Below are 72,089 nucleotides of genomic sequence, written 5' to 3' on the forward strand. Positions count from 1 at the left end.
ACCCAGATGTTGTAACAGTTCAATGAAAAAAGAAGAGACATCACTTGCATGTTTGGATTGAATGTTTTACTGGCAGTCATTGTTTGGCATGAGACAAACGTACACAGACTACAACGAGGAAACGTTTGACACACTGACACATAGAACAAGCTACAAACCAAGTGAACATTCAGATTAAACATTCAACATAAAAGGTGTCTTCTCCGAATAACATTTACTGAGCTGTGTTGTTTTTTATTGCATTATCCTATCAGTCCCTTTTGTGTACTGTTCAATCTAACAGCAGGAGGTCTTTGGGCTCTGTTTCATAATCATTACTCATTGTTACTGAGTCAGACAAAACTCTAAAACAATAACACAAATATATACAGCAACAATTAGATGATTTACTATTACAAACACATAAAACATTCAATAAAACATTTATTATATGTTGTTTTTAATGATCCTTCTAACAATCATAATCATGTTGTTATGCCGACATCAAGAGCTCCTGGTTTTAGCAACTATAAACAATGTATACAGAGTATATGGGATGGTGAAACCATAATGTTAATACAACACGACCTTAACGTGCGTACTGGTTTGCTCAGTCTAAACAGTCATTAAATGCTACTGCAGACAGACTACAACTGATAGATAACAGTCAGGGTCTCGTAACACAACTGCCACTGAAGTACAGCAACATTAAACAGAAACAAGTAGAGACAAACGGCAGTAGGAAGGGCAGTTTGGGCACTGCTCTGACTCTGGCCCATATCTTAAGTTGGCATTAGTGTCAGAAATGTGTTGAAACACTGAGGGTATTACATAAACAGCTCAACAGTTACAAAGAGGTGAATATCAGCTTGTAGGCAAGTACAAAAACAATCAGCGACAGCTAACCATTGTTGAATCCTACCTGTTGTCTTCTAAGATTGCTTTGTTCTCTAAAGTGCACAAAAATAACCAGTGGAAACACAACAGATGTTTTGTTTTCTGTTCTCATTTTTCATCTACATGAGGGCATTCACAGTGGACATTTGGAAAGGGGGGGAAAACGCAAAAAGTCGACCAAGCAGTTTTGCCTGCGTCACGTGATGGGTCGCCGGCTGTATAGTCTGTTGAACTCGTGTCATAGCTTTTGTTGAGAGATTAACAGAGAACACAGAATGTGGAGCTGGGTCCTGCCTGACAGAGATAGTCTCAGTCCTGGTAGAGAACCCAGAGGGACCAACACTTTCCAAACTAACTTCCACCTCAGCTACCGCCGGGATGCAGCTCCTTCATCCGACCAACTGATTTAAATCTCCATGAGATTGGCCCCTTGGCTGCCAGTGTCACAAAGAGAATCGGAGTGATAGAGGGGGAGAAAGAGAGAGAAATAAAGAGAGAGCACTGGTTCATTAACTCTTCCAGCCCCCCTCCAATGAAACCGCATCTTGTTCCCCAGAGCACCGTCCACCAACACAGTAAGTCTGACTGTCACTTCACTGTCACTGTCTTGGGTAGGTTAACTCAGAGATGGTTAGGAGTAGCTTGGTAACCGTGTTGGGACGATAAGTTCACAATGTGGGCACTGGTCTCCCTCTAAGGGTGACCGGGCTCGTGGTGTGAGGACAAGAGGGCGAAGGAGGTATCAGAGTGCTGTGGGACATCTCTCAACCACAGCTGAAGGAGCCTTGGACAGGAAATACTTTATCACCTCTCACAGTAGTGGAGAGTGAAAGTTTTGGAGAGCTGTTTCTCCCCTAAACCCCATGGCTCCAATTCAAATTTACTCTCCACATCCTCCTCTTCCTCCTCATCTTCCTCCTCCTCGTAGTGGCTGGGCTCCTCTATAGAGGTCTCAAGATGGTAGGAATATGGCTGACCCTCTGTGTACTCATAGATGGTCGGCAGGCTGCTCTTGAGGCTGCAACGTCGGCGCAATGCTACTAGCAGTGGCTGGGGCATGGTGAAAATGTCCACATTGTTGCCAAGGTCGATCCAGGCCAGGCTGGAGAACATTTTGGGGTCTTTGAGCATTTCAGTGAGGTCTTTAAGTATGGCCAAAGTGAGGCGGTTACCGTTGAGAGCCAGCGTACTGAGTTTGGGCAAGGAGGCGAGAAGAGGCAGCAGCAGCCTCAGGTTGTCGTCGTGGAGTTCAGTGAAGCTGATGTCTACGGCCACAATACTGTCTCTGTTGTTCTGGAGATAGAAGGCAACTTGTCGGACATCACGAGTGGACAGAGGGATTCCAGACAGGTCAACACTGTCATTGGACAGCTTTTTCTGCAGAGTTGTCTTGAGACTGTTGAGAAATATGAAGACAAAGATCTTGGTATTAGCTTTGAAAAGGAACTGAAGACAAACATGCACAAATCAACAGAAATTTTAACTGGAGAGTTACAAGACCTTTGGCTGTGGTTCATGTACCAAAAAAAAAGTTGTTTATAGCATGTTGTGATGTTATGGTTGCGATGTTATGAGCCATATTTAGTACAAGGGAGCAGGTGAGTGGTTCTGTTTAGAGAGGAAGGCTGATTCAGAGTCTGCAGTATGAGGATTTATTTCTACAAAGAGACGAGCCAAAAGATCCAAACAAAACTAGCAGCTTGGATTTAAAACTTAGAGAGCTGGGAACACAGAGCCAAAGCAGTTTGAGGTACAAGATTATGTTTTGGTCCAGAAAATGAAAGATATTTTTAGCCCTTTTAATCATATGACAGGAGAGGAAAAGATCTGTGTGGTTTTGTTGTGAGCAAGATGACAGATTTAGGTGAAAACAGGCCAAATTTAAAGCAAAGTTATAATGACGTAAGTGTAGAACCCTAAACTTATTTATTAAATTTGCAAAACAGAAAGCTTTCTGAATATTTTTTCTATTCTATGAATTCATGTTTTTTTTCTTATTTTATTTTACCTTAACACAAGATCATTTAACATTCAGTTTATGTAATTAGTTTAATATGTTAAAAAATACTTCATACATAATAAATACATTAATCTACACCCTGCACCACCAACACTGCTGCATTCCAGTTTCTAACCTGAGCTTTTAACAGGACCCTGAAAGTAAAAAGTAATAACACAGGAGTTCAAAGACCAAAAAGTACTACGCAAAACATCAATTATTATAAGTAATGAAGTATTAAGGTTGTTACAGTATGTTGGGGCTCACTTCATCCTGACATCACAACTAGAGACTCAGTCTGAGGTAATGTGTTTTTATCAATGCCAATGCTCTAAACTGAAGTTTAAGCAACGTGAACGAGCTAAAGGTTGTATGAGCCTTTTCTTTGACCCTGATTTGCCTCTGTAAGTATCATAAAATATGGCCCAGCAGTTTTGCTTAAATGCATATACTTAGGACTAAATAGTAATAAAAACGTGAATGAGCGCTTGTCTTGGAACAAGCAACCCGTGAGTGTGCATTTGTTTGTTATAATTCCTCTAAAAACAGACCATTTCCTACAATAAATGATATACAGCTGGCAATATTCTAAGAGAAGCTGCATGCAAGTGATAATACTAAACTAAAATGTCATTAATAAATGAATCAAACATATAATTAATAACAGCATCAACGTCTCATTATTACACGTTTGATTGATTAGAAGACCATGAATTCACAATGTTTCCTGCCTTAAATCATCACGAGCCAAGTTTTAGCTCCCAGGATCTGGTGTGTTTTACTTAAGAGAGTTGGGTGAGTGTGTTCAAAGTGTGTGCTATTATGGATATTTTTAATTTACATTACAGATTAATTAAAGGAATGGTCAAGAAGTCACTTTTAAGTGTGTTGCACTTTTGTTTAATTGATTTTACAGTGTCTGTTCAGACGAAGATTTATTTGTGGTTTAAGTCTGCTGTATCGTTTGCACATCTTCAGTCTGGTTTGTTTCAAGCTTCTGGATATCTTTCAAGCTCCTTTAGGATTTGGTGTAATAGTTACTGATTTACAGTGCCGATGAAAACATTAATTTATTTATACTCTTCTTTGGCCCTTTGTACTAAGTCAGCTCCACTTCCCGGTGCCCCTATCCGCCCACCTCGGAGGGCGCAGTGTGTTTAACTCCAGCTCTTGCTGAAGTGGCCTGTAATGCTGATGTGGTGTCAGTGTAAATTAAAGCATCCTCCGGTGCCTGGTGACTTACAGCGACATCCCCTGCAGTATCTGTCACTGGTGATGCTTAGAAGTGTTTTTCTGGTTGCGCCCTCAGCAGCATTTACTCCATTTATTTATATATATATATATATAAAGTTGAAGGCTTAAAGAGCAAGAGGTTTGTAAAGATACACAGACCAAAATAGAAAAAGTTTTGCCTTTAAATCCAGGCTGAACTGGGTTTTAATTGGCTGTTCAGGATGATGTAACTTGATCAGATTCTTGATTTGTCTCTGTGACAGAAACCTCAGCTTAACTAGAGGTGCAAAAACCCTAATGGCCATGGAAGAGGCCTGTCTGCAGGTGTTAATAGTTTCATCACACATCTCTCTCCTCTTCAGACAGACTCATCTTTTTGAGCTCAGGAAGAACAAAAAAAAAAAAAAGATGTCTGAGGTGTCCTCTCATGAAGCCTCTTCCATCCTTCTTCCAGAATAATCGTGCAGCAGAAAACAGGGGTTTTTTAAGAAAAAAAAGATGGTTCTTTGTGGCTTTTACACAGTCACTGACACTGACAAAAGGGCTCAGTTTGAATGGCAAACCGGATTCAGAGGGAAATGATTAAAAAAAGAAACAGTGCTGTGGTGTGGTGCTGTTTACTCTGAATGAAATTAAGATCGATATCTGCAGCTCTCCAAAGCAACAAGCAGGAAAAAAAGCAATTCTTTTATTTACCCCAGTTCACAGTGAATCTGAAAGGCATCAATATTCTATTAATAGTCATCAAAAAGCTCTAGCATTTCAATGTAGTCATAGATACCCATTAAATAATCTGCTGGTCAATCCAGTTTGGGCTGTAGATTTAAATTTTAAATACTGATCATGTAGAGAGTCATCAATCTTTACATTTCAGGTGGTTTCACATGAGGCAGAGTTTCAATTCTGTAAGCTTGAATCGAGCAGCTCCTACGAATGATTTCAAATATTAATTTTGGAAATGTTAACTAAAGCTAAGTAAGGCAAGATAAAACTACCTGTGAAATCTAAAACAAGAATCGTTTTCACACTGTTTAACATCATACATGAACACATTAAAGAGCTCCATCATTAAAAGTCCCATTTTTCAGGAGTTCATTTTCTCCTCAGCTCCCCTCTGGGCTGCATTACTCACACCGTTTTGTTTCACGCAGAGCAATTTGTCTTCGAATATTGCAGTTCTGTGCAAAACCTTTGAGTAATCCTTCATTTCTTTATATTACACCTCAAAGGAACCAAATTTTCTTGTAATATTTCAAGGAGGTCTTCAGAAATATTCCAGACTTTCTGGAGATTGTTTAAAAAGTCCTATTTGCCAAAAACTTGCCGTGTCTTGGCATAATGTGCAGTGTGTTTAAAAGAGATCTACAGAAAGCGGAAAGGTTGAGGATAAAAGAAGTCTAATGAGTCTAAATACATTTCTTCAGCAGATAGATATTATTTCACAGGTTTGTCTTAAGAAAAGGGGAAAACTAATCCATCACAGGATCTGATCCATCATAGTCAAGTTCCAGGCATTTTTAATCACCTAGTAGATTAAAAACTAGGATTAGCTGCCTGTCAAATTGCTATCTTTAAATTTGTTGTGTATGCATCAAAAAATGGGAACAAATTACATTTTGTGACAGGCTGCTAACAAAAAAAGTCTAAAGATATAGTGCAATTACAAAAATGTCTGTGCTTAAAAGGATCAAAAATCAGAATGAAGCAGCTTTAAAAAGCCAAACACATAAAATGTTTCTCTTTAAAAAAAGTAAGGTGTCAAGACTGGACTGAAAAAGAGATTAAAAAACACTGAATGCATGAAGAAAAATGTTGAAAGTCCAGAGAACATTTTCTATTTAAAACCACAACCTCTGTGGGAGCAAATACGAGATGTAGTTTAAAACTTTTGCAAGGTATTTTATTTGTTTTAGTACTGTAATGGGTTAAATGCATCCTGTGTGAAACAGACAGTCCAATCTCCTTTGCTTTTTGACACATTACTTTACTATTGCTTTATAATTATCACCTGCCACAAAAAGGCAAAGAGAGACAGTAATGTTTTTGCCTTTCTGTCAATGTCTTTCTATTTGTTGCAAATATATCTCATGAACCACTGGACAAAATTTAATGAAACTTGCAAAAACTTATCATTAGATTTACATCTGCAACTGATTAGCTTTTTGAACCAATTCGCTTCAAGGTGGCTGCCAAGGTCAAATGATCCTCAAAACTACAAAAATGGCTACAACTCAGTTTTACAGGCGTTGAGCTTTGCAGAGAATCTAACTTCATAGTTCACATTTCATATTAATAAGGAGAGTCCTGCACTAAAGATCACTCTGATGCAGGTTTTGGGTCATTTTTGCAGAGACCACTCTGTCATCTCTCTGTGCGAACAAGATCAATATTCTGATCTATAACCTGAGGGAGCTTCAAAGTGTGGTCATGTAACAAACTAATGCCAATGCACTAAATGGTCTTTTCTGGTGAATGTGATGAAAAACAAGGCTCAGCAGCCACCTAATGATAGGTTATTTTGTTATGGGGAGTTCAGAGAACTAAGGAAAAGCTGATTAGAAGGTCAGATGAGGCTGATGGAACCGGGGACGGTAATAAAAGACGTGAAAAAAAGTGTCACAAAGTGAAAAGCCTATGTGAAATAATTGAGAGTGGCTCTGCAGCACAGCTAGGTCATGGCTCTTATCAAGGCTATTGTTAAGCTATTTAATTAAACAAGACAAAAAAAAATACAAAAGCCAAATCCAAACAAACTAATTATAGAGATCATTAGGATTAGTGAGATTTTGATATTAATTCAGCGTTGAATTTCAGCCAGATAGCTGTGTGTGGTGTGCAGAGCTAATGCAGGATAATGAAGGGATGAACAATCCGGGGTCATTAAAGCGGAACGAGCTGTTTCTGTTTCCTCTGAGCGGAGAAAACCCTCACAGAGGTCAGGCTGTCAAATGTTTGCATGGATAGTAGATGTTCGCTCGCAGCAACAAAAAAATGGAAGACAAAGGGAAGTAAAATCCACCATAAAATAATAGTTACTGCCCACCACCAAAGGCAAAAGGGTGATAATGTTTTTACCTGTATCTGTGTGTGCATGTTTGAGTGTCTGTCTGTCTGATAGCAAAATATCTCATAAACCACTGCTTGGATTTTAATAAAAGTAATCATTTAACGTACATCTACAATTAAGTTCTAGAGCGAACTGCACTTAGCCAACACAAGAACAAAACAAATTTACCACTATTGAGCTAAAGTTTGATGTGGTAGTAGCTGAGAGTCACCCCCAACACACAGTCTGAGTGCCAGATCTTGCAATATTGCATGAGATTGTGCATAACATCATCTACAAGGTTTGACCAAAATAGCTAGAACTCCATCTCTTCCCATCATTACATGATCTTAAATTAAAACTCTGCAGTAAAATGGGGCGGGTGATATGCATTACTTCAAGGAATGCTAGGATTTGAGTTACAAGATGCTTTCATTAACAGTTTAAAAGGGTAACTCGTGTTTGTGAAATAATATATCTTTGACGCTTGTTCCCAAACACATGGGAAAGTTAAGCTGTCAGAGCTCTCTTCTGTGTTAATATTTCGTTTTAGGGTGGATTTTTGTTGTAATGGTTGATGTTACTTCTGCCCTCTCAGGCAGCGTCAATGTCTCGACAGATGTATAAAACCAGGAACATAACTGAGTAAAAAAAAGGCCTTCAGCTATAAGATCTCTCCCTTCTAGTGTATCTACAGTGTCAAAGATGCTGCAGTTGTCAGATAAATCTTTCATCTTTTCTCTTCTGGGCTGAATTAAACTTATACAAGCACAACAAAGCGCAGCTGGTGGGGATTGTCAGCTAAATGTTTGATCCAGCCTGATCCCTGTGAATATGTCTTAGCCTTTTGTCTGCTTTCTTTGAGTCGGTAGCTTGACTGACTCATATTAAACCCGCCTGATATCCTGTCACTTGCATTGTTTCCTTTTATAGTTTCATCTTCAGAATATAAATTCATTGTTTTTGTGTCTATGCTGCTGGCAGAATAAGCAATCACAAAAGGAAGCATTGTACGCGTCTATTTCTGCTCAAAAACTGGGTTTCTATCAGGCAAAGAAAAGTTGATTCTGCGTTCAGCATCTTGAACATGAAGAGCTTCTCGCTCCTTGAAGGGATAGTCCAGTCAGCTTTGAGGTGATGTTCTGTCTAATGGTTATCAATAATGCCTTATGAGCCGTGACATCAGTCATAGAGCATGGAGTATGGAGAAAGAGGCAAAAGTCTTTGTCTGGGCTAGGCTAGCCAATAAAGGCAGTGTTTTTGGTTTTGTTTACTGTTTTTCAAGTTTATAAAACACCTCTTTTTCAAAAACACCATACACTTGTGAATGAACACTACATTAGCTATTATTAAACCTCTACACATTTGTTTATTTTGTCACTGTTTTCTCAACATATGTGTTACTACACCAATGTTTGTGTGCGGAGCATAAATATACTGTGTATATGCTGATGGTGATGATGCTGCTAAGTGTATCAGTCTGCCTGATCAGTGAGTCAAGTCAGTCAAAAGATTTGCTCAACTCCCGGAGGACTGACACATTCGTAGCCTCAGCACTACCTATATATACAGCACATAGTCTATGCTCAACACACATTCACATATATTTTCACGGACTCGACTCGCTTTTATTTAGGTTGACCTGGCGCAGGCTCAGAGTCTTTCCATTGCGTGATCCCACCCACTTTCAGCTTGCTTCTTGAAAGCTCCTCAGTCAGGGGTCCAAGCCAGTCGAGTCGGGCTGGAGATTTGACGTCAGCAGACTACAGGCCATTGTTTGGTCAGAGAGCGACGTCACAGGAGACCCACTATTTTTAAACCTTGCAACCACAGCATTTATTTTTGTTATTTACTTTTTAAAAATATATATAAGATATCCATTAAATTGGCAGCACGTAAACCAACAGAGGTACAATGAGAAGGACATTTCCGTGCTTGTTGGCTAATGAGAGAGTTCAGACCAAATGGACTCGGTTTACCAGCTAGGACCAGTGGAGGGAAGGTGGCTTCATCTGTGCCACAGCCTTTTTGGAAACCGTGGCTGAGAATAGTGAGTGTTGTGTGACTTTTTCCCTTATTTATCTGTTGATGGTAAGTTTTGGGTGGCCGTGCTATGAAGATCCGAGGCGGCACTCAGTCGAGGCGGCACTCAGTTATATGGAAAACTACCGAGACCTTGTAGAACCGAGTCAGCTCGAAGTGAGTCATGCTGAGACTGTGGACCATGGAAAAACGGCTACAGTAACGCAAACGTTCTTCGGTTGAGAAAATATCGACAAACGAAGCAAACAGGGTTATCCAAAAGTGTAGATGTTTAACATTAGCTAATGTAGCATTCTTCCACAGCAATATGTTGTTTTTGAGAAAGACATCTTTATAAAATGATTAAAAAAAAAAACTGGTTTGGCTACCTATTAGCTTAGCTTGGATGAAGACTTTTGCCTCTTTCTCAGTTTTCTGTGCTTTCTGACTGATATCATGGCTGTTAAGTTACTAACTATTGGTAACTATCTGACAGAACATCACTTGAAAGATGCCTGGACTGTCCCTTTAATCAAAAAAATACATGTTGCCATAACTCGCTCAGACTTTCTACAGTCAAACAGATGGAGAAATTTGCTGCCAGTTTGTAGAGAGAGAAAAGGAGGCTAACAGCATTTAAAAGCAGATATTCCTGACAGCTGTGGCTCATTATGCTGTTGTCAGGGTGGCCTGTGGTCAGCTCGGTCCTGTTTCAATGTCAGCTGAAGGATGCAAATCTCTGCTGCTCAACATGGAGCCGACCACTGCTCTCTGTTGTGCAGAGCTGCAGATTTATTACAGACTGGATGTCTGGAAAGCGGGGCTTACCAGGCCTGGGATTTCCGTCTGGACATGCTCTGCCTCAGCCACTTTGAGTGCGGGGTCAGGTGGTAGATCAGCTGCCTGCAGATCTTATCTGAAGACTTTATTATGTCTGCATCCTGTTAGAAGGAGACCAGAAAGAGAGTGCAGAGTGAATCACGGAACTAAAATTTGTCAACTTAATTCAAGATGGCTGCCACAGTTAATCAACCTTAGCCTACACTAAAAAGGCTACATCTCAGTGAATTTCATAGATACTGAGCTAAAATTGTGTGTGGTAGTAGCTGAGAGTTATTTACAACACATACTCTAAGCAGTAACAGGTCACATGGGATACTGCAATATAACGTGACTGTGCAAAATGTTACTTTCAATGTTTGACCAAAGTGCCTACAACACCTGTTATTTCTCAACATAAGTTGAGCTCACTCTAACATTGCATGAAAGACATAGATGTGCATTCCTTCAATGACTGCTAGGCCATTGATTAGACAAAATTTTCTAATTGTGTGCACCATAAAAAAGTAAATAAACAAAATAAATCTTTGCAGTTCATCAGTTTTAACATTGTAGAAAGTTTCCCTAATTTCCTACAACTTGCCAGGCCGTGCTATCATTCTCACAAACAGAAAAATGTATTTTATTACTCCTAAAGCCTTGAGCCAGAGCTGAACAAAACTCAATTTAGCTGCCTCACTGGAGCCAGAAAATCTAATCACATGCAGAGTGCACGAGGGGGGAGCACAGAGGAGAGGCCAGATTCAACAGATCCACAAGGAAAATTAGTGAAAATACTGGTGGCCGCTGCTTACATCAAAACAGTTTAAGATTCACCTTTAATGACTAAGAAAAAAAAAGATTCATTCTGCTCAGTTTACAAAACAGGAGTTTAGATCTTAAATGCCAATTGATGTATTGAGGCTTTTGTTTATTGTAACAGATTGGCATTTTCTTTTATAGTTTTTGCTTATAAAACATTCAACAAACTGCATCAATTGTTGTATTCCAGGATTTATGAGCAGCTATTTTTGTCTCTAAAACTGAAAAAAACAAAAAGAAAGAAATGTGCTTAACATCTGTCTGCAGAAAAACATCCTTAGATTAGAACAGATCTCAAAGGAAATATTTTATCTTTTTTTGTCACCTGAATCCGAAAGGTGAAGGAAGACGATAATGTTTATCCTCCTCTCTGTGTGTGAGCACGTGTTCATGTGTCTGTCTGTTAGCAAAATACCTTGTGAACCACTGGACAAATTTTAATGAAATTCTTAATAAGCCAACATTTGGTGTACATCTACAACTGATTAACCTTTGAAGTCAACCTGATTCAAGATGGCTGCCACTGCCAACTGACCTTAAAACACAAAAACGACTATAATTCGGCCAATTTTACAGATATTGAGCTATAATGTGGTATGGTAAGAATTACTCACAACACATACTCTGAGTGTGACACATTACACAATATCACTTGAGGCAACGCACAATGTTACTTTTAAGGTTTGACCAAAATGGCTACAACTTTGTCATTTCTCAACATAAGATGATCTTCGTTTAAAACTCTGGCATAAAAGGCAGCAGGCAATATGAATTCCGTCCAGGAAGGCTAGGCCTTTAATTTGTAGAAAGCCTTTGTTTGCAGAATGCAAAAAACCTGCCTGATATTTGTGTGGGTTTTGTGGATGTGTCAGGACAGATGGAAAATACTGACCTTCTTTGGACACTGCATCTCTCGAGCCAAGCTGAGCAGCAGCTCATGTGAGATCGGATCCACCAGATTGAGGAAAGCAGCATTTTTGTACAAGATGTCGTTCAGTGAGGTGCCCTCCAAACCAAGATCCTACCAAAGCGGAAGAGAAGAATCAGAAATACAGAAAAACATGACACTGTCTTACAGCTGAAAAAGTATGTTTCAAGGATAGAAATAGGTTTGTTCTGTGTCGAGGGCATTGTGACTCCAAACGGAGAGATGAAAGGAGGGTTTTGCTTTAAATATTTACTAGGAGACAAGAGTCTTTCATCCACAGTGGACAGTCAGATCTAAAGGGAATGACTGGGAATGTTAGGCATACATAATCACACCTCCATGGCACAGAAACACAGCACAAACTGGGATCAAATCTTCACAGGAAATGCTGCAAAATGTTTTTATTTCTTTATCTGCTTGTTAACTTCATTGTAGATGCATCTCTATTACTACTAAGGTATTATCCATTTTCCTCCACACGCATATTTGGCACTTTAGTTTCAAAATGTTTCGGTAAATATGTGCATCGTTCTTAACTAAGTCAAAACCTTGGACTGCATTTACTTCCTGTTGTGGCACTTTACTCAACAAATATAACATATCTAAACTGAGCTGCAGTAAAAACAGTTTAAAGCAACAACAACAACAACAAAAAAGATGTCAGACAGTTTTTCAGTCCACCGAGACAAGCGGCAGTCAGTGGTGCAGCTGTGTGTACCGAACTGTACAATTTGCCCTTGTCAACATGTCCACCCTCAAGGTCCTAATGAGGCAAAACGACAAGCGCCTGAGCAGCCCGCGCAACTTTAATGAGAAAAGAACGCCTTTAAGACATACAGTATACATACACGCTCCTGCACAAAAGCATCACATTAATTTTCTCTCCAACACATTCAGCATAGATTATAATATACAGTCTGAGTGGGAGGCTGGCTGCTCCACGTTACCGGCTCCCCTTTTAACAAGGGCGACGGTAATCACAGACTGAGCAGAGGCAAAGCAGCTTCTGTCTCTCCGAGCAGCAAGGTATAAAAATAACCCCCCTCCCCACTCCCCACCCCATCTGTCTCTCTGCGTACAGACACGATCAATTGCCATTTGCAAGCGTGACATGAAGGAACAAATCCATTCCCCACATCTGCAGAAGACCTCAGATCTTTTTTTTTTTTGTTTGTTTTAAAAGGTCTGGAGCAGAGCTCACTGTTACACAAGAATTACTTCTGCAGTAAATACATTTTGAATTCATACAGCAGGATCTGTCGGAGAACTACCTGGTTGTAATGCAGGACAGTCGTATAAGAAACATTAAGGAAACTGAGCTCATGTTCCCAGTAATGTGGCTGTCATAGAGCCTGACCTTGCAGTTTATCCTTTTGTTTTGATTAAGAACGTTCCACTTTCTCCTGTATCAAATCAGAGTAATTAACGGCGGACTGGGTAACAGCCAAAGGATAGAGGAGAGCCCCGTGGGCAAGGAAACAAATGAGATCCCCAAGGATCCTGTTTCATCTAACACGCACCTACTTATTCTTTCATGTTTTAATGTGATTCCCAAACTTTTCAGCTTTCGACCCACAATCGAAGAGCTGAAGAGGCTTTTGTGGTCGACTATTGCTGTTTTAAGTATAGAAACATAACAAACAAGCCATTTAACAATGAGCCTCATCAACCTTTAGATTACTTTTTAACCATTTATGACTACTATTTTCATCTCGTTGTCACAGTTAGGGTTGAATATGCTGTTGCAAACCATTTTTAAAGTTAATTTGATCTCTATAGATTTTCTCAACACCTTTCACTTAGTGTTTGACGACCTACAGTGGGGTCCTGACTCCAATTTTGGCCATCACTGCCATAATACCACAGCAGATGATAAAAGCCTAATTCAAATCAGACATTGTTCAATCTGTGCAATTAAATGGAGCGTTACTACAGCACCATTTTGCAGCTGTGATCCCGGCAGAGCAAAATGCTAAATTCATCACAACAAATGTGAAAAAATAAGTAACAGAAGAAAAGGTATTGCTTGCAGCGTGATGACATTTAGCTATGATGCGTTTGGTTTATGTACAGAAGAAAAAAAAAATGTCTCATGCAAACAAACAAAAAGTTAAAGGCCTAGCATTCCTTGAAAAAAATGCACATTGCCTTTTTAATCCTTAAAAATAATATTCACTGCAATCTCATGAAACATCACAAGCTGTCACGCTCAGAGTATGTGTGACTCTTAGCTACGACCACTACAAATTTGAGCTCAATATCTATAAAACTGACTAAATTGCAGCCATTTTTCTATTTTGTAAGGTCAGTTTTCTATGAAAACTATTTTTACTTGGGTTGGCTCCAAACGATAGTATGTTTTAGATGCACGTACCATGTTTATTTCCTGAAAAATGTCATTAAAATCTGTCTGGTGGTTTATGAGATATGTTGCTAACAGACAGACAGAGTTGACTTCAAATACTCTAGTTATTGGCCAAATTTTACCCAAAGTTCTTGTCCAATTTGTTAATACTCAGGACACGTGTTGGGAATCCATGATCATCACTACATTTTACCTGAATATGTGTAAAATTGGGATTTTTAGGGTCATTTGACTAAGGCAGCCATCATGAATTTGGTTGACTCCTTAGGTTAATCAGTTTTAGATGTACATCCAATGATTGCATTCCTCAAGTTTCTTTAGACAAGGCATTATTGCTCTGCCTTTGCCCTGTCTAAAACACAGAACAATGTGCAGCACTGACAGCACCAAAGATTCCTTCTTGTAGTAAGAGTAAATGTCATCTTTTGGAGAATAATTCCTTTTTGCATCAGAGGAAACCGAACTCTGAGCTTAAACTGTTGTTGCAGTAATGACATACTTTAAAAGCAGAGAGAGAGAGAGAGAGATAAAGAGGTCATGTCAGAGTAATGGGAGCATTAGAACAGCCTGAGGACAGGTAGGGTTCTGGCTGAAGAGGAGGAAACAACAACAACAGATGTAGAGTGGGTGGGGAGGGGGGAGGGGGAGCTGGGGTCTGGAAATATCCACATCCCATCCGGAGACAACAAAATTAGGGGTAATGCAGTGACTCACAGCATGGAGTTTGACCGCTTCCTCATTTAGAGACAAATGAATCTATCCTTTCAGATCTCCTGTCAACAGAGAGCACGTTTACCCATGATGCACTGTGAGTGAGTCACATGCTGCCTGAAAGTACACAGCTCTGAGAGAGTGGCCCACTTTCTGTACAAACAAGTGGCACAGGAGGCCAGGCCGCATGTGCTCAGGGGGTCACTTAGAGAGATGGAACAGGGACCAAGGTCAAAGGTCAGAGGTCAGAGAGCTAGGGCCCTGGACACATCACAGTCAAGGTCAAAGGTCGGAGGACAAGGAGCACATCCAAATACATCTGTTGCTTTGAAACAGCTGTGAAAACACAAACAGTATGTGTCTGACTTTAAGTCCCCCCCACCCTGCCTTACCTTCCTCAGTAATTTGAGCACGTCCGTCGCCTGCTCCATCCGGCGCTCGCGCAGCAGCTTCTGGATCTCCTTGATCCACGCGACCCGCCTCACGTACGGGCTGTGGTTGGTCCTGCGCAGCATCCCCGGCAGTTTGTCTGATTTCAGCATCAGCGCGAAGAGAAAGTCCCCCCCGCCCCGGCCGGCCCCCCGCTCGCTCTGTCCGGCTCCGTTCAGGAGCCTGCGTCGCTTTTTGGAGAAATTCTCATTGTCCAGGCTGCCCTGCCTGCTCAGTCTGGACCCCATGGCGGAGGGCTGTGTGGGCTCTGCTGCGACGGTCGCAGGAGAAGCGCTACTGACAGGACGAAACCATCAGCAGCCCCAGTTGTTTTTCTGCCGAGTGGATGTTGGAAAACAGCGCCGTGCCGTGCGTGTGGCGCTGCGTATCTGTCTGCAGACCGTCAGCCCCGCTGCAGAAACACACGACCTTATGCCTCGGCGGTCAAATGAATCTCCACTTTCTCATGCAGCCGTCACGGTTGTGATTCTGGGATGTTTCGGAGAGATGCTCCGGATGCTTCACCCTCTGTCCGTCTCTCCGTTTTACGCTGCTGTTTAGTTTTGTGCAACGTGGAGCGTCTGACCAATCACAGCCTCTGCTGCCTGCTGAGCAACCCCCTCCCCCCTCTCCCCTCCCCTCCCTGGCATGAAAATCCCATCTGAGCAGCTTCACGGTAGAATAAAATAATTAACATTGTCAGTGTTAAATTTTAATATCCCATGCGGCCGAAGCAAAACACATGCCTCTTCAGATTCAGTCAACTTTAGAGGGTCCGGGCCTTTAAAGGCTCATTGCAAAGAGTGAAATCAGACATACAAAGCTTATCCTGAATGGCGCAGTTTGTTTACCAGATGAAATTATGAAATGTGGGCACGCACTCAATGTAAACAAATATCAGCTGAATTAGTCAAAAAACACTGAAGTGTAGTTAAACAAATTTGGTGGAATCAGACAAGTGTAGAATCACAGAGAAGATGTTTAGGTGGAAATATAAGAGTGAATCTGCTGCTAAAGAAGAGAAAAAGATATAGTGAAACAACTGTCGAGAATAAATATCTAGGATCAAGCAGGGCGGTGGAGCCCCATAAAGACAGAACTCGACATTCAAACACATGCAGGAACATCTTCGAGACCGTGAAGTTTACCGTGACAACCTAATTTGTCGTTTTATTGTCAGACTTTACTCAACAAACCTGAGCATAGCAATTCATCAAAATTGCCAAATTTCTCCATCCCAAGTGGCTCTTTCATGGATGTCCCCATCGTTGACCTATTTTCAGTCGCTTTGGCTGTAAACAAATGGTAATTGGCAAGTGGAACAAATTTTTAATTTAAGGACACATTAATCATCAGTATGAGAAAAAAACTTGCGTAGATTTTTTTTTAAATTCACAAGTTGTTATTTCGCTCAGTGTTCATGACATTGTAATGATTACCTTTAAGTGTCAAAGGGACGTTTCAAATTACACCATAAAAAGACCCAAAAGTGTCCCTCTTATCTCCAGCTGCTCAGACCTGCTCTTTCCCACTGGCTTGAGATAAATATGAATTTCTCTTTTGGCTATGTAGATGTCAGTCAGTCAGCCAGGATACAAGCTGTCAGCTCCTATTTACATTTGTCACAAGTCATTCTTTGACAAACATCCATGCCCTGGTTTCCCTGAGTCTTTCTGTCACATGGATCTATCTGTTTCCTGGGGCCCCCAGAAGGCAAGAAAGAGGGGCCCCAGAGTGTTCCCCACCACACAGCAGACAGCTATCAGTTATTTCCCCCTCTCCAAACTGGTTCCATTTATAGGTCCGTTCATTGTGGCTCGAAGGACTTTGATCCTGATTTGACCTTATGTTTCAAACTTACCCTTGTTCAGTGGATCGCCACACGAACTGCTTTCTAACAGTCGTTACCTCTGGCTGCACAACCTCCATAAACTGTCTCTGCTGCTCATTTTCCACTCAAGGTTGTAGTTATGAATGACCGGTGCCATTTAATCCATCCCCACACTAATAACTTGCTTCATCAAGTCTATAATTTTTTTAAGCATCCTAATAAAATAAAAGGGCTAGCATTTCCTGCCTGCAGCCATTCATGCCAGAATTTTAAACTAAGATCATCTTATGATGAGAAGGGATGGGATTATAGGAATTCCAGTCAAACCTTGTAAATAATGTTATGTGTGATATAATGCAATATTACACATTGTGCTTAAAAAGTAATAGCCATATTTGTGTTGGATAAGGTCGATTAGCTGTTGCAGCCATCTTGAAATGAGTTGACTTCAAAACTTAATCAGCTGTAGATCCAATGATTAAATTGTGAGAGTTTCACTAAATATATCCAGTGATTCACGAGATATTTTGCTAACAGACAGGTTTGATGCCAACAGTTAATGACAACATTTTATGCAAAAATATTACACAATGTACAGTGCTCAAAGTATGTGTTGGGGATGATGCTACTACCACACCAAAGTGTTTTCAATATCTGTAAAATTGACTGAGTTAGCTATTGTTATGTTAGTTAAAATTGTACAGCTGTGACAGCCATCTTAAATGGGGTTGACCTCAGAAGTTAATCTTTTGTACATAAACCTACAGTAATTGTTTTGAGAGTTTCATCAAAATTTGCCATCTTTCAGCAGCTGGTAATTATTTGTTTCTCTGATATTACTTTTTGTAATTAATTCATTAATTTTTTTAGTTTTTTCAAGCAACTTAAAGCTTTCTTGAGTGGAGCTTTAGGAGACTACAAACAGTGACTTGGCCCAAAAAGAGCTTGTGTGACACCAGGACTGGTTGAAGTTTACTGGGACAGATATGGGTGCTGGAACTGATCCAGGTCCGTATTTAGATCCGGGTCACCATACAGTCTGTTCAACTGGACCGAAGTTTGTCCACTTTCAGCCCACGCTGCTCGACATGAACACAAACAGCTTTAGTTCACACATCCTCAAGTGGACGTTGAGTCACACAACCTGCTTCCATAAGTTGTGTGACTTTTTCTTCATTTTTCACCTTAAAAAGTTTTATATGAGATTACTAATGATGTTGTTCATTCTTTGTTAGGGTTTGGTTCTGAGATCAAAAGGCACATCGATCTTAAACACGATGCTCGGTTTATTCGTCAAAAGTGCATCTCAGTCTGGAACTGGAAACCTTTTTTTTTCCTAATACAGTTGGCTAATGCCATCTGGGTTATATTAGTTTGAACAGAGTTCTGAATCTGGGTGTAAAAGACAGAAGCACTGAGGGGTCACATGCATTTGCTTTTTATGGGAGTTACTTCTCTGTTTTCTTCTTTAACTTCACCCTAAAACACAGTGATCCCAAGTATTTCAGATATTTTGCCAGGCCTTGCTTTGATTTCCTAATTATGGATAATTTAAAGCCTGTAGACTTCTAAAGACAAACAGTTGTATGGTGGCCAACAGGACAATTAATTTTTTTATTGGCAATATTCACTTCAGTATTCACTAGACCTACTTCAGCTTGAAAAAAAGTGCCCAGTGAGAAAACATTAAAATGAAAGTTTAAAGAATTGCCTGTGAATGAGCTCAAATCATGCATAACAACGGGACAAACTGCATGCGGCGAAACATTTATGTGATTTGGATGCCCCAGTTACTTACAGGGATTAGGATGCTGAGCAGTAGTGGCCTCAATTTGACTCTGGCTTCTGTTAAGCCTTCAGCTATCATATCAAGGAAAAATAAACTCTCCAAAAACACAGGAAAAAAAAAACATTAGTTTGATCAAATCATGAACATCAAACTACCATGACTTTAAAGGGTTGCAAGCAGAAAATAGTCTGAGGCTACTGGAACAGTTCACGTCTTTTCATCTCCATCAAAAAGAAGAGAAAAGACATGTGAAAACATATTTCTCTGTTATTGCTGGGAGAGAAAAAGCTGAGTCATCAACTTGTGACTACAGCGTTCATCACAGCGTCATCCTATGGAGCACTTATCATTAAAATGACTTTGGCCGCACATAAAAACACATGACATCGCCTTCTTTCGCCACACTGTTCATCTGTCAGCTTTTAGTGTTTCTGCAGGCTGCAGTTCACCTGTTGTTGAGGAACAACAGCAGCCCCCTGATTAAATTTACTGGTGCACGTACAGGAATAGCAAATTCATTCCCTTTATTGTGCAAAAACAAGTGAGGGAAAAAACCTGAGTGCATCCCTCCCAGCAAAGTCAGAATAAAACCTACAGTATAAGCCTCTAGCTGGGGGATAAAAATATGACTGAGCTTGTTGAGATTTAATAAAAGCAACTCCCCGTCTCTATCCAGTGGCAATGAAATGCTCATAAATAGTGAAAGAGGAATTTTGTGATCTGCAACAACCTGTTATAGATTCTGCTATAGATCAGTAATGACTACTGAATAAACTCCTATCTTTAGGGGGTCTCTGAACCTCAGAGATCCAGGACAACATAGTAGTGATTAGATTTAGACACAGTCACTGCAGCAGCAGCAGGCTTCTCTGACAGAGCCCCATCAGGGAAAACAGGAGAGCTCGATTAGCTGAGTTACTATGGCAGGGTATTTATCGCCCACTGCCAAAGGGTGACAATAATGTGTGTGTGTGTATTTATCTGTCTGTTACCAATATATCTCATAAACCACCGGACAAATGTTAATAAAACTCTCACAAAGTAATACTGTACTTCTGCAAGTGATTAACTTTTGGAGCTTGATTAAAGATGGCTGCCACAGCCAACTGAACTTAAGAAAAACACAAAAATGACTATAACTCAGTCAGTTTGACACATATTGAGCTGAAGTTTGATGTGGCAGAAGATGATAATCATACACAACACATAATTTGATTGTGACAATATGGCATGAAATTTCCAGTCAGTCAGTTTTAGAATTTAAAACTCTAATAAAAGTAAGCAGGTGATAGACATTCCTTTAAGGTATGCTAGGCCTTTGATTACTGTTGAGAAGCCAGCTTGGACCTGTGCTCCTCAGTGAAGACCCAGGTGTCTCAGAGGACCTGAGGATGCCACTCGTGGCAGGGTTGCTGAGCATGGCAACGTTGCCGGGTGAGCCAATCACAAAGAAGCCTGAGTCAGGGCTGAAAGCTGCAGGCATCTGTAAACAGATCAGTCTCACCTTCACTTTGGCAAGCATCAGCAGATTGATATCAAAGTGAAATGGGAAGATATAGAGGACTAATGGTACAAACTAAAGAGTTTCACTCCATAGTAGAGAAAGGGAGGTGCCCATCTACTGAAAACATGGCATTACTCTGTAAAATATAACCAATTAAACTCTACCTATGATTTTTATGAAGATTTGAATGGGGTTTGGAGGTCACCAGAAAACAAAATAAAATTTTATATATCTACTGTTGTCCCTATTTTCTCCATTTAAATGTGCAACATGAAAGAAGCAGGTGCTTATTAGCTAAACAGCACTGCTCTGAGGTGCAGCATGACACTGAGCTATAAGTAGCTACTGGAAAACAAAGACGACACTGCCACTTCACCTGTGGCTTTACTTAGTCATCTTTAACGTCTGATAGTCAGGTACAGTAGGGAGAGGACAGAACACCACGTTTGTCTTCTGTCTTGTCCAGTAGTTTCAATTATTTGAGAAAAACAGCACATACAAAGGTGAGTGGACTTTATCAAAAGAATTGGTTTGTGTGCATTTTGAAAATGGTAGGACTGCTGCGTCCGAGCTGAAGGATCCTGTCTGATTACCAGCTGTGTTGATTTTTCCTGGTCAGGAAAATGGTTGGGAAGTCCCTGATTGCTGGTGTGGTGGTCCTTCTGGTGGCTACAGTCAGTCTGTTTCTGGGGGTGTTCATGGGCTTGGGGAGGAAAAACACTCCTCCCCCTTCAGACCACTTCTACTCGAAGGCTGCTGTGGCTGCTGATGCTGGAAAGTGTTCAGAAGTGGGGAGGTAAGAGGACTCAGAGTGTGTGTTTCATTCTGCATGTGTGGTTCCTGCCTGTTAAGTGCATTCTTGTGTTTTTCAGGGACATTTTGAAGAAAAACGGCTCAGCTGTGGATGCTTCCATTGCTGCCTTGTTGTGTGTTGGGCTTTTGAACGCTCACAGCATGGGCATCGGGGGAGGCCTTTATTTTATAATATATAATGCTTCCACAGGTAAGTGCGGGATATTAGTCAGATATTTACCACGTAAATAATAATAAATAAATAGAAAATTTCTGAAGAAAAATTGAAGGGTGTGGGTGCAGCTACTGCCACAAATTCCAGCATAGTACATGAACTTTTTTCTTTAAAGCACAATAATCATTTGAGACACAATCTAACAATCTAAGCTGACAAAATGTACTTTGATGTATAAACTGTAGAAGAAATGCAAAGATTTTCGAAATCCACTGCCAGTGGCTCAGTTGGGTCACCATGGTAACCACATACCTGTGTCTGTCACTACCTGACCGCACCTAATAGCACAGGCAGACAGAAACAAAGAGTAGAAATTAAGCCTCTAACAAACAGCCACTGTGTGAAAACTGTAGGCGGAAACCGTAAGTGGCAGAAATGTCTGGTCGTCACACATGACCATTTTCATGTCTACAACAGGGGTAGGAAACCCTGGTCCTCGAGTGTCACTATCCTGCATGTTTTACTTGTTTCCCTGCTCCAACACACCTGATTCAGTGGCTAAATTACCTCTTCATGTTCTGCAGAAGCCTGTTAATCACCCATTGATTCAAATCAGGTGTGTTGGAGCAGAGAAACAAGTCAAACATGCAGGATAGTGGCCCTAAAGAATCAGGGTTGCCTACCCCTGGTCTACAGTGTTTTATAAATTTAGAACACAGACACAATGGAGATCAATGAGAGTTTGGATGAGAGCGCACTCTAAATGCTGAGGGAAGTTGAGAGAAAACCACAAGTCCTAGAGCATGCTGGGTAAAAGGAGACAAAAATGGCTACATTTTGATGTATAAACTGTGTAAGAAATGTAATGATTGTGGAAAAGAAGAATTTGTTTGCATATGCTTTTGGAAAATTTAGACACGTCAGAAGTTAGTGTGACATCATCACTCTAAGTTGAACACTACATTAAAATCACTGAAAATCTGTAAACTTAAACTCCATTTATGTAAAAAACAGTAAAAATTAAAAATGCCCATTCAGTTCAATTTTGTCTGATTTTTCTAATGTGAAATATGTTTGAACTATAGCTTTTGTTTTTTGCTAGTTTTGCAATGTACTGCTACCAAAAGTCCTTGCCACTATTCTCCTTTGATTCACACATTCGGATGCCTTTCTTAAATGGAATTTTTCAAACTTGGCTGGAATAGGAGCTATAAATCAAAAATAGAGGAATAAGAACCAAATGACAATAAAGATTTGCACCCTTAACTAATTTGTCTCCACTGTCTGATAAACAGGGAAGGTAGAAACCATCGATGCCAGGGAGACAGCCCCCATGAATGCCACTGAAGACATGTTCGGCAACAACACCAAGCTTTCTCGTACAGGTAGCAACAGCAAAGATTTTGTTTTACGCAAATCTTACAACTTTAATATATTTTTAATCTGTTGCAGCTGCTCTAACATGCTAAGGAGAGATTTAATGTAGACAAATATTCTGGTCTTAAAGATGTTTATCCAGCTCCTAAAGTAGATTATTTCTCATTCAACAATCTTTTCATATCTTCTTTTGCACCTGTTTGTCATGCAAATAAAACTTCACGACATGTGGAGAAGATAGTAACTGTAGCTTTGTCACAATGTAAGACGATTGTAAAAGAACAAGCAAAGTCTGAAGCCTTGGTGCTGTTGTTTGTGTTTGACAGGTGGATTGTCCATAGCAATCCCAGGGGAGATCCGTGGTTATGAGATGGCACACAAAAGGCATGGCAGGCTGCCATGGAAGGAGCTGTTCGAGCCAAGCATCGCTTTGGCTCGTGATGGATTTCCCATTGGGAAAGCCTTGGCTCACGCCATCTTCAAGAGCAGGGAATCCATTCAGGAAGACGCCAACATGTGGTGAGGGGGAATTCTGATTCTGGTACCTAAATCTACAATCCTTAAATATATGAAGCACATTCTCAAACACTGATTAGGTTCTATTAAGTGCTTTAAAATGCATTTCTTGCTCACTTTTCTGTCAACACTTAGAGATGATAATTATTACCAGTCACATTTCAGTGTCAGATATAAAGCTTTTTAGCTACAGAATGGTTAAATTAGCAAAGAAATGATAATAATACTTTTAAAAAAATCCCCCGAAAAACCCACCACCCACACTAAAACTGAAAATTAAAACCAGAGAGAGATGTTTAAATGACTTCCTGTCTTTATCTTCCTGAAATACTTTCTTAATGTCAAACTTTTATAATAAATATTTCAGGGTATATACTGTATATCTATAAAACCTCATCTTACTTTATTTAGAACTTTTATTTTGTAAAGGTTTATATGCTGTATCAAGCCTCAATAAGATTTGTGTGTTAAATGATTTTTTTTTAAATTTGCAATTGAAACACAGCAAAATTAGTTATTTTTCTCTGATATAAGGCTTTTAAAAAAATATTTTTAATTATTGGAACATATATATAATAAATACTCCATTTTGGATTTCAAGAGGGCATTTTTTTTCCTGTCCCCATAATCTATAGTCCACAAAGTTTACAAACTATGCATTGGAAGTAAATTATGAGCTTATAGCTCTCTTCATAAAAGAAAGATGATACAATAAATAAAAACTAATGCAATGATGTGCAACTACTTAAAACCTAATGTGGAAATAGTACAAGAAAAGTATGAAAATATATATATTTTTAATCTTTAATGTCTAATCATGCCACTGACAGGTTGCCAATTATTTACAAAACATATAGAACATATTGAATGCAATGATACATTCATTTTTTGTTGACTTTATACAGAAGGTCACAATTCTTTTGGGAATGGGTTTGTAATGAAAATTGAATTCAACCAGCTTTTCTAATATTGGTCTTTGTGGAATACTGCTTTCTGGACCACAGAGGATTTTCTTTGTTCAGAAGTAGTTCTGTGATCATCAGTACAATGACTTGTGCTGCACTGTCATTGACTGACAAAGGCCTATTCAGTCTTTGTTTAACATTAGCTCTTCATGTTTAATGAACAGCTGTAGCTTATCAGTCTTTTCCTCCTCTTCTTTGACTTTATGTCATGTAAAAATAACCCTCACTTGGCACAGTCTTTGTTTCATTTCAGCACTCTAATCCTGTTGGGAGCACTGCTGTGTGAATAAGGAGCTTTTATTTTATACAGCTTTGTATTTATTGAATTAGCCATTTTCAAATTCATCTCAACCTGTTTTTCTTTTTCCATGACATACATTCTTTTTCAATTTAGCATTTGTTTTGCTTCTGTCATCTTTCAGCGAGGTGTTTTGTGACTCTCAAAAAAGAATCCTGAAAGAAAATGATATTGTTAGATTTCCAAGGCTGGCTGACACATACCAGAGAATAGCAGAAGAGGGGCCTGATGTGTTTTACAACGGGACCATGGCACAGAGCATCGTTGAGGACATCCAGGCAGCAGGTGTTGTGATGAATTCTTTTTCATTTTACTGGAATAGAAGAAAGAATAAATGGTAAATAAAATGCTGAACAAACAGGACATTATAGTCTACACGTACAATGTGGATGAAAACTTTGTTTCAGGTGGCATTATCACCCTTGATGATCTGTTGGAGTACCAGCCAGTGCTGAATGAAAACCCTCTAACGCTGAACGTTGGGGAATACACCATCCACGTCCCGGACGCCCCCTCCAGTGGCCCCGTGTTGGCCCTCATACTCAACATAGTGGACGGTGAGCAGCCTGGTTGAGTGTTTAGGCGACCATGCAAAAGAAAGGATGCCAGGTTTCCTCGGATCGTCCCTCGGATGTTTCCTCACTGATTTTGGATACAGAAAACACTTTGGCTTGCCAGATTTAATTCATCATCACGACTCCATCTGTTATAGCACAAAAGCCTGAATATGTGCTTCAAATAAACAACTGGCAGCACTAATAATATATGAAGAATAACATAGATGTGTTATTTCTATAAAAATCTAAACAAACACACCCACAGACTTATGTTTCTGTGGGTGTTTTTTGATCTACATTCATTGTATTCACTTCACACACGTTTCTCTTGTGGATGTTTTGCAGGGTACAACTTCACAGACACAAGTGTTTCTACAGCAGAGAAAAAAACTCTGACCTATCACCGCATCGTAGAGGCTTTCCGTTTTGCTTACGCCAAGAGAAGCAGACTGGGAGACCCTCGATATCTCAACATCACCGATGTAAGGACTCATGCTTCTGTCCCGATTATCCTCAGGAGTTTTTGGAGCTTTTCCAGTTTTGCTGTCCTCATTATCAGCGCAAGTCTCTCTGAGAGACTCTGTAGCCAAAATCTGGTTTGAGGGCATCTAATCAGCCTGTGAAAATGTCAGATAGTGTCTTCTTTATCTTTCCCTCTTCCTCTGACTTGTTTTGCACCCCACAGCTCATTCTAAACATGACCTCAGACTACTTTGCCGATGGCATAAGGAGTAAAATTACAGATGACACCACCCACCCCGACAGCTACTACGAGCCTGAATATTTCATCCCAGAGAATCACGGCACAGCTCACCTGTCTGTCATAGCTGAGGATGGAAGTGCTGTGGCAGCCACCAGTACTATTAATCTCTAGTAAGGCTGCTGATTTTTTTTTTACTAAAATATTAACTTTAGTTTGTTAGACACATCTAATTAACTTTTTGTAGTAATAGTCCTTCTTGAAGCACGAGTAATTTTTAAAAATGTTCCACAGCTTTGGGTCTAAAGTCCTGTCTCGATCCACGGGAATCATTTTCAATGATGAAATGGACGACTTCAGCTCTCCACACATGACCAATGGCTTTGGAATCCCACCTTCACCCAACAACTTCATCCAACCAGGTGAGGTTTACCTGAACTATGACACATGCTGTTTTTAATTTACCAGTCTAATAGGGTAATTTATGAAATTTCTGTTCTAAATCACAAGGCAGTATAGACTGAACTTTGTCTACTAAAGTGTCATGACCACAATTCTCTGTTGCAGGCAAAAGGCCTCTGTCCTCCATGTGTCCCACAATCATCTTTGACAAAGAAAACAGAGTGAAAATGGTTGTAGGAGCATCCGGGGGCACAAAAATCACCACAGCCACTGCCTTAGTAAGTCTCAGTTTCTCACATTACTCAAATACATATTGGACCTTTTGGACCCTCTATCTCCCTCCAGGACTCAGAGATCTTCTACTTTATGATGTTTGCGTCTGTGAAAGGTGCTATAAAATAAAATTTACTTACTTACATTTCAACTGAAATGACTTTTTCTGGCTTGAAACAGGTGATCCTGAACTCTTTGTTCTTTAACTATGATCTGAAGAAAGCTGTGATGGAGCCACGTGTTCACAATCAGCTCAACCCGAACATGACGGTGGTCGAGCAGGGCTTCGAAAAGGTGAGCCAAATATGGAGACGAGGGTTTAAAACTAATGGAACAAACCTTAGCTTGTCCAGACGTCTGGAAGACAAAAAAAAAAAACCTTTTAGAAACAATCTAGAGTTGCATGGTTTTACTTTGCAGCCACACCTGAACAAATATGAACAACTCAGGTCAGGTTCCATGTTTGTAAATGCATATCACGCCCCTGTTTTATGTCATCTCAAACTTTCACTGAGCTTCATATTTGAGACTACTGTAACACATTCAGCTCCTGCAACAAGGTTACATTTTGTTGTGTTTGTTCAATGATACCTTGTCAGAGTGTCCTGGAGGGGCTGGCCCAGAAGAACCATGTAACACAGCTGCTGAGGACTCCAGACTCTGTCGTCCAGGCCGTGGTGCGGCAGGGTGAGAGTCTCTGTGCAGAGTCCGACCCCAGAAAAGGAGGCTATCCAGCTGGATATTAAACGTCTCTTTCAGTTCTCGTCTGCCCCCCCTCATCAGTGAGGACAGTCTGCCTAAACACACTCAAACAGAAGCACAATAAAAACTGTCTGCACTGAAGACTTGGGATGTCTACAGAGACAATGCCATCATTCCTTTCCTTCAAACATGGGAGCTGAACTAATTGTAATACCTGTTTTATTTAATCCAAGTTATTCAGAATTTTTTTTCTTTTTGTTATTATTTTAGTGTTAATCTAAGATGCTTCACCTTATTTCCCTCTTGTGTCATCGCTGCTGGACACAGATTACAATGGAGGAACTTTAGAGACTAAAGCAGAAACCAAAGGAACATAATGGACCTGTTTATAACATTGTAGTAAGTTCTTGTATGACACAGCATCCAGCATCTTAATAAAAAAACAGCCAGGCTTCCGATTAACTGAGAACACAGCATATCATGAAGGAATGTTCCCTGATTTAATTACAAATTAATAATCTGGGCAGAATGTTGTCCATGTGGCATTTTCAGTTCTTTTGTAAGAAAAACTGTTGCAATTACTTGGATGGTTTTTAAAAAGAGGGGTTGTTTTCAAGTCAAATAGGTGAAAAAAAAAAATCATTTATTAAAACTGGACAAGTAAGCAGGTATACCAGTTCTACATAAGGACATCTCAGGTTGTTTACCTGCTCCAACAAGATGTTTAGCCCTGACATAAGCTAACCCTCAAAATGACATTATGTAGGGAAAACTCAAAGTGCTGTTTTCATTGTGATTTTACAGTAAAGCTACTATTTGTTCATGTTTATTATTGACTTAAGGTTAATTTAATGTATAGTGTGTTCTAAAAATACATCTTCAGATATATTTTTCTAAACATGCATTGTTCTCATGCTGTTTTGTTGTCATGCTTGTTTTTAAACACTGTAAAAAAAAAAAAAAGTTATATACTTTGCCATTACCGAACTGGAATATTAGGCATAAAATCTTACATTCTCTCTAGATTGTGGTTAGCCTGAATTTGTTTTTTAGTGAATACATGCTGTGGTGAATACACTCACCGAGAAAGAAAAATAAGCACACAGATGAAAAAGTATAATGAAAGGTCAGCGTAACTCTAAGAATATCAAATCAAATGGAGTCACACAGGTCTTTGTATCCTCTCCTGTAGCAAGTCGACCCACAATTGTTGTAACAGGCCTGCAGGATCCAGCAGATCAACTCTGACTCAGAGTTGATGTCTGAGCTGATGCCACATATGTTCATTTGGGAAGGATTGGGGCTCCTGGCTGGCCATAAAGGGGCCTCAACATGGCAGCAGATGTGCCATGTGTGGACAGGAGTTGTCTTGTTGAAAGACTGTACCAAGGTGCTGCTGTCTCAGAAGGGGTAAGACATGTCCGGATGTCCCTGATGTAGCTCTGTGCCATCAGGGTCCTCCAAATCAATACCAGAAGTCACCTGAGGTCATCCTTACATCATGGTGTCAGGAGTAACACTGGTGTGTCTCTGCACAACTTTGGAGGGATTGATCTTTTCTCCTTGGTGACGCCATATGTGGATGACACGATGGCTGTTCGTAATAATGCAGCCTTATTAATATTCATGATATGACATCACTCATCATCAGTCCATGCCTTGCGGTAACATTACCATGCCAAACACAACCTTTTCTGTACTGGTGTTAATAGCAGCCTACTCTTAAAATAGCAAACCTGTAGTCTGGCTGATGCTAGCTGTGGAGACACGGTGTGGGATGAGTCCAGTAGCTGTGTTCAGATGGTAGGTGCAGATGTCATGGGGTTCTGTAACAGTACAATAATATATTAATCCAAGGTGGAAATTTGTAAATTACATTTACTAGCATTACTGTTATTACTTTTTACTTAAGCAGATTTTTACATAATTAACTTTACTTTTACTTGAGAACCAGCTTAGCGGAAAGCTGGTCTTGTTCTGGTCCAAGGTCTATTTATTATTTACAGACTACGGTTTGTCTTGGGAAATTGGGACCATGTGGGTCAGTGTCCTCACATACCGATTGGTTCCAACACTGGGCCACTGGGACATCTGTACGTTCTGCATGCCAGGCCATTGTAGGATGTGTAATCCAGGGTGGAAAAAACTGCCCTTAGTCCCGCCTTACTGCCCCATTGGTTAGAGTGACAGTCAGTCACAAAGGGCATGCAGCCAATTGACACACCTGAGGCAATTATTTAAGCTTGCTCCAGCTTTCCCTAGTCAGATGTGAGGGGCAGAGCTGGAGACAAAGGAGCTACAGGTTAGTGTTCTCAAACAATCAGTTTATCTCTGTTGTAATGCACTGTTTAACCTTATAATATAAAAATCATGTAGATCCAAGAAATCCAGTGAGTTTGGAGCCTTGGAGCTGCCATACTCTCATCTATTATTGGAATTGGTGAGTAGAGAGCACAATGTTTGTTGTTTAGTATGTGGGTGGCAGCAAATGTTAATTGTGATCATTAATTGTTGTAATCTAACTTTAAGATAATGAGATAAATGTTTTATTTGGTCTGACAGATTAGATATTGCATTTAGTTCTGTGTGAAATTGAAGTTAACTAGCCGGCTGGAAATTTATTGGTCCTGTTTATGTTAATACAGGCCAGGTGATCCCTTTTGTAGGGAATAAGATGGCGAGCTTCTGAAAACTGGCTGGAGCCAGGAGAACTTTAAGAATCACTCCCTACTGGTCTGGTCTGTATCATTTCCCCCCTCCATCTCATCATTCAGGCACATACTCTATTATCCACCTCTTCATCCAAAACAACTTGCGCTGGGACATTTTCAACTTAAATATCTGGATAACCCAACCATGGATTTCTGAATGTGTGTTGGTCAGACTTTGGACTGACCAGCGGGGAATTTAAGACCAATTGGGCACAAACAAATGAAGGATTGCTGCAGTACTGTGTATATATTTGTTTTTGTATTTATTTTGGATTTGATGTATGGCTGTTTTGTATTGTTTACTTTAATTTTGTCTAATACATGGTATTGAAAACAAAACAGTTATTTTGTGTTGTTCTATTGATTACTGACAACGGCTCCAGTAAACGAATTCTAGTCTTCTGATTTTCTTCCATCTAGTCCTTTTACACTTTAAATAGTGTTACAGATGCAACAACCTGGCCTCATGCAAACCCAATCAAACTCTGTCAAGTGCTGGTAATGCTGTCTAATGCGGCTCAGAGTGTTAGACTGTCAGATGGTCCAGCAACTACCTGATAACACAATAGCTCCACTTGAAATGCCACCACTTGTGCTCGTTCAAGACATGAACCCTGCTTGCAAATCAAACCACTTACACACCCATCGCTAATCATTATGTGTACCAAATTATGTCCATTATGGACCAGTTCTTTTTGGGGCTTAGCTTTTATTGGTCAGTGAGGGTAATATATTTTCAGGATTAAAAAAAAACAACAACCATAACATCAGTACTGGAACATTTAATCAAAAGTTTAACAGTACTCAAAGCATGTGTTTGTTTGACTTTATGCCTGGCTTTGAGATGTGTTTAGATCTTTAAGTAAAAATCCAGAGATACAAAAATGTTTCACAAGACATTCTGCAGGAAAGATCATGTTTCACTAAATGTTCATGTATATAAGGAGCAAAATGTTCAAATGTCAAACTAGAAATACTAGCCCTTCTGGTATACTGGTTAAATAAGACGTCATTCAGTAAATAACAAAAATATCAGTGTATAAACAGCAGGTGAAGCATGAACGTACAGAAAGAACAAGTCAGGACTGTGTTACACGTAATTCAGTAGTCATGTAAAAATACTTTAATCATTCAACTGCATATTATTACTAAGAGCTTCAGAGAAGCTGAAAAGAACTTCCCCAATTTTGCCTAGAGGAACATGTCATAGGTCTGAAGTTAGAACATGATTAAATTGGAGAGAAAAGAATGCTGAAATCTGTTTTTAATATTTTTGACTTCTTTTCTGGTCTGCTTTTTTGAACCACTGAATCATTCAAGGATTTAGTTTCACTAAATCCTTGAATGATTCATTACAAGGATCTGCAACAAAGTAGATCCTTGTTTTGCTTTTGAGCCATCTGAAAAGTGACATGTTTTTCATGACGTAAAAACCCTGAAGGCATCGTAAAGTAAACACTTTTTAATCAGTGATGTGCTCTTGCAACAAGCTTGTTTCATCTTCTTATCCTAAAATTAACTAAGGCTGTTAAATACATGTAGTAAATAGGAGTTAAAATTATATTGCCACCTTATAAATTCACTGAAAGAGAATAGCTGTGAAACAAGTTTGCGCTGCAATTTTTTTCCCCAGTTATAAAGATTTTTGTGATAACATTAATTGCAGGCTGAGAGTAACAAGTGCTACAGCTGTTTGGTAAAAAAAATATTTAACCTGATAAAATGTTGTATGAAAAGTCAATGTTAACTGTACTGTGGGGGAAAAGGAGCAACAAATGTTGTATTTTAACGCATTTCACATAACTGCTGTTGTGATTTTTCACACTAGACGAAAAAAAACTGTTAACCTCGCAGTGACACAAAAGATGTAGAGATAACAAAAGTCAACAGAACACATTGTTTGTGGAGACATCGGCATTTTATCATTTATCAGTTTCTGTAATCTAAAGCGACCTGCAAGTGAAAACACGTGGAAACAGATAAAGGGTCAATAAAGGCTTTCTGTGACAGGTGGCAAAACGATGACTATTTGATCACTGATCCCTGCTGATAATGTGGAGAAGCTGCGGAGATACGTTAGACCCCAGGTGGACTGAGTGGCCATCAGAGCCAGCTCTACAGACGTGGCACTAATGAGCCTTTAATTAATGACTAAAAAGATTCATTAGTTCCACTGATTCAGTGACAGAGAAGCCCCATAAACAAATTTATCATTTCAGCACCAAAACACACACAGAGAAAAACACATTTTATGTTTTAGTGGTTTTAAGTCATGATCAGTGAATATCTGAAGAGTAACAATAATGTTTCATCCACTGTAGAAAGGACTTTTAATTGAGCAATTTTTTTTCAAAGTCATAAAAAAATTTCTTAGCTCTTTTCTTCTTCAAACACTTATGTTTATAACACAATTTTTCCATAAAAACTGCTGATGTGCTTCGAAAAGGAGTGTAAAAGTATGATGTTGGGTTTATTTTTTTAAAAATATACTACTTTAAATAAATTCAGAGTTAGAGGACTGAGTCACGTTGTATCAGGGTACCGTTCTGAGAAATTTTGTCTGGCAAAAAAATAATAAAAAATTAACGTCAGATAATTTAATATCAACATGAACACACACACACCTTCACTGCTGTAAACCACTCCGCACACGAAGCCCACAGGTAGTTGTAAATCTGCTAAACATGCAAATACATGCACATGATGGCAACATGCCAGAAGCAACATTATAATCAAAAAGCCTGTTGTGAAAATGAGCTCTGTTTCATAACTCGCTGGTATTTGCATAGTAAACAAAACCTTTTTCTAGAAAGGATACTCCTGCAATGAATTTGTTTATCTACTGGAAAAACAGGAAGACAAACATGGTTTGGAAACTGCGTTGACAGAAGAGCTTAAGAAGACATGGAGCTTAAAGAGAGAAATTATTTCAGAAATGATTAAACTCTGACATGAGCATAAAGGAAATGAAAAACACGCATTAAAATATCTTTAAAACCACAAATATTCCTGTAATTTTTTTTCTTTATTGTAATTATTCCTCTAAACACCCAGTATATCTAATTTTAAGCATAGTGAAACCGGACAGAAATGTTCCTGAAATGAGTTCATCTAGTGATGAATTAAAGCTCAGGCAGGACACACAAATGCAACCGTTTGTCAACCTGCTTTCTAACAAACGGTGTCAGGTGTTCAGTTTAACACAGATATGGTATCTTGTCACAGGAATAACGTGTCCATGGTTTCCTCCTCTTGGTTCCAGCTTCATCAGTATTCTCAGGGTGAAACAAGGATCATCCAGGCTCCTGAAACACATTTATCTTGTAGCTAATGGTGATATTACTCTCATTTATCAAAAAGCTGTGGGGAAGTCAGTGTAGCCATGACAGCTACTGATAAACATTCACAACTTTTTGTAGAGTTAGCAGGCATTCATGCGGTGCCGCTAATGTGAAGCAACAAAAACCCTCGTTATAATTAGCGCCTTCACTTAAACCTGCACCGAACCACAAGAAAAAACATGATGGATACATTCTTGATCGACTGGAAACTCATCTTTATTCATGGCTGCTTATTTTTGTTTTGTTCAATTATCACAGTACTGTGTGATGAAAGTTCCAAAACTAAATTTTCTTAAAAATATCAAAAAATAAAATCAAGACAAAACTTTGCTGCCATCTAGTGGTGAGTTGAAGGAACTTAACACAGCAGTTAGAATAAATGTCTTTTTGTGAGCTAAAACATTGAGTTTGTTGTTGTAAAAAGAGAGTATTGTCAGAGTTGCATGGAAACAGGCGGTGCTGGAGACTGCAGCTCCTGGTCCAGAAGCCGGAAGAGCATAGCACTTTTGTTGCTCTGCAGGGTTTGTCCCAGGGAGCGGTGGAGCTGAGCCTGCAGGTAGTGGACGTCCCGCAGCCGCTCTTTACAGTTCAACTTGGTAAAATACACTGCAGCCTCATTTAGTGTGTCAACAGCCAAAGCTGCCAAACGCAAATCTGCCAGGACACATAAAGAAGAGTGTCCATGTAAATGAACAACCACATAACATGTTGGCAGATGGATTCTGGTATGGAGTGGAGTCTATGGGGGGTGATATTACCTGGTTGACCTTGTCCGTTTGGCCTGAACCCAGCCACAGCCAGCTGACAGCGAGCAGCCAGCAGCATGGTGCGCCCTTTGTCTACGACAGCTCCGTGGGCCAGAACAGGCTCCATGGCTTCATGAAGAACACTCAGAGCCCGCTCAGGAACCCCCAGCATCAGCTAGAGAAAGAGAAAGAAACAAAGCAGGACACTCAATAAAACTTTTCTGTATGGCCACGGGTTCAAAAAAATTATAATGCTCACAAATGACATCAGAATTTATAGCTGACAGCAGAAATACAGACACCTTAGAAATGCATAGATTACCCTTTCAGTTTAACAAAAAAACAGAACAACTGAAACTGTATAAATGAATAAGATCCACATCCTCCTGCATTCAAGAAAACAGCTTGATTTAAAAGAACAAAAATTTGTGAATATTAAATGTAAAAGTTAAATTCCTCCCGATCAACGTCTGATTTTAGTTCGTATTAATACCTCCAAACCTGCATGAAGTGATGTGGATATACATGGTATTGTAACATTTTTTAAACAGATTTTTTTTTTTTTGTAATTGGGGTTATGTAGAGTGTTTATGAGTCAGTATCTATATATATATGTATATATATATATTGTTCGATTGAACTGTGAGGAAAGTCTGAGTTTGAGAAATTTTCATAACGCTAAAAACAGAGAGAGAACTCCCACTAATTGTCTAATTAGAATATGTGATGTCATGGAGGATCCAAAATGGCTGCCAAAACGTGAGCAATGTCAACAAACCTGTGCATCAATAAGAAGACATGCCATCTTTGAAATGATGTATAATGATGTTTAGGACTAGAGCTTCCTAAAATTCAACACACTGGTGTAAAATCCTGTCAGCTACATGAAATGAACCCGATGAAAGCTGAACAAGGCAGCGTAGAGCAAGAAGTTAGGAGAATGTGTATTGGACAGATGGATTGTCAACTTACAGGTCTGTAACATCCTGTCTTTATAAAATATAGTAATACTAGTGTAAAAGTAAAACATGCTAGATAATTAAAAAACCCAATATGTTGTAGGATCCAGCTTGGAAGGAGCTGAAGCTTCAGGGAAATCAGGATTTGTGCACTTTAATTCTATAAGTAAATTATTGATTAGACATGCAACAGCAGTTGATTAAGACAGCCACGTTATACATTTCTTGTATAAAAAGCAAAGCCAGAAAATGTTTATTGGTGCAGTTATAACATAAACATGACCTAGAGATGCTGCTATAACAAGACAACTGGTTCCTGGTTTGATAATGGTGGCGATTGTCCACTGAGCACGTGACGAGTGCTCCCTCTCTATTTTTAACTCTATGGAAATTTTTTAAACTGAAATGACTGCCGTCTACTGCTGATAAGACACTGTCTGCTCAGAAATGAAGCCTGTTTTTGTTGTCGTTGTGGCTCACCTGAGTGAAAGCCAGATGAAGGATGGATTCTGAGACCAGGGACTGCAGGTGGTGCTGTCTGGCCAGAGTCAGAGCCTGCAGGAGAAGAGGAAGAGCCGTGGAGAAGCCGGACGACTCCCAGTGCAGCTCAGAGGTGGACAGCATCACTCTGAACGACACATAAAGTGGATCGGATGTAGACAACAGATAAAAAACGTCTTAAACCAACTATAAGATTAGAAAATAGATTATAACAGCAAAGTTGGTTTCAAATTGAAAAACAGACAGAGCTTAGTTGTTTTTTCTCTCCTTTACAAATCCAGAAACAAGCAGCAAAACAGACAGACATCCAAAAATAAGAGAAAGTAACCTGATGATTATCTCCGTGCATTTCGTCTTCTCACAGTGAACCTGCAGACGCTGCAAGATGTTGTACGCCTCAGTGCTGCGGCCGAGCGCCTTCAGAACTTGAGCTTTCCTGTCATAAGACACACCGTCACTGCTGCGGCACAGATTACACTCGGATGAGACGGTAACTGCTCAGAGAACTGAGGTTTGGTGTTACCTGTAAAGCCCTTCTGTTTTGTTTAGGGCAGAGATAGCTTTCACCAGCGGCTCTGCCAAATGGTATTTCCTTTCGTTCATGTGTCTTTCAAACTGGATTTTCAAATCGCATAACATCCAGAGCTAAACAGTAGAATAATATGAACAAAAGAGAGCATTACTTTTACTCCTAGAAGAAAATACTCCAGATTAGTACATAATTCTATAATGACACCTTTAAGTCACTGATGAAACAACATATTTACTCAAAATCAACCAAAAGGAAAACATTTCCAAAACAAACAACACCTCATCTTCAATAAAACCTTTTAAAAATAGATCAGAAAACTTTATTTGTTGTGCAACTTCAAATACAAATGTTATAAAATCCACAGAGGAATTCTACCTAGCTTTGACCAGCCTGTCACCCTGAAAACTTGAAAGTCTTGCTTCTTTTTTTTTTTTCTCAGTAGTTTATGCAGACTGTCAGCATGTCACATAGATGAGAGGGAAACACACCTTCGCATGCTGTGTGTGAGGAGGAAACTGCTCTTTCAGATGCTGGAAAATCTCTGATGTGGCACCATACAGGCCCTGCAACAGAAACAAAAAGGTACAATGAGTCCCTCCACCCAGGAGCTGAAAGGCCAGCTTGATTTAATGCTCATTACCCAAATACACTCACTGGGAAGATAACGAACCTTCCCAGTGAGTGACCAACAGCAGGACAGAAAACAGACGCACAAAATGAGATCAGATGTGTTACCTGCTCGGCGTGCAGCTCGGCCAGGTGGCACAGCGCCACGGCGAAGGCCTCTGTGTTGTTCTGATGGACCCCGAAGTTGACCGGCTCCAGACTGCTCATGTTGAGAAGCAGCTGGGCCTGCTGCAGAGCCATGGTGCTGCATGAAACAAGAGAGGCCACATTAAAAACAAAAACACGTTCCCATTTCTGTGCTGTGAGACATCTGAAGTGTGCAGAGGACGTTCAGCTGTCAAACATGCTTATCCACGCGTGAAACTTCTCAGTCTGATTTGATGTGAGATGAGTGGGGAAGAGCTTGTGTGTCCGTATGCGGTCAACACTGAGCCAAACTGACAAGTGTGTGTCACGGTGGCGAGGTGGAGAGCCTGACCTCTTCCCATACATCCTCCATATGGACGTAGTCTGAGCCAGGCTGATCTCGATCAGCTCCGACAGGCTCTGCTTCCAGTGCAGGATGTCCGTGTCTTTCAGCGCGTCCATCAGTTTGTGTGCAGTCTTACCCTGCGTCGCCCCCTGCTGGACCAACGACTGGATGCCCAGAGACGCCAAGTACTACAACGGAAAAACAACATCACTTCACTGACAACTAATAAACTAAAACAGTCATAGACTGACTGTTTACAGTACAAACATATGTGGAACCACACCTTTGTCTCTCAAATATTTATAAAAGCTTTAGCTCAATTTCACAAGTCAGTTCATTGTTCTCATCTTCAAAACAAACATTAAGATGGAAAACATTTTCATCTTATAATTACCTACAGTATATTCCTATGATTTACGAGGCAAAGAGTGAAATTATTCTGAGTTCATCCAGAAGTCCAATTCATCATTAGTACAGTTTGAAAAAAAAAAAAAGTAAATCCTATATTAGTTCACAGATCAGTTCCCAGGTGGATACAAACATACAGACGAGCTGAAAACATTGTACCTCCAACCACAGCTGGTGTGGAGGCGTAATGCTGCAAAATAACAACAACAAAGCTCCTTCCAGATTATTTATCCTCATCTAACTGCAGCTGAACGCGTGGGTTCTGCAGGAACAGGAAGAGCGTTTATCTGTTCAAAACCTGTGGTGGCAATTTTTATAAGCCTAAACAAATACTATAATAAAGCCCAACCTTCAGCACTTAAAGGCCAAGCATTCCTCGAAGGAATGGATATCACCCACAGTGTTTTATGCCAGAGTGTTAAATCAACTCATCTTATGATGAGAAAGAACAGAGTTAAAGCTGTTTTGGTCAAACCTTGTAAATGATGTTATGTGTGATCTCATACGATATTGCAAGCAGTCTACAGCATCACTGAATGATTAGAATTTCCCTAATATTTGCGACTTAATGACAATAAACTGCTAACTACATTTTCAAACCATTTAGAGACTCATCTTAAAACAACCGTTCTCAGTTCTGTGCCATGACACAATCCTGTGCTGCAGTTCTTCAAACTGGTGACTGGGTTTTCAAGCTGATACACAAAAATCAACCCACGGCACATGTACCAATAACACAGATACTACGCTAAAATTATTCAGGTAAAGACTAATAAAGTTCATTTTGTAGAAAACAACAAAGGTAAAATCAGACGGGGCCGGTTCACATTTGGTTTTACAAAAGCGTTTTGAATCCGTTCTGAGTGATGTGACTGCAGGCGATCCGCTCTGAGGCCTCTGCTCACATTCGGGATACCCGAAAACGTTCTGCGATCGGATGTTAGGAACTTTCGAATCAGGACATCAGTGGGCCTGATGATGATTCTGTAACAACTCATTTAAACGTCTGAACTATATTATTATTTCAACAATAACACAGCAGAGCCATTTGAGTCGCTTTTTTGTTGCGTTATCTCCTAATAAATAATTACCTCACAGACGCAACATATAAAAGAAATAAAGGAGCCACAATGATTAGTACCTTTGCAGAGCTCAGAGCTAAAACCATTCACCACAGTGAAACATGGTGCTCTGACAGCTGTTTTACAGCCTCACTGTGAACGAAACATCAGCCCTGGGTTTAATTAGGTGAATCTAACGAGACATAGTGCTGTTGTTCTGTGACTGACAGCACATTATATGGGCGAGCGGGAGTCTACCTGCGATCATCGCTACGAGAGCACCAGAGATAAACTCCTGACGATTTTGCATAAGTGAAGTAAAAAGTTAGTTTATTCACTCAATAAGTGGTTCGTTATGATCTTTTACACATTCACTGTAACTTTCAAAAGACTTTATAGGAGAGCAGATGGTTGTCTAGAGCGAGCTAAATGTGCTTCTTTTAAAATCTTAAAAACTGCATAACTGTTATAACTCCTGTAGTTTGTAGCTGTCCTATCAGGATGAGCTTGGTGTCAAATTGAAGATATTTTCAAGCTCTATCCAAGGGAGCCAAATTTATCCAGTTTGCTGAAACTTTATTTTTTTGCCCCACTGGTACATTACAGCTGACGGTGAACCACAGCCGCTGTCAAACAACTCTAAACCACAAACACTAAATCAGATAAACTCACCCTTACAACATCCTGTAATCCTCTTTCATTAAGAAAATCCCAACAAAACAGACCTTTTCACAAAGGATTCTAATAAACAGTTCATTAAAACTAAAAAAAACAAAAACTAAATGCAGTATTTTGAAAATATTCCCAAAGCAATGCCATTTAATTACTTTAATCAGCCGCAGCTGAGCAGACTTCTTTTAAACCCCAGGACATCCGCTCAGCTGCCTGCGTGGTGTCTCCTCGTTCAGCAGGATGTCTCACGTCTACGAACGAGACAGATTCCTGTTCAGACTGCCAAACATATGCGGGACACAAGGGGTCCAGACCAGCTCTGCAGGTTGTTTGAGTATCAAGGTTTTCACACAGAGGCAGGAAGCCTGTATCTGAATACTTGTGTTAATGAGATATTTAAGACTGTTGTTTTTAATAAATATAAAAAAACATAACAAAAACTGTTCTTTAGGACTCCCTACATGCTAATAAGAAAGATTTTATAAGTTTGGAAAAACAACAAAATGTAAAAAAACCCGAAAGGGTGTAAAACTTGGGATGCTCGTTCACCACCTGAGCAGATCCAGATGTTTTCAGTTTGTGTGAAAGTGTTGAAACAATAAACCAAAGTCTCAGTCTTCTGAGAGCTCCCGTCCAACTCACCGGCAGGCAGAAATGAGCGGCCATTTTCACCGAGTCCTCAGTTAGCACGGTGCTGTCGGATCCCTTCATCTGTTCCAGTGTGTAGAGCCAACTCTGACAGAGAACGCTTGGCTTTAATTCACAACCCTTCGGGGTAACTTTACTGAAATCTAATAAAGCAACAAAAAAAAGAAGCATATGTTGTTTTACCAGACAGTGCTGCAAGCAAACATGATCATTGGACTCCTGGGCGATCCGGATAGCCTCCTGCAGAGCCAGATCAGCCTGCTGACTAAAGGAAGAGAAAACATGGTTTATTCTCTCCTTGAAAACTCGTCACACTCCTCCAGCTTTTAAACTTACTAGTGGCCAAAGCGACAGTGCAGGCTCGCCAGGTTGAGAGCGGCGTAGCGGAGACTTCGACCGTAGCCTTCATCTCCGTTGCTCTTTCCCTCGTTGCCGGACAAGATGAGGCGGTCAAAGTAATGCAGGAGGCTGTGGGCTGAGAGGAAGATGTCCTGGACTCTCATGCTGTTCAGGTAGTTCAGGTAGTGCTGCAAACAGAGAGGAGAGCCAGGGAGCTGTTGAAGCAGCCGGAAATCACTCAGGTTTATTTGCTAAGCGTTACGTAGATGGACCTCACCGCTTCTGCAAAATCTGGGTTGAACTTCAGCATGTTGTTGAGCTCCTCCTGCAGCGCTGCAGGCTTCAGGGCTTTGTTCTCGTCGTTCTTCAGAAGATACGCCTACGGAAAGACAGTGGTAACGTCTGTCAGAGGCCTTTCGTGCTACAACAGAGCATCTAGGTTTGACAGTTCGGGCAGGAAATCAACTTATCTGAACAAAATGACTCATAATTGATTTAGTTCAGGCCATATTTATCAAAACTCACCTGTCTTGCAAGAAAGTATTCAGCCTGTTTTTGAGACAGAGGACCTCTGCTCTGAGTATTGTCACTCCTAAAACAAACACATAAAAATCTGCTGTTAATATTCATCAGGGAAACAGTTATGGTTTTGATTTTAGGTTTGAAAGTCAGCATTAAATTTACAAAGTAGTTTGCTGCATTTTGTCTTTTAAAAATAAAACAAGCAAAGAACAGCACCACTAACCGAAGCTCTGACTCGTGCAATGGGACGTCCAGCTCTTCTTTGTCCATTCTGTCCCCTACAGTGTCCTCGGTGCTGGTGAGGTCCATATCCGAGTCGTCTGCGACCAGCACTGGCAGCCCCACCTGCCCGTCTGTGGGCTTGGCGTAGTGGCTGTGGTAGTACTGCTGCAGGGACTTGTAGAGCTTGTAAACTTGACTGAAAGACAGCTTGTTGTACGCCAGCAGCATGTGTCTCATAAAAAGACCTACAAAGCAGGCAGAACACAGAGTAACACCAGAGTTTCTGAGGAAAGTCACAAAAAAAAAAAGCTTCCAATCAGACCTCCACTGTGTCAGCTTACTCACCCACAACACTGGTTTTATAAGCCTCAGAATCAAACGCAGTGAAGGGAGTGGGGAGAGTGGAAAAGAAATACTCCATGTCTTTCAGCTCTCCATCTGCCATTTCATGTAACCTTAAATACAAATACGCCTCCATTAACACGCTACACAACACTGCATCCGGAAAGTTAGAAAGGTTTCTAAAATACAATACATAACCACAGAAAAGCAAAGTCAGAAAGTCTGTATCTTCTTCAAAACCCATGACAGAAACCATCAGGAGCTCAGCCTTCAGTCAGCCAGGACAGACAAATGAATTCAGACTGAGCTCCATCAGCACTGACAGACTGTCGCTCTGATGGCCATCAGTTGGTGTGCAGTCTTGTTAGTCCAGTAGAGTCTGACAGCAAGATTAGGGTTTTAGTTATGTTTTTGATGGTAAATCTTTAAATTATACAATTTCAATAAAGCAGATTTGTTTCTTATATGGAATAACACCTGATGAGGACAAGTAAAAAGTACTGTATTTTCAGTGTCTTCAGTAGCAAAACAGCAGGTCTAAAAGCATTAAAAATTGTGAATTAAAAAAGAAGGGTGGCATAAAGACATTATTTAGAACTTTAAGTTTCTAGATTTGTTTAAATAAATTTAAAAAAAGATTAAAGTTGGTTAGTGAGGATACAGGAATGTATTTTATGTGAAAACCAAAAAGTACAGTTTTTAATTCCAGGAACATTTTATTTTTTCCTTTAGATTTGCAAAAAAAACTTACATTTTTCAGACTTTACTTATTACCTTAGTTTTACTTTAAAATGATATAGTACTCAATAATAGTATTTTTAGTGTGTATAGATCAACTATGTTATGCTGTAGCATGTTCAGCATAAGTAACAAACATGTTTGTTATTTATGGCAATTTTTACACAGAGTCCCAACTTTAAATATAAAGTGTTGTGTAAAATAAAATAAACAGAGACTGCTGTGAGTGGTAAATCCTGTAAACCTCTATTAAGTTAAAAATAACAATTATTATTATTAATAATATTTCTTTCTTTTTAAAAAATGGCCATTTTCATTTTGAAGCCATCTTCAAGTTCAAACAACATTGGGAAGAAGAGGCTACAATAAAACAGGAAACATCTTGCAACTAAACTTTCTGGGCTAAGTTGCAGTTTTGAAAGATGAGGCAAAGTTAGCCACTCTGTAGATACTTTGCTCTGAGTGACAGGTGGAAAACGTTCCTGTGATGTGTCAAATTGGCGTATATTATTCCATTAATATATAATAAACACTTCTTCCTTTAGAATAAGGACGAAATAGATCATATGGTGGTGCATGATGCTCAGCCAAAGTTCCCACATGAGTCTCTGAAGACACCGATCAAACAAAAATAAATACAATATTATAGCCACTTTTTTCTCCTAGCAGCCAGGGTTGAACATGAGGTGATGACTTAACAGAAAAAATGATTCAGACTCAAATCTCGGGTCAACAGAAGGGGGTCATTAAAAGCTGCTAACAGAGGAGATAACAGAGGTGGACCTTTCACTGTTCACTGTCTTGATTTGTAGAAATGTGCTGCTGGGATCAAATTTAAAATGACCTGTGTTTCTTCACACAACAGATAATGCTAGATTAGATCTAGGTTAAACCAAATATTGCTCTCTGAGTTTGCACTTTGCTGAGACAATGAACCACAGAAGAAGAGTAAAACTGAGGCAGCAGACCTGAGTTTCACAGCGTCTGCAGTCTGAGGACAGCACTCCTCCACAATCTTCAGGAACTGGCCAAGAGTCAGGTCTGGACCCTGAAACACCCCAATGAAAACAAAGTAAACATCACCTGCGTCCACGGGATGAAAGCAGAGTGGTAATAAAACAAAGGCAGACCTGCTGGAGGGGCAGGATGAGCTTGTTGAGCCGCCTTCTCTCCGGCAGAGGGGTCTTGGTTGCGGTCATCTCATACAGCAGCGCCAGCACGGAGATTTTATACGGAGTCACCCAGTCTTTAATGCCGAACACGTTTGCGTGGACCACCCCGTTCGTCATCATGGGGTTAAAGTACAGACTTTCATGCACACTCGCCATCTTCACTCGGTTTGCAGTCAATGAGAAAACTTGTTAAAGGCAGCTCGCTGTCAAAACAGACGCTGGAGACCACCGGCAGCTAGCAAGCTAACCACCATATTTAGTTATTCTGACATAAAAAAGCAAAAATACTGAAGCCTTTATCCTTCCCAGCTTGTGTATGATGTTTCTTAATGACAGCCTGGAGATGTTTTAGTCTCTTCGTCGCACATTTGTCCTCTTATCTTCCAAATGTTAAGGCAAGTTGCCTCTTTGCTTTCAAACCGCCCTCCTTCTGTCGCATACAAAATACGTCATTAAGCGGACCTTCCGTTTTCTCCTATTTAACGTTTAAAGGAAATAAAGATGGTATACGAAACTAGGACAGCAACAATAAGTAATACTAAAATCTAACTGAGATGTTAGGGCGGTCTGCAGCCTTCACAGAAATTTGATATGAGAAACACGCGATCATAACATGACATTCTTATTTTGAAAGTCGCAACCGGACGTCTTAACATGCCATTTTATCTGCTTAAATCGTAGCAGAAGTAGATTCCCATAGGCGACTCTGGTAATTTCAGCTTTCCACAACAACCTGTTTTTCTATTCAGGACCACCATGTTAAACATCCTTCTTCTCAGGACAGTTTTTTTTTTCAGTTTTTCAATCAAATGTATTAAGCTTTCAGTTTCAAATATTCACAAATACATTCTTCCTTAATATATTTTAGTGAAGATCTAAAACAGCACTCCTAATGTTTAAAATCACATTAAGACATCTACGACCCAATTTTTACTGACTCGTAGGTTTTATTTTAAATATCCAACATGAAACACTAGTCTACAAATCTCCTAAATCATTTTGATTTAGGAGATTTAGGAGATCATTTTTTCCCAATTTTTTTTTAAACTAAAAGTCATTTGAAATATCCAGTATTCATTTTATGACCAGTTAAAGAGCAATTTTAGTAATTGGCATAATGACTAGCAAGAATTATATGCACATGGATATTTGACAGAGTGCAGGTACGAAATATATACATATATATGACTTTTGTAGATATTTTAAATTAAACTTTCTCCTTCTACAAATTTTGTTTCAGATAGCCACAATGTTAATTCCAGATAAAAAGAATTCATTGAAATATCTGCAGCTAAAAGTCTAGAGCAAAACAATGGGCAGTGACATGATTTGTCTTGAAATAAATGATTTTTCAGATATTAAAGGTGAATCTTAATGAAGTCTTTGCTGCCCTCCCGTGGACAACATGGGGACTGCAGTAACAAAGTTAAAGTTAAAAGACTTTAAACATAATTTGACACAAATATATAGATTCACTTAATTACTTTCCAAACTACAATAAGTCCAAACTAGTGGTTGCCACTTTATAAATTTGATGATAATTCGTCTAAATAAAATTGAATAAGACGTAGTGAGATTTTGTCACACTGGAAACTGCATCCAACTTTCATCAAGTAGTTTTAACATAACAATACTTCCTTTCTGAACTTTTATAATAAAAGTGACCATTTTGAGCGTGAACCTAAAATTTACCTGTTAGAGGGGGGGGGAGAGAGAGAGAGATAATTTACAATTCTTTACATATTAATTTTTATGATTACAGTAATTGTTATAGCTGTTTACATTATCATCTGTTTTTATGTATTTATTGTACATAATTTTTCTGCTTTATGTTTTTATTCCACTTTTGTCATTTGATCATGCAGTGAACCACAATGGAAATAAGAATTTTCACTGACCGATTTAAAAACATTTACAAGATAAACATATAAAAAGCTTCAATTGCTGAAACTGAAGCAGTTCTTTGAGGCTCACAAATAAGCATTTTTCAACTGAAAGTTTCAGAAAAAGTAAATTTAGGTAATTTTTTTTATTTTTAAGATGTTTTTTACAAGTATTCTGTGACACTAGAACGTAAAGATATTAAATAAATAAAGGCCTAGGATGTCTTGAAAGAATGCATATCACCACTGCCTTTTATGCTAAGTTCCTTTTGAATGAAATGAGATGGAGTTATAGCTGGTTTGGTGAACCTCACAGTCAAATTTTGAAAATGACATAATTATTTACAAGAATCTCGTGAAATGTTGTGAGGTAACCCGAGATCTGTTAAAACTCGCTATATGTTGAAGATGACTTTCAGCTACTACCACATCAAAGTTTAGCTCAATATCTGTCAAACTGACTGAGTTATAGTCATTTTTGTATTGGCTAATGTTGATTAGCTGTGGTGGCCATCTTGAATTGGTTTGACTCCAAAAGTTAATAAGTTGTAGATGTACCTCCAGTGTTTATTTTCCAAGAGTTTCACTAAAATCTGTCTTGTCCTGTCTTGAACACACAAACACAGGTAAGGGCAAAAACATTCTTGGCAGTGTTCAATTAAAAAAATGCAAAGCTTTCCAAGTTTGTCACGTTCATTTCAAAATGTGGTACCAATAGTTTTAATCTGTATTATACTGGAAGCTTTAAAAGATACTATCATTGCCTGTTTAGACCACATTGTTGATGTTTTATTTATTTATTTTTGACAGATGGCTATGTCAGCTCTGGAACCCTGGAGTGGGATGTTGGCCCCGCAGCCGTGCAGAGGGCTTTCTGCCTGTTGCTCCACACATGCTTCAGCAATATGTTGCTCATCTGCTGCTGCCAGACCTGTTGGAGAGGGAGAGGGGTTTCATTTCTATCAAGATGGAGATTTATTTTTGTTTCATTCATTAGGTAAAAAAAAAACTGTGAACTTTTGGAAGTGGAAAATCAACACTAATTGAAGCATTTTTAGCTTTTTTAGCATCCAGGCCATCACCAGTTATGTGCTGCTTCTAATGATTATCTGTTAGCAAGTTGTTGTTTGTCTGTTAGCAAAATATCTCGTGATCACTGGATGAGTTTTAATGAAACTTTCACAGAGGAATCATTTGATGAACATCTACAGCAGATTATTTTTTAGAATCAACCCAATTTAAAATGGCTGCCACAGTCAACTAAACTTGAAAAACACAAAATCGTCTCCAACTCAGGCATTTTTACAGAGGCTGACCTAGAATTTGGTGTGCTAGTAGCCGAGACTTAGTCTTAAACTTGCTGGGAACGCTGGGACTTCAATTCTTAAAGTTTTATATTTCACAGAGTTCAAGCTTTCATTCAGGGGCAGATCTGCAGAGCCTGAGTAGGGAAGATGATAAATGTATGATACAGGAAGAGTGAAGAAAAACGACTCAACCTTTTCCCCAGAAGATGGCAGTATTGACCTGGTCCTAGGCGCAGACGGGATCAGGTTCTCCTCACGAGGCAGGACCAGGATTTTACATCCATCTCGTCTCTCTGTCACCCCCTCATTGATGTGAAGTCAGCAGACAGACAGTTATACCCGTCTTAGTTGGTATTTTTTTTGGAAAGCTTCAATAAATTTACTATAAATTCTTCTGTCAAGACATGAGTCATCATAAGCTAACAATACCAGCTGTATGACTGCAGAGTTTTTTGGGGTGTTTGCTGTTCGGAGGAAGCACAAACAAACTTGAGTGCAAAGTTTTGCTTTGACTTTGATGTAAATTTGTCAGTCTGTCACTCTGTCTGTCTTAAAAAAAGGGACAAAAAATGCTTGCAGACCTGATCTAAAAGTATCTTTAATCTGACTCTGAATCAAGCCTTTAAAAACCATCTCATTCATAGCATAGTTGGCTCTTACTTGGACAGGTTTAAACACTTAGTTACTTTATAAACATTACCGTCTCATACACAGTAGATTATTACTGCTGCCGCACTTCTTCTTACTTTGTGTTCCAAACAATCCAGTTTACTTCTTGTCTTTTTAAAAATTGGACTGCCGGTATTGGTCAGCTCGATGTCAAACTCTGCAGAGTGCATCAAAGCAGATCTTTGCTTGATGTTGGCCCAGTTGGACAGGCTTTAAGCAACAGTTGGTGCTGTGATGGAGATACGCAGCGGAAGAAAGGGCTGGACTGAAAATAAGGTGTTTCTGTCAGTACAGGAGCTGCATATTTTATGGAGGACAAAAACTTTCCGCCATAAAATATGCCCAACTCTGACCTTTAACACACACAAAAGGCCTTAATACAAACTTAACATCACCCTGCCAAAGCATAGTATGTGCTTTATATGATAAACTGGATGTGGCCAGGCTGCCCAACATTAATTTGATTAAAGAGCTGTGGATAAAGGCACTTAAATATAATAACTACTCGAAGAACATTAAAGACCCAGCATTCCCACCACCTTTCCTGCAGGAGTTTTAGACTAAGATGATCTTATGTAGGGAAACAACGGTATTATAGCTCAACCTCGAAAATAACATTATGTAGAATCCATCCATCCATCTTCTTCCGCTTATCCGGGGTCGGGTCGCGGGGGTAGCAGCCTAAGCAGGGAGACCCAGACTTCCCTCTCCCCAGCCACTTGAGCCAGCTCCTCCGGGGGAATCATTATGTACAATAACTTGTAGCGCTTGCAGTATGTGTTATGAATGACTCTCAGCTGCTACTAAAGCAAATTTTAGCTCAGTATGTGTAAATATCCACAGTCTTATAGCAATTTTTCTGTTGTCTAAGGTCATCTGGCTGTGGCAACCATCTTTATTGGGTACAAAAGTTAATAATTGCGTGCATGTACACCTGATGATTACTGTCTGAAAGTTTCATTAAAATCCATTCATTGATTCCTGGGATAATTTGCTGACAGAAAAACCGAGTTGATTCCAAAAAGTTAGTTTTTTTGGTAGGTTGAATATATTTCTGTGATTTGTTATACTTCAGTTTTGTGTTTGAGATTTTTTCTTGTTTTTCGTACATTTACGTGTTTTATCCCTGTGTCGCTGCCCAGCCCTGCCTTCAGAGAATCATTCACGCCTGTCCTTCATCAGCTCGTCAGCCTCAGCTGCTCTCACTCAGTAATCCTCCCTCCCAGGACGTTACGCTCGTCCCATCAAACTGTTTTGCTTCCACCTCCTCGCTCCCTGTGTTCCTGTTAGGTGCCCGTCTTTTAGTTTTCATATCATTAGTTTGTTTTGCTTCCCTGCCAGCTTTCTATTATTAAAGTTGTTCCTATTTAGTTCCATTTGCTTCGGTTGTCTGTGTTCTGAGTCCTCTTCGTTCCAGTGCTACCTGACAAATGCAGGTTTTTTTCTGCCGTAACCTTTTTTTTTCATGACAACCTCAAACACAGTATCTGTATTCCAGTCACATCTTCCTCCATTTTTCTACAGATCCTAACCACAGAGGCACTAAAACCCCCTATAGACAAGTTTGCACTGCGCTTTATGAAAATATTCACTTTGTTTTTTTAAAATATACACTTTTTTTCTACCCTTTGCAGTTCAAGAATTTTGCGTACTCCTATCACACTGTGCTTTTATTTTTTGTTTAAGTCAAGCTGTATGTGGAGATTTTCGTCCCTGCTGGTTTTGTCTGAGTCTTTAAGTCTATGGGACAGATTACCAACGATAAACTTATTGTAGCTGAGAAATGACAGAGCTCTGTGTGTACGCTGACCCTGAGTCCGCCTCCTGCTGCTTGCTCTGGGACTCTAAATGGATTAAGTTGTCAGCTGAATAGCTCATTTGAGATTTTTAATATCCAGACTGAGGTATATCAAGCAACCGTCTGGCAAATGGTGTCATAGGGATTCACTTGTGTTTTATTGCAACTTTTCTCTCTGCACCCTTTTCTCATCTGCAGTAAGATACGGTCATGTCCTCTGTGATTCCTCCGGGGTGTTCCACCTGTGCATTAATAAGACACTCAGCAGACTGAATAAAACTATATTCAATCAACTCCGGAGAGAACAGGAGTTTTGTTTTACTTCAACTCGATACAAAAAAAAAAAAAAAGAGTGGAGAAATTGAAATCTTTGCTGCATCTATTATTTCTTGGCCAGTTTTTACACTTTGGCAGATTTGCATTGGGTTTCCTCCCACCCAGACTACATGAGAGCTGAAGGGGCACTCGAAGCGTTCACCACCTCCTCCAAGACTGGTGCTGGTTTCCAAACTTACGGCCTCACAGAAAATGAAAATTTAAACGCTTGTTTCTTTTCCAACGTTCAGCATCTCCACTAAGTTTCATGACGTTTGCTTTGCTGGATGTGTGCAATCAACAAACAAACTGTTGGCTCACGCACTCCCTCCTCCGATCACGTCTCGGCAGAGCAAATATGAAGAACACAAACAGGACAGATTCATGAGGGCTTAATGGATTTTTAGAAAAGAAACAAATCGGAGCCGAAGCTTGCTGACGTTATGTGAGAGGTCAGGAGCCCCATAAGGGACATTTACACAATAACCACCCATTTTAGCCTCTTTGCAAGAATTTATTTAGAACTTTGAGTCATTTTTAAAATTTATTTTGTCCACGGAGCTGAAATGGTGACAGTGTTTGTGCTGGAAGAACAGAAAGAAGTCTGTGACTACAGAGAAAAAACACAACAGTTGTTTGTGTGCTCATGCGTTTCTTTTCTCGCGGCAAATGTGTTTGGTTTGTTGAGCTTTTTCTTTTTTTTCTTTCTGCCTGTTTGTGTATCTGTGTGTGCTTGTGTGGGTGTGTGTCTGATCATAATATCTCAAAATACAGAGAAACAATCCACACATTCCCCAAACTGCATTTCATTACCACAGAGGGGGACCTGATGTTAGTTTTTTGAAACACAAGTAAATTATTTGAGAAGCAAATATTTTCACCGGTAGGATATCTTGTTTGTTTTTCATATTATAAGATATATCACTAACTTATATGCTTACAATTTAGGTCATCTGAAAAAAAGAAACTATATAAAATTGTTCTAATAACAGAAGAAAAACAGAGTAGTTACTTTTTTTGTCTTTTTTTCTACCTGTATTTTATTGTCATAGTCATATATTTTTGCACAAAAATTAAACACTCTTCACGAAACATAAACAAACTAAATTTCTTTTGGCAAAAAATAAAAAAAGCTTAATATGTCAGACATTTTTTTCAGTTAACCATAATAATAAAAAGAATATGTAAACAAACAAACAACAAAAACAAACAAGAGGCGAAGAAAAAAGTCAGTCAAACGATTTTTATCACATCATCAACAGTACAATGTTTGTTTAAATAAAATTTTATTTTCAAAAGACAATTATTCATGTGAGTAGACAATGAACTAAAGCTTTAAACATTTGCAAAAACATTGAATATATATCTTTTGATTAGAGTTTTCCTGTTTTAACATAGTTAACAGAGAACATAGCTTTCATTCTGTACAAATGTACTGTGTGTGTAAAAAGCAACAAAAAGTGGTTTGTAGCCCTAATAAACTGCAAATAGAAAAAACTAGCATCTGAGTGCATTTTGCTGTCACCGTCCATGACAAAGTTTTAAAAACAGATCTTGTACACAGTATCTGATGGGGACGACTCTCAGCCACTACCACACCAAATGTTAGCTCAACATTAATTATTTCTTCTTAAACAGTACCTTTATTTTACTTATCTTAGTTTTTACCACGTAGGCCTTTTATTAAACTATTAAAATGTTTTTAAGTCTTAGCTGGCCATCGGTACCCTTAATTAGCCTTTGGTATCTATAATTCAGCTTTTATCAGGTCTCATTAACTGAGGTTTTTTAAATCCTAGTCTAGTTTATGATCACTTTCATTATATGCTAGTTTGGTTTTCCTCAGTTTATTTTTATTTTTATTTTATTTTTAGTATGACTTGTTTTAGATAACAACTTTAAACTTTAAATTGGGTGTGTGTTTTCATGGCTTCTGTTCGGCTGAGGTTTTTAAATTCTAGTTTAGTTTATGTTATATCGTAGTTTGGTTCTCCTCAACTTATCTTTGGTTTATCTTTAGTACGACTTAGTCTTATTTAGTGTCTCATGTTTTATATATGTTTAGCTCTATATTTTCGATATCGTTGTGTGTTTTATGACTCTGTATTTTTATGTTCGCATGTTGTAGAGCACTTTGTACTGCCCTGTTGTTGAAAAGTGCTATATAAATAAATTTGACTTTGACTTTGACTTTAAACTGGGTCGACTCCAAAAGATAATCAGATCCAGTGATTACTTCCTGAAAGTTTAATTAAAATCGGTGCAGTGGTGTATGAGATATTTTGCTGACACTACAGACACACACTCAGGCAAAAACATTACTGCCAACCTTTTACATTTTAGCAATAATAAGGCCTTCAAACAAATCCGATGTGCAATATCACAGATTGCCACCAGGAGATAAATATCTTCATCTTTGTAGCTCTTATTTAGTCTTTGCAACATACAGACATAATGAATATTAAAATAAACAAACCAAATGTGCTGATAGACAGAAATCCACTTCATTCTTTTATACAACAGCCTCAGTCATTGTATACTTGAAAGAGGAACACATCAGACAAGAAGCCTTCTTAAATCCTGCTTGTCTTGGATCCAAAACAGTGAATTCATGCAAAGTCTGACAAATTGGTAACTTGGAAACTTTTAAGATTGTTTATATTCTCAGACAAGAGGAATGCACTGAAACACTTAGAAATGTTAGAAAATACCTGCATAAAATATGTGAAAAGGACATTAGGACATTGTGACGTTAGACTGTTAAACAACCTTTTTGGCAAAAGACTGCGAGATAGTTCTGAAATTATGATACTATGAAGCAACAAAGTAATTATTTCGAGAGAGTGAACGCTGACCCTAAACATAGAGTTATAAATGAGGGTACCACAATAAATTACGATCAAACTATCCAATCATAACATCTAGCTTTGCTTGTGACCAGTAGTACCTTCAAAAAGGACAAGAATTAACAGAACTTGTGCTGTTTACTCAATGTGCAATGGTTATTGTGAGTAGAAAAACTAGATAAACCTTTTTGAAGAGCAAAGTTAAAACATAGTAGTACTGACGTTGAAGGCTCTGTGATGTCAGATCACTGAATCTGATTTTTAGTTAATAAATTGAAGAGTTAGGTACCACTGTACCACTGTTGGAGGACTGTCTGTTCAATGTGTTCTCACTGTATGACTCCTAAAATATTTTTGAGGCGAGCCAGTGACACACTGAACTGAAGTTACAACATTACCTACAGTCAGTGGACAGATGTACATTGGATGGATTTACTGCCAACCTATCGAGATAGAGGTGAAATAATTGTATAAAGTTTGAGAGGACTGTATGGTATACTCCAGGTAAAACAAATCATAAGCAAAATTGTTTTCTGAATGAGTCAACTTCAAGTTTTCTCTGAAATCTGCCTGACGTAAATGTCTCAAGGATATCTTTATCCAGCTCCCACTCACTGATTTCTACTCTCTTTGTCTCTCAGTGTTCAAGGTAATTTATTTAGTATACTGCAAAGTAATTTATCATTTTAAATGAGTGACATGAACAAGGCAGCAGTCACAGATGCTAGATGATTATTTACAGTAACAAAAACCAACAAAAACCCCCTCTGAATTAGATTTGTTTGGATAGTGCTGTTTTGAAAAAAACTTTAGGCTGGAGAAGCAGTAGAGATTCTTGTTATGCAGCTGAGGTGTTCATCAAAGCCACTGTTAACGGTACAGTGTGTAACAATCAGTGATTCCCATTTGTCAAGTTGAAAATAGCAAACATTTTAATTGCTGTTCACTACTGTATCTATAGTTGCCAGACTTTGTAAAAGAGTAAGCGAGAGAAACCATCATAACATAAATTAGCAAGCTGTCAGAGCCACTGAAATGGGGAAAAAAACTTTCAAGGAGATACAGAGACCGCTAAACATGACTCACAGCTGTTACCCGATTGAAGAGGTATGCTAGAAAAGCAGAAGTCAGAAGCATAAGTAGAAAGCTCTCAGTCACACCACGCAAAGTGACATAACTATCTGTCCTGAACAACTATTGTTCAGAACTGAAACTGAACAATATTGGAGAAGCGAATGAGACACAGCCTATGGCTAGAGGACCTACAAACTGGCCTAGCATCCTCCCAGATCAAGAACTAGTATACAATACTTAACAGTGACATACATTCAAGACAGAGTGTCAAGTATGAAGAGTTGGTCTGAACCAGGCACTGTCTGGACAATAGGAAAGTACACGCAGCCTTCATCAAGAACTCACTGGGTAGGTTGAAGATATCTCTAGAGGCCAAATCAAAGCCAATTGCACAACTTGAGTGCAACATATACCAAGGTGATGCTCTGTTCTTGCTGCTCTGCACAGACCTCAACCCTCTCAGCCAGATCATTGCAAAAAGTGACAGTGGATACCGGTTTTAAAGTGACAGTCATCAGTCACCTCCTCTACATGCATAACATCATGCTATATGCCCAAAATGAGTGAGACATCAACTCACTGATCCACCTCACCAGGATACACAACAAGGACAGTGGAATATCATTCAGACTGTATAAATGTAGTTTTATGGTAGCCAGGATGATCACGACTGAAGGGGTTGAATTACACAAAAGCAACATTACAGATGTCCAGAGAAGCTCAAAGGCCTTGCCATTTCCCACAAGCAAATGGCAACCATAAAGAGGTTGCAGAATAGTGATGGGTATAATGGCTCTTTGGTGCCAAAAAAGAGCCACCTCCCAAAGAGACAGTTCTAGGGCTCTTTTTGGTAGTTGAAAAAGCCAGCTCAGAGCCATCTCTTTTGGTGAGCTGAATCAAATGATCTGGGGTCTCATTTATAAAACTGGCGTATGCACAAAACAGGGCCTGAAACTTGTGTACATCACTTTCCACACAAAGTTTGTGATCTATAAAACACAAAGTTCATGGGAAAATGTGCAGTCCCTCACGCAAACTGTGAGCCATGCGTACTATATACGCTTGTTTAGGAGACAGGGGAAACTGGCGACACAGATGGTGAAGTGGGGAATTGAAGCCACACTGCATCATGATTCCTCTCAGATATTTAATTTCACTCCATCATCAAACTTTAATCTTAGGTCGACTTTATCATGAGCTTTCAAAACAGAAGTTTTATTTATGCTTCTGCTGGTGAGCCATAAGTTTTCTCCCCATCACATTCCTCTCCCTGGATGATCACCAGGGTGATGTGTACCACAGATTAACACACAGTAGCTACAGTAGCTACCCCATCAGGCGCTACCTCCTAACCTCCTTTCCAAATCCCCAGAGCACATAAGAGGCGCGCTTTAATAGCACTCACACCCGCCCGATCAATTTTCGGCATGACACTGGCCAACCTTCTCTCAAAAGTTGTCAGTCTGAGTACGCAATACCCCCACTTGTGGCTGACAGGCACTGGCGGTGGCCGGTTAGTTGCTTTTTTGCCTCCACCCGAAAATCTGACCACTTTTTCTTCATCTTGGCCATGGTCCTCTCTGTCCCAGTCACTGAATTAACAGTGGTAATGACGTGTTGCCACTCACAACCCTTCCTTTTATTAGTCATGCCACTACTGTGGCTCCCAAAAATGAGATATTTTTCTGTTCTCCACCTCACTCACCAGCACATCAATTTCTGCCTCTGTGAAATTTAGTTTCTTCGAGCTTTTCTCTGTGGCTGCCATTGCTAACCATGAAATAACGTTGATCAGCTGGCTCATTTAAATACACCTTCACTTTCATGAGGTGCTTTGCATTGACCATTTATGGTTGAATGTGGGCGTGTGGAGGGCAGAACCTGAGACGGGACCTTGTGTGCAAACTTTTAGGTACAGGTGTGATTTATAAAGGGAAATTGCTTGTGGTTTTATAAATCTGAATTTGGTTTGGCATACGCCATTTTTGCCTTTTGGGCGTGCGCCCACTTTTAGTATGAATCCTAGGCAATCTTTTATAAATAAGACCTCTGGATTCCAGAAAAGAGCAGTAATCCCGTCACGACAGCAAAGAAAGCCAGCCACAACCAAGTACAAACAAAGAGTGATACTCTTTGTTTGTACTTGGTTGTGGCTGACAGTCAATAATTAAGAACTCTGTGGGAATGTGAAAAAAAACACTGCAAAGTTCAATTCTAAGCAAATTGTGTAAATTTTAACGTTGTCTGTGCTAATGTGATAAATGCATTGTCCCTGCTGTTTTCCTTACGGCTGCTGCATGTTTTAAGGGTGTCTCTGCTCCAACACACCTGATTCAAAGGAACGAATGACCTCAGCAACTTGTCATGAAGTTTTGCAGAAACCTCCTAATGACCTACCAATTAAAAGCAAGACCGCTGAAGCAGGGAAACATCTAAAACATATAGGTCAGTGTGTTCTGAGCACCAGGACTGGGAAACACTGAACTAAGCCAAAAGAGGGAGAACGGCTGGTGACTACTGAGCATCAGAGCCACTATACAAAAGAAAACAACAAGGATCCAGGAATACAACAGAAAGACTGTCCTTGTGATGAAGTGAATATCTCAAGTAGCAGAAATCCAGTGAAGAAGAAGAACAGTCACAGCATGATAAGCTTCTGCATGGTATGTGCAACTGGCAAATTGAGAAAATGGCTACAATTAAATCCTAAAAGTGGCTAAGGAAAGCTGGATTGAATGACAGAATAGAGGCACTAATCATTGCAGCATAAGAACAGGCCCTCAGCACAAGAGTAATAGAGGCTGGGGTCCGCCACGCCGGACATGACTCAAGATGCAGGCTGTGCATAGATGCGACAGGGACAGTCCAGCGCATAATAGCAGGATGCCAGATGCAAGCAGGCATGGAACTAAATAACCAAGAGCTGAAATAGTGTACAGGAACATCTGTAGGCGCTGGAGTTCCTGTAAAGAGGGAGGCTTCACCAAGAATGGTGAGCATGACAGGAACTTCCAGATCCAGTGCTAATGGATTTAGTAACAACATAATTAAAAAGCAACACGAGAAGCTTCAGAAATACAAAGAGCTGAAAGATAAAATAAAGAAGTTGTGGAAAGTCAAGGCCTCAGTGGTTCCAGTGGTCATCAGAGAAATTGGGGCTGTGACCCCCAAAGTGGGAGAATGGCTCCAACAGATTGAAGAAAAAGATTTGAGATTTTTGTTGCAGTTGAAAGAACAGCTAACATTGAACCCTAAAGCTGTTCAGCCTATATAATAGTATCTAAAATAGTATTTCAGCTATAATTTGTATAATTTTAAAACATGACTGTAATTAGTCTGTAAAATGTCCTTATAGCTTTTCATTGATTTGATTGTATTGTGTTTTCAAAACTATGATTGTTCTTTTATCAGTTTTAAGTTAACATTTTGTTTTATAAACCTCATTTTGCTAGTTAGCCTGGACTAGAGGAAGACTTCAGTCTTTTTCTTCATACTCTGTGCTCAATGACTGATGTCAAGGCTGATAAGATATTAACTATAGATAACTATTTGACAGAACATTACTTCAGAAATTACCAGACTATTCCTTTAAAACTGGTTACTCTATTTGAATGCACATTTCTAGCCATGAGGGTATTTTTCATCAACAGTATGGAAATGATGGTGAAAAATGTCCCTGAATCTCTTTTTCCCCAGCTCAACAGTCATGCTGTTTCCTTTGTCCTTATGTCAAGATGACATACCGTCTCACCTGTCCAATTTCAACTTGACCCATCAGATATCATTACTGGTGGCTCAACAACCATGAAAGTGTCAGAGAGTAATTGATGCCATGGAATGGGTGGTACTGAAGCTATAAATCATATGATCCCAACCAGCTTACCTTACTGCAAAAGTATATTACACAATATAATGAAGCAGCAGCTTGCAAATATCTGTCAGCAGAAATGCTGGAGGTAAAAATAAATAAAATTTCATATGAGTGACTTTGCGATGCATAAAATCACATGTTTTATCATCAAAGCAATCAATGGCAGGTTCTAATAGACTAGTAGATAATCATGATTTTAAAACAAGTCTGTTTAAGTGTTTTCTTGCATCGGTTTTTACCATTGTTCAGCAGAGGCTCTTCAGGTAAATTACCTACAGTACAGTACAGCCACAACTTATTTGCAGCTGTTTATGGTTCTAAATGTCATCCACAGTTGCAGTCTGCTGGTATACAGTGTTATTCTGCTGTGCCAGCATCCCTGAGATGGTCATTAAATGGGGTTGAGCTGCTGGAAATTATCTCCTCTTTCTGCTGATGAACTAATTGTACTCGTATGCTGTAATAACACCATTAAAATGTAATACACTTGGGATCATTACTTCACATCTGATACAGTTGCGTGTTGCAGAACAAAGAAAGAAAACAAGTACTTCAGCTACAACAGCATTAATGCTCACAATCAATCTGTGTTACTAAATTAGAAAGGTCTCTCAGAAGAGTGACTATAAAAGAAAGTAAATTTATTTCCTTTTTATTTATGAAAATTGCTTGCCACGATTGTATTAACTGATATGATTAGTTTGAAAGAAAAAACTAAAGTATTTTATTTTTAAACTATACATAAGCAATAGTTTGAAGCTGGCATAGATAAAGATGAAGATGCTATGAGTGAATCATCTCAGGCTGCAAAAACTTTAATTTTCTTGGCCACTAATTAATACTCTGTCAGGGTGACCCTCATTGTTACTATTTTAATTAATCATATAATTCATTTGGGCCAAGTATAATGAAATGTTTTCAACTATAATCTTTTATTCTCTGTTTTTTTTAATAAGATGGAGTTTTATCTGTTCTAAAGTATATAGAATTAGATTTTATAATCTAGCCCCATCACTTATTTTACAAGAGCGTAAACTTTGTTTTTAATTTCTATGAATAGGCCAGATATATTTGTAGTCACTATGCCATCCATCCATCCATCCATCCATCCATCCATCCATCCATCCATCCATCCATCCATCCATCCATCCATCGAGTCTCAGTTGGTGAAATAAGCTGCAACCTTAAATCTCAAGCCCACCAACTCTCTCAAACATTGATGTTTATCTCTTTTCTGATCATTTCCAAGCATGTGTGCATGCTTTAATGTCAGGGTTTCAACTGGCAGCGACTGTGCATAATTCCAGTGAATCACTAGATTTTGTTTCCAGTCAGACTCATTAGAAGAAGAACAACAATCCTTCAGGACGTCATGTTCTCTGGAATGATATGATATTTAACACAATGATGATATTAACCCTAAAGGAGTTTGTCTAAATGTTTACCAATATATTTCAAAATAACTAAACTGTAGGTGGTTATCTTCCAGAATATTCTGTTTGTTTATCGCTTTAAATAACATTTAACATATGTATTTACTTGTAGCCATTTTAAAATTTTAATCATATGTGTAACTTATCATACAGTATATTGTGTCTTAACTATGTCTTGTTTATTCATTACTTTGCCAAGTTTTTTATTTATCATTGCCCAAGTGAATACTGCTCTTACTTTTAGCTCTTTTATAAATTTATGACTTAACTCCTATTTCAGCAATTGTTCTGAATTGATAATTTTACTTTTATTGCATATTTACTTTATTATAAGTAATGAGAATACATTCTCACACAAACTAAATATCATTAAAAACACCGGATTGTTCAGGTGCTGGAAGTGAATATATTTATATCAAGTGAAATATACGAAGAGTTACATTTCAATGGAGTAGAAATACATGATTAAACAGAACCATGTATTCCTTCCCACTGGTATTACTGAATATTGTCAAGCTGCTTTAGAAATGACTGTATGACTTGATTAGATGGCTTCTGTTCTATTCAACTCTTTATGATAACAGGAAAAACTTCATCTAAAGCATTAAAGACACTATACCAACCAGACTGTTTAAGGAGGCTTTTTCTTTAACTATGCTACCTTATTTGATAACATCAGTCCGTTTTTTTAACAGTCTGTGATGTATATATCAGCAGGTTTTTAAGTTTTCTGTAATTGAAACAGTTTGAAAACACTTTACTGAGCCACAAGTAGTAGCAAATAATAGACCAACTTTTTTTTTCTACAATTCTCCAAAATCTTTGCTTCAAATCAATTTTGTTCTGTTTTCTTTTTTATTCTTTTTGCTCAGCAATGATTTGTGTGAAGAGTTTACGTCAGGTTTTAGACAACATCATAGACCAGAAACAACGCTCGTGAAAATGACCAGTGATCTGTATTTGACCTCAGGTAAACTTGTTCTTTAAGAACTTGGTGCTGCATTTTATATAATCAATCACAACAATCCGCTTCAAAGGCTTTAAAATGTTATGAGGATTAAAGGAACTGCACCAGCCTGTTTGAAATCATTTTGTCTGACATGTTTCAGTGAATTTGAATGATGAGACGTCTTTACGGACTACAGTTAATTCTCGAGTCTGCAGCCTTTTGTTGACTGATACTTTTTACTTTATTGGACAGCACACCAATTTCTGTCCACATGCTTTCATGTTTTCTGCTTCTTTGTCCTGCTTTCTCAGCTCTGACTGGTTGAAGAAGATGGTTGACCTTCCTGTTGTCTGGATAGCCTGTGGCCGAGCCATTTCTTAGGATGGAGGATTAAATTTGAGCTACAAGTAAAAGCTATCCACTGGTTTTCTTAGGTGGAGTACTTGAATAAATTGGATTAAAAAAATGAAAAGATACTGAGCTGAAAATTAGTTAAACTGAAATTAATTGACTTTGATTATAATTTGAATGAATTGAACTACATTTTGTTGGATTTGAAATGAACTTTACTATGTTTTCTGTTTAGTGAACTGAGATTACTATTACTATTATTATAAACGAAGCAGAAGTTTTATGTTTTCCCCCAGCAACAGGTAAATTATTTTACATTTCTGTAGGTAAGGCACATGTCTCTGAATAAAAAAATCATTTTGTTCAAGCAAAGTGAAAAGTCATGCTCAAGTCTATTGTTTATGTAAATTAATGCTGCTGCAAAAGGTTTTTAGTTTTCAAAAGTGAAACCATTGGGAGTAATTGCAGCTCACAGTTAACAGAGTTACACTTGATCAGTTTTAAGCTGCATTTTCCCGGTGCATTTTTTCTGCTTAATCAAATCTGCATGCAAACTCTGCTACATTATACATTTTAGAGAAGAAGAACAGGAAAAAGAAGAAGAAGAAGAGGAAGAAGCTAGGACCTGTCTCAATTAAATGGAAAATTTGTTCAATTTATTTAGAGCTTCTTAACAGTTGAATTATACAGTTTTCATGTTTTGGGAATCCAGGTGCAACCACTGAGGGGGTGGAAGTGAATCTGTTCCCTAATTCATTTATGTAAACTTGGCCTCTCTCCAGTTGCAGCAGATGATTTCATTTGTCTGAGCAGAGTGCTTGATATAATAGGATTACAATCTGGCTGTTGGAAAATCGTCTGTGGACCTCTGAAGGGTTGAGCAGGTCTATTAGCCCATGGTGGCATCCTCCTATTTTTATATTCTTCCACTTTACCTAACTATAAAGTATTCAATATAAATGGTAAGTTATGCAAAAAGTATAATATTTACTTTCATTATCAGGGATGACTCAAGAAAAGGGTATTTGTTAAAATTATTCTTATAAAGAAATAGATTGCACAGTTAGAAGCTGAAACATTTGGAAATCTATCTTTAGCAGATTTTTTTGGACTTTCTGTCTCCTAAATCCTTTACTAACTAGCTTCTTAGTTTGTCAAAAGCAAACCTCAAACTTTTTTTTTATCTCAGTCTTATAGTTAATTACTGTGTCTGTGAATATGTGGTGTGTGTGTGTGTGTCTACTGATAACTTACTTTTTAAACACTGAGGCTATGTGTTGAGTCTCTGTTCAGCTGCGTTGATGGTTTTGGGGTTTTAATTGCTCTGCTGTATGTTTGATGAACACTAGTGTGTGTGCTTAATTAATTTAAATATGGGACTTTATATATGCCTTGAGTTTTTTTTTCCAACATGTGTATGTTAGCTGTTCCTCCTGTTTATGGCTCTCTTACTGACTCATTTCTACCTGCTTTGTCCAGTAAAGGTTCATGAGATGTTGGTCTCTATCTTCAGCGGTCAACAGGAGAAAGGTGGGACATCCTGTCAGGTCGTTTATCACAGGGCCACAGAGAGACAACCAGACTAACAGCCAGGCACAACTAAAATCACGCCTAAGGTCAGTTTAGAATCACATTTTAACCTAACATTTATGATGGTTGGCTATGGAAAGAAGAGTATGCAGAGTTAGAGTAATGAAATGTGTAGATTTTTATTGTCTGTTGGTTTGATATGAGCTAGATGAACCTGTTTATTTAAACAACTTATTTTAGTTTTTAGGGTAAAGCTGCACAAACAAAAAAAAAAGACCTAGAATTACTCGAAGGACTGCATATTTCCCTTAACCTTTCTTGCCATAGTTTTAAATAGGGTTGATCTTATGTTGATAAATGATGGTGTTATAGCTGATTTGGTCATGTCTTGAAAATGAGGCAATATCGCAAATCTTGTGTGCTCTATTTGCACTTGGGGATAAGTTTAATCTACTACCACATCAAATTTTAGCTTATTATCTGTAAAATTGACAGAGGTATTGTCATTTATCTGAATTTTAATCATTTTTTTGTTTTCTAATGTCAGTCAAATCAAGTGGCCATCTTCAATTTGGTTGGATTCAAAAGGTATTCATTTGTAGAAATACATCCAGTAACATTAAAATTCATCCTGTGGTTCATGAGATATTTTGCTGACATTAACAGCAAACACACAGACATAAATGCCCATGTACACAGGTACAGGTAAAAACGTTATTGCCTGCGTCCAAACATGGGTGATGAAACAAAAATACATTTTAGGAACACAACTTTAAATCTCTGTGTTTATTCACATAAACATTTAAAACTGTTTAATGCCAAATCAAAAAATATAGGATGTATAAGGAAACTAAAAAAAGACACAAACAAGCAAATAAATATAGCAGCTCTTGCATTTATTTAAAAAAAATTTTCATTGCAAAAAACATAATCTTCATATACATATGTTGTTGTGACAACTTTATTTATAAGAACAATTACACAACTTCTTTTTCATTTTAGGCCTGCAACAAATTACAAACAAAGCAGAGACATTAATGGCCTTAACATTTTGCAATGTTATTATTTTTTTTGCCTCACAACTCTTCATAATAATTCTGGCATTTAGTATGATAAGCTATGAGGCATATTTGGCTTTATTTTGTCATATTCTTAATGCAAAAACATGTTTTTATGTGTGCAGCAGCCTGGGATCATTATTGTCACATTGTGCCTTTTCAATATTCTCTACATGTTCTCTTCTGCTCATAGGTCAGGGCAGCAGAAGGGTCAGTGCAGTTTCCATACCCTCCTCCTCCTCAGCTATGCCTTTATATTGTGTGCAGAATGTGGTTTTGTATCATCTTATGTAAAATGCATGGATGTCCCTGAAAAAGATGCAGTATTGATGGCAGCATATGGTGCTGTAAAATCTACCGCAGATGTACTTTCTGCATTAATGCTGCTATTAAAGATGTGTAACTTACTTTAGCCAAGAACAATGATACAACTTCAGAACATCAGATAGCGTTTGGATTTAATTGCTGGTAACACTCTGGTAGGTACTTTGTTTTTAATCGCTTGCTTTTATGGCAGCAGGTGATAGTGTAATTTTCCATGTGCATACTTACCCTGTTTCCATAAAAATCCTCCATATTTCTTAAATCTTTCTATAATAAAATCATTTTTTCTACTCAGCTTTTGAAAGATCAAACGTTTAAACAGTTTAATAATGTTCTCATGTATTTTTTGTTGTTTTTTTGAGAAACTTGACATCCTTCCCTCATATTTTTTTCTTCAAAGACTCAACATGTACAAACATTTTCTTTTTTTTATTACTAAAATGCTGCTGTTCTGATATTTTTGAAGGCTGCAGTCAAGAAATTAACAATAAAAAATATATATTTTGTTTATACAGTTTGCAGTGAAGAAAAAGTCAAAATAAATGTAAATCAATAGGATTTATTTGAATTTGAAATTTCCTTAGTTTTACTAATTTGGGATTTGACATGAGTGTTCATTTATCACACTGTAAATCTATTGCTTTTCACATTAAAACAAAAATATAAAAAAAGAGCATTGTAATGCGTGTTAAATACATTAAACATTCCGAACAGAAATATATAATGAGCTTCTTATTGTCCAGAAACAAAATTTAAATGTAAAACACAAGAGTTTTCTTTTAGGGAGACTTTTTTTTCAGTAAACCCCAAACTGACTGAGCCTTACAGCTGGAAAAGTGCTGACAGGAACAGTCGTGATTATTTCATCTCTTACTAACCCCCTGGTAATGTGGATAATGAATTCATCCCAACTCTAACCTGCTCCCATGTTAGCCCTTACCTCTAAGCACACTAGAACTGCAGCAGCATGAGCCACAAGCTTTGTTTCACCCAGTTCTCACCATCTGTTGCCTGCCACCATTACCAACGAAGTCAACATGGGGATTGAGTTCAGTACAGAAAATCTCTCGAGGCATAAACTCAGGTCTCCAAGGTACATTCAGATAGAAGTTCCCTGGAGTCATGAAGCTGCTTCAGAAATGTCCTTCAAGTGAGGATACATTTGTTTTCCTTCACAGAAGAAGTGAATCCACACAAGGCGCCACATACTAATACATTGCTAAGTTTATTACACACAAGTGTATTTTGGTGTCACATATACTGTAATGTACTGAAGAATATTAGTGCCAATTCAAAAAATAATGCATGCAATACATGTACAACCCTGATTCTCTTGGATTTTATCTGTGTTACACAGTTGGCTGATTTATTCATGACTTAAAAAAAAAATTATCACCCTGACTAGCAGTGATATTTATTGTTGTATGACTGACAATTGTGATAAAAATGACATTTCATTTTCAAAGCTGTTGCTGCTTTTGGTTTGTTGTCTGTAACATCTCTTCTGGGCCCTCATTAACATTAATTTGTTTTATTTAGTATTTTAAAAAATGAGCAATTTTTATTGCTCGCCACAGGAGGAAATAATGTTTTTGCTTGTGTCAGCGTGTGTGCTTGTTTGTTTGGTGGCCATGTTAGCGAAATATCTCATGAACCACTGGACGGATTTTATTGAAAGTCTCCAATGATTGACTTTTCGAGTCAACTTGATTCAAGATGGCTGCCACAGCAAAGCAATCCAAAGAAAGCCCAAACTGGTTATAACCCAGTCAGTTTTATAGTTATTGAGCTAACATTTGGTGTGGTTGCAGCTGAGACTCATCCCCAACACTCTGAGTGCCAGCACATCTTGGGAGCTATAGCATGAGATTGAGCATAATGCCATTTATAAGGTTTGATCAAAATGGCTTCAACTCTCTCCCTCCTTATCATAAAATGATCCTAGTTTAAAACACTGGCATGAAAGTCAGCCGGCAATACGCATTCCTTTGGGAAATGCATTTTAGCTATTTTTGCCTTCAGCGTACACATTACATGATATCACAATAGCAAACAGTCCATGAGCAAATCCTCAGGTCAAAGAGTGTCTGGAGGGATCTGGCATGTACCTTTATGATAAAAATTAAGCACTAATGTCATCTTACAAACAACAGAGCTATGCAGAGCTGTGTGTGAGTGAGTGCACAGGGAACTGAAGGAGACAGGGGTCTGCATTTTATTCCCCAGGCTACCTGTTTTGAAACACAAGCTCGAATGCTCAAACAGGGTGAGACCCGAGGAAAGATGAGGGTAAGAATATCTTGCAGGCGGAAGATTTGACATGACAGATGCGTCGCAAACAGAAATAAGATGCAAACAGAGGTAAACAGCTTGTAAGCGCTCATCTCTAAATAGACTAAAGAGCTTGTTTTCTACACACACACCTCCACCCACAAAAGTTTGAATTGTTTTATTTCAGCAGACACAAATTCTAGATAGCTCAGCAATTCCATCTTTCGGTGATTAGCACCGGTGACGCCGAGACATGGCAGTTTGTACTTTGACTTTAGACTGGAATACCTACACACACACACTTTCTCTTCCGGTGTTTCTAACAGCCCACTGAGAGCTCCCCAAGCACTACTTCATCTGTGAGGATGTCAGATATAATGTTGACAGTTAATGTGGTCATTTGGTGCATGGCTGAAAATGATGGCTTTTCAATTAATACAACCCAAATGGCAAAAACGCTCAATTAGCTTTAATGTATTCCACTTTCTGACAAACGCTGTGTAAGTGGATGAGGGCAAAATAATTTATAAGGTACATTGTGCATAATTACTTCACTTAAAGTTGCACGGTTCAGTGAGGCTAGAAGAACGAGGTTTTTTTTAAAGTTTGATTTTCCATTTTGTGTCAGCCTAAGCATGATATGGGCTGTTGTCTGGAAGACTTAATGTTCCCCTGTGGGCAGTGGAATGGACAACACGGTTGCTTGACAGAAAGACATGTTAGCAACACGGGCTGGAGGAAAAGTACATTTTAAGCTTCAGCGCTGAAACATCAAACACCTGCACAGACAAGAGGAACAGATGTAAACACAATGTAAAATATCAAACACCGGAGTCTTCAGACGCTATATGACACTGCAGGCCCCCAGAGTGTCGACGACTAAAAGACAGCACATGTTGGTTGTGTTGCACTGAGCTCTCGGTGGCTGTTATCCTTTATCCTTTTTATGATTTTAGCTCTCAGTGTGTGTGTGGTGAGAGTAATAAAGACAATAGTTACTGCCCTCCACCTCGAGATGAAGGCAGATGGTAATATTTTTGCCCTAATCATTCGATGTACCTCTACAACTAGTTAACTTTGAGGGCCAACCCAATTAAAGATGGCAGCCACAGCAAACTGACTTTTAAGAAAACACAAAAATGTCCATATTTATCTCTGCCAAAGAGGTTATGTTTTTTTGTAGTGTTTGTTTGTTTGTTTGTTTGTTTGTCTGTCTGTTAGTCTGTTGGCAGGACTACTTAAAAACTATTGATTTTGATGAAATTTTTAGGAAATGCTGTGGTTGTTACAAGAAACAAGTGATTTAATTTTGGTAGTGATTCAAATCCTGATCCAGATCATACAGAGTTTCTTAATGACCCTCTGGCCTTGACGTAGGTTTGCGGTCTCTTCAAGTTTTTCTAGTTCAGTCTGTTTTACAAATGTTGTGCCAAAATTTTGCATGGTTGTAGCAGAGTCTTTCACAAAGCATGATACAAGTGCTACTCATTGTACAAGAGCTTTATTCAAGAATTTACCATTAACTGTCGATGTCAACCCTGTTTATCTGTTAGCAAAATATCCCATGAACCACTGGATGGATTGTAATAAAACATTCAGAAAGCAAATACTACATGTACATCAACAACTGATTAACCGTTGGAATAATTTCAGTTTAAGATGGTCTTAACAGCTAATCCACATTAGCCAACACCAAAATGGCAATAACTTGTTCAATTTTTGAGATACTGAAATAAAATTTGATGTGGTAGTAACTGAGAGTCATTCATGACACATGCGCTGAACAGGAACCCTTGCAATATTGCATGATATTATACATAACATTATTTTTTTATGATTTACCTAAAACAGTCACAACTCGTCACTTCACAACAGAGGAGGATTTTTTGTCAAAAACAAAAACATGGGTGATATCCATTCTTTGAAGGAATGCTGGGCCTTTAATTTTAGAATCTCACTGACCACAGCTGCTTTGATTTTTATGTACAGATTGACGTGTTTTTCTTCCCTTTGTAAGATTTTCTCAGCCAAAACATAGCAACCAGCAAGTCTGGTGTCTATAAACTGGGTAATCCTCAGACTGCCTCTGAGACGAGACTTCAAGTCTTCCCGTCTGAGTCGGATTAGTCAGTGCTGAAGGGATTGCCTTGGAAACACAATATTAATTTTAGCCCTGACGAACAGGGCAGCTACACTTCAGGGTGATGTGCTTCAGGTGTCAGGTTGCCTCCCCCTCTTTCCAAAGTGTTTGCCGAACAGCTTGTTCTTCTCAAAAAGAGTTTGATTTCATAAAAATAGAGAAACTCTTCTTGAGCATTAGTTCCAGATGTTTAAGCTCAGATGCCTGGATTTGCACTGATAGTTTCTGTGTGTGCAGGTAAATGTCTGCCTGCCTGGATTTGTGTGCCAGTCTATGAGATTTATCTGCCAGAGCAGTTGAGCGAAAGCAACAGCAGGTGTGAGATTATAGTTTGTTCTTATTTTGAGGGGAGCAGCTTTTTTTTTTCCTTTTGTGTCTTTCTTCTCATCGTTTGATAAGGCTTCATCATCAAACCAGACAGCTGGTTTGATGGCTTTTTGAGAGAGACTGTAAAATGTGACCACTCACAAGTATTTTATACTTTATGGTATTCTTTTAAAGCGTGATAAAGTCACCTAAGAATAGGGAGTATAATCTTTGATTTGCAAGGTTAGCAGTCCTTCTAGCTGTCACTTTGCTAACCAATTAGCTGTGTTTTTGTAAAAATTGGCAAATGTATCTAAATTGTTTCTTGACCTTTTTTTCTTTAACATGTTCATAAGAGGATTTTTTGTTTAACAAGTAAAATCATAACAATTTTAGCCATCCATATTATAGCTTATCTATATTATAGCTTAATGTCTCAAAATACATTCAATGGAAGGAAGGGACAGTAGGATGCAAATGTTTTACACAGACAATGAGGGACTGTTTCTGAGTTGGTATTGTTTGTGAGGAACCAATAAAATGAGAAGCTAGTGACGTACAAGAGATACTAAGCCAATATCTCACTGAGCTGCAACTTCTACAGACTTGTTGGTGACTCAAAATTGTGAGAAATTTGAAAAAACAAAAGAAATAGGCAAATTTTCAGCTGTAGTCTCACTGACTTCTGAGTGTTTGTGACCAAGCGACCAGCCTTCTGTGGCCGGTTTTTAAAAATCATGTGTTATTTTTGTGTGCATGGTTTGCAAAACAGTATTGCCCACTTCTGTACCCTTCGTATTTGCCTCAGCCTGCTGAACTCGCTTAGGCAGCTGGCCCCACATTTATGATTTATTCAGCAAGAGCACAGGTTTGAAATGAAGACTGGCAGGTTCAAACCAATTTAAAAAAAAAAAAAATTGTTTATCACTAACATGATTAGACCTGGACATTTGGGGCTGTAATCCCGGATGTTTTCTGTCATATGGAGAGCGGAGAGCTTCCCCCCGCAGGTATCAAAATACAGCTCTACCAGTCTAGAATTATGGAAAGTAAATTGAGAAGGGTTCAAAAGTGCCCATGACTACTCTGTGACTATTTTGAGACAAAATGTATAGCACAATTTTTTTAACATGTTCAAAATTTATGAAGCAAGACTGAGAGCCTCTACGACTCATGCAAGGAAATTAAGAAATTCCACAAACATTTTGAGACATGTTGGAGACTCCCTCAGGAATGTCATTCACCAACTAGTTTCCTACAGTCGCAGCCCAGTGAGATAGTGAGTTTAGGTGGAAAACACAGCAGAAGCGAGGCCTGAGTTCTTTTGTTCATCAGAGCCAGGAATGACTCCATTCTGAACAGCTGCTGGCTAAGCTAATTCTTGGATACGTTCGCAGTGTTTCATGCAAATGCTATTTCATAAATCTTAACAATTTTGCATTACGTAAACATTTAAAAGGACATTCTATAGTTATCTGCAATCGTACATAAAGGACGTTCAGTGCAGCCTGGGGCACTTCTGGTAAAGCATAACTGATATTATTTAATAAAACATCTGTTGCAGTTGTTTTTACACTTTAATTGGCTAAAGTAACTAATCTTGAATTTGTGCAATTAATTCACCTGTTCTTTGTGTCCATTTAACTTGAACATGAACCAGTCATTATAGTATTTTTTGTGTGTTTTCTAATCAACACTTCATTAACCAAAGTAGTAATCCTTTGCAACACTTACTTTGTTTCCTTTAAACTTTTAACACTGGAATAAGCTTTTAATTAACTCAGATTGGATGATTTTTTTGAGCACACAGTATATATGTAGTGCCCTTTTTTTGCCTTTTGAGCAATGAGAATATCATGTGTTTTGACTTGTTTATGTATATAATATTGTAACAAGAATTTTACTGTTTAGTTATCATTATTTGACCCCCCCCCCTTTTTTTGTAAATTCACTAAATACAGTGAATAAAACTGGTGAATGTGTTATAAAGTACATAAAAAAAAACTCTTTCCACTTTTATTCTGGCCTCCTGATATCAACATTTGTTTCTTTAGTTCCCAACTTAATGCTTTGTATTTTCCCACAGCTAATTGTATATTTATATTATTTGATTGCTAAATATGTTTTGTACATTTGTTTGTGACACTAAAATGATAAAGTTGTGCTGCATGACAAATTGCTCACAAGCTTGTGTTTTAAAAAACTGCAGTGGCATACATATTCTATACCAATAAGTGTCAAAGCAATTTCCTAATCAATACTTCCATGTTATTTCTTTAACACACATAAATGAAGCAGAGATAGTGAAAATCAGCTGGGAAACCGGGTGACAACAGGAGACAATATTTCAATTACTTTATCTAATCAACTTACTTAAGATTGAACTGTGAATCTGTACTCCTCCAACAATGAGCTAATGTTTCACTTCCTGCAATCCTAAATACTGGTAATTTGTTTTAAACTAAATGCTGCAGAAAAGGCTCATCGGTGCTCTGTTGCAGAGAGATATTCAGTGGGCCACTAAAGCTCCAAGCAGCTTGCAGAGGTCTGGGCTCAATGTTCTGGTCGTTAGTTCAAGACCATTGACTTGATAATCTCACCTGGGAAGGACAGGTAATAGCTCCTATCGGTGCAATTATGTCTGCTCTCACAAACAGCTATTCGTTCTTGTCAAATACCGACCTGCTCAATTTCTCTGATCTTGCGAGTTAAGTGATGGTGCCTGACACATAGCACAGACTCGAGGCCAAGGCCACAAAGACATGTGGGATTTGTTAAAACTCAAAGAAAGCAGGCTCCCCGATGATAAAGAGATTCTATTGAACCCTGTTCATTTAAACACACATTAGCTTATATCTAAAATTAAGGCTGAATAAAACTTTCAGTATATACTGTTAATGTTTTAAATTCACCCATTACTTTATGTCAAAATGGCTGCAGAGGAAAAACCTAAAAGTAGGCATGTAATATTTTTGTTACAACAACCATCAATTGAAGCTCATTATTTTTCTTCTGTTTAAATTTATTTAGGGATTCTGTGTCTCAGCAGTAATAATCTGATTTCAACGAAGGGTGACTTGAGTCTGTAAACAAAGCAATCTTTCTGTTAAAGCAATTTTCACTAATGTGAGATGTCTCTAAACCATTCAGCCTAATGGTTAAATGTGAAATAGACATCACACAGAAAACTTCTTGTTGTGTGGATAGATACACAAGCTTTGGTTTTATATGTGCCACTTTGCAAGACTTTCAAAGAAGACCTAATTTATTGTAGGAGGAGGCATGGTTTATGAGTCAACAAGGATTTGAATGTTGTGGCAAAGGGGAAGGGATTCGGCCTTCAGTAATTCAGGAAAAGGACATTTTTATGCAGCTATTAAAATGTATGTTTTAACACAAGACAACATACTTTAATTTCTTTAACCATGTACACTTTAATACTTAACATTAACCTAGTATTCTTTAGTAAATGAAGCAACGATAAACAGCAGAAGCAAATTGTAAAGCTTAAAAATGAAAATTTTAAATAAAGTAACGTTAAATCATCTCTGATTAGGATAGGGCTCAACTACATTTGTGCTTTATCATTTTGTGTGTGGGTGCGTGTGCATGTGGGTGGGTGTATTCAGCACTTAACTCCTCCGACCCTAAATAGGGACTTTGTCACATGCTACATGTGATACAATCAAAATTCTGCAAGTATTTCTGGAGCTTTTTGTATTTAGTTTTGATTCCAGTAGGAAGAAGAAACAGTTAGCTTCATAAAATGACAGAAAATTATGCCTGTGGACAAAAATAATTAGGTTTTGTTTTCATGTATTTGCTGGTTTGTACAGAAACAAAATGCTGTGAGACAGAGTTATGCTTTGCTCTTCTATAGAAAACAGCTCTGTTTCATTGTAATTTATTGACCTCTTAAACCAGAAAATTGATTTTTACTATTGCCCAGTGTTCATGAATTGGATTATTTTATTTTGTACACAGGATGTTTATACTACACGTGATATAGTGACTAAAAACTGAAAAGCAAAGCTGCTCAGTAATTGAAACAAATTCTTATCAAAAGAGCTTTTGTCACCAAACTGCACAGAGAAACCCAACAGAGACCTGAAAGATGTTTGTTGCTGGTGTCTGAAGGTTTATAGTCCCCCATAAAACAAATGAAAAAGTGTTTGTGCAAGTATTAGGCATAAAAGAAGAACCTACAAATGTAAAACTTATTTGATGCATGAGCTCTAGTTCTAAAGATACACACAGAGCAGCCATAATATTATGACCATCTATATAAGATTTAATTGGTGCCATTTTACCACCAAAACAGCCCTGTTTCATATGAGAATGACAAGAAAATCTGGGGATGTCATGGAGCGCTTGGTGGCAGAATATTACCAATAGATCCTTTGGGTCTTGTGAGCTTTCAGGAGGGGTTTTTATGGATTGAACTTGCTTCCTAAAGATGTCGTTATACCATATCAGATTGATAGCTGGTGATTTTAAAGGCCAGAGGAGCATTTAAGGATCTCTTCCTTGTTCTTGAAGCCATAAGTAGCCATCATAGGGTCTTGTTCTGCTGAAGAGTGCTGCTACATTAATGCCGTTTGCCCATGGGACCATGACTATGTTTTTCAAAAAGGTTTAGAAACATGTCAAAATAATCATGTGAATGCCAGGATGCCAATTTTTCCAGCAGAAATCTGCATTGTTGGATCTGTGTTTAGAACATCTGACTGTCCTGTGAGAATTGAGAGGAAGTAATTAAATTTTAGGAATTTCTTCAAAGTAGGACCAAGCTGACCTGTAAACCCGCAAATGATATACCT

The 72,089-nt window shown here is 38.6% G+C and overlaps 3 protein-coding genes across 3 annotated transcripts; 1 reads left to right on the plus strand and 2 right to left on the minus strand.

The window, feature by feature from the left end:
* Window positions 1-34: 34 nt before the first annotated feature.
* lrrc75ba (leucine rich repeat containing 75Ba) lies at window positions 35-15,816 on the minus strand. Its single transcript, XM_017414514.3, has 4 exons — window positions 15,214-15,816; window positions 11,710-11,838; window positions 10,005-10,117; window positions 35-2,272 (listed from the first exon to the last, which is right to left on the minus strand). The coding sequence occupies exons 1-4, from the start codon at window positions 15,496-15,498 to the stop codon at window positions 1,681-1,683; spliced, it is 1,119 nt and encodes a 372-aa protein (XP_017270003.1). The 5' UTR covers window positions 15,499-15,816; the 3' UTR covers window positions 35-1,680.
* Window positions 15,817-22,044: 6,228 nt separating this feature from the next.
* Window positions 22,045-30,213, plus strand: ggt1a (gamma-glutamyltransferase 1a). Its single transcript, XM_025005615.2, has 13 exons — window positions 22,045-22,151; window positions 22,637-22,726; window positions 23,045-23,237; window positions 24,622-24,782; window positions 24,905-25,054; window positions 25,400-25,536; window positions 25,740-25,927; window positions 26,049-26,176; window positions 26,322-26,434; window positions 26,610-26,723; window positions 27,029-29,433; window positions 29,508-29,571; window positions 29,777-30,213. Exons 1-11 carry the CDS (start codon window positions 22,145-22,147, stop codon window positions 27,173-27,175), a joined length of 1,428 nt encoding a protein of 475 aa, XP_024861383.1. The 5' UTR covers window positions 22,045-22,144; the 3' UTR covers window positions 27,176-29,433; window positions 29,508-29,571; window positions 29,777-30,213.
* Window positions 30,214-33,377: 3,164 nt separating this feature from the next.
* On the minus strand, window positions 33,378-43,720 carry anapc5 (anaphase promoting complex subunit 5). The gene is made up of 17 exons (XM_017414531.3): window positions 43,103-43,720; window positions 42,941-43,020; window positions 41,238-41,347; window positions 40,894-41,137; window positions 40,674-40,740; window positions 40,426-40,527; window positions 40,146-40,336; window positions 39,993-40,074; window positions 39,804-39,896; window positions 37,027-37,208; window positions 36,657-36,792; window positions 36,410-36,484; window positions 35,913-36,034; window positions 35,718-35,825; window positions 35,369-35,516; window positions 33,942-34,104; window positions 33,378-33,837 (listed from the first exon to the last, which is right to left on the minus strand). The coding sequence occupies exons 1-17, from the start codon at window positions 43,298-43,300 to the stop codon at window positions 33,617-33,619; spliced, it is 2,322 nt and encodes a 773-aa protein (XP_017270020.1). The 5' UTR covers window positions 43,301-43,720; the 3' UTR covers window positions 33,378-33,616.
* Window positions 43,721-72,089: the final 28,369 nt, after the last annotated feature.

The sequence above is a fragment of the Kryptolebias marmoratus genome, linkage group LG1, assembly GCF_001649575.2.
Source record: "Kryptolebias marmoratus isolate JLee-2015 linkage group LG1, ASM164957v2, whole genome shotgun sequence".
NCBI lineage: Eukaryota > Metazoa > Chordata > Actinopteri > Cyprinodontiformes > Rivulidae > Kryptolebias > Kryptolebias marmoratus.

What these genes read in the sequence shown, in the direction of transcription:
- lrrc75ba (XM_017414514.3), bottom strand. Translation starts at nt 15,498, where the DNA reads ATGGGGTCCAGACTGAGCAGGCAGGGCAGCCTGGACAATGAGAATTTC. An exon ending in AGATGCAGTGTCCAAAGAAG is followed by an intron (nt 10,118 to 11,709) that starts GTCAGTATTTTC and finishes TCCTTCTAACAG; the next exon opens with GATGCAGACATAATAAAGTC. An exon ending in AGACGGAAATCCCAGGCCTG is followed by an intron (nt 2,273 to 10,004) that starts GTAAGCCCCGCT and finishes ATTTCTCAACAG; the next exon opens with TCTCAAGACAACTCTGCAGA.
- ggt1a (XM_025005615.2), top strand. An exon ending in CACCAAGCTTTCTCGTACAG is followed by an intron (nt 22,727 to 23,044) that starts GTAGCAACAGCA and finishes TGTGTTTGACAG; the next exon opens with GTGGATTGTCCATAGCAATC. An exon ending in TGAGGACATCCAGGCAGCAG is followed by an intron (nt 24,783 to 24,904) that starts GTGTTGTGATGA and finishes ACTTTGTTTCAG; the next exon opens with GTGGCATTATCACCCTTGAT.
- anapc5 (XM_017414531.3), bottom strand. Translation starts at nt 43,300, where the DNA reads ATGGCGAGTGTGCATGAAAGTCTGTACTTTAACCCCATGATGACGAAC. An exon ending in TCATCCTGCCCCTCCAGCAG is followed by an intron (nt 43,021 to 43,102) that starts GTCTGCCTTTGT and finishes GGGGTGTTTCAG; the next exon opens with GGTCCAGACCTGACTCTTGG. An exon ending in TTGCACGAGTCAGAGCTTCG is followed by an intron (nt 40,741 to 40,893) that starts GTTAGTGGTGCT and finishes TGTTTGTTTTAG; the next exon opens with GAGTGACAATACTCAGAGCA.